This window comes from Chenopodium album, chromosome 10 (assembly GCF_948465745.1).
Source record: "Chenopodium album chromosome 10, dcCheAlbu1.1, whole genome shotgun sequence".
Classification (NCBI taxonomy): domain Eukaryota; kingdom Viridiplantae; phylum Streptophyta; class Magnoliopsida; order Caryophyllales; family Amaranthaceae; genus Chenopodium; species Chenopodium album.
The window spans coordinates 7,281,566-7,342,513 of NC_137843.1; the positions used below are offsets into that span (position 1 = coordinate 7,281,566).

At 33.9% G+C, this 60,948-nt stretch overlaps 5 protein-coding genes and 1 long non-coding RNA gene across 7 annotated transcripts; 4 read left to right on the plus strand and 2 right to left on the minus strand.

The window, feature by feature from the left end:
- Nucleotides 1–2,715: 2,715 nt before the first annotated feature.
- On the plus strand, nucleotides 2,716–5,831 carry LOC145562111 (glycerophosphodiester phosphodiesterase GDPD1, chloroplastic-like). Its single transcript, XM_081622291.1, has 6 exons — nucleotides 2,716–3,146; nucleotides 3,236–3,423; nucleotides 4,370–4,429; nucleotides 4,539–4,820; nucleotides 4,922–5,214; nucleotides 5,329–5,831. Exons 1-6 carry the CDS (start codon nucleotides 2,921–2,923, stop codon nucleotides 5,540–5,542), a joined length of 1,263 nt encoding a protein of 420 aa, XP_081478417.1. The 5' UTR covers nucleotides 2,716–2,920; the 3' UTR covers nucleotides 5,543–5,831.
- Nucleotides 5,832–18,586: 12,755 nt separating this feature from the next.
- LOC145562113 (uncharacterized protein At2g33490-like) lies at nucleotides 18,587–28,325 on the plus strand. The gene is made up of 11 exons (XM_081622294.1): nucleotides 18,587–18,955; nucleotides 19,288–19,360; nucleotides 20,892–20,966; nucleotides 21,659–21,720; nucleotides 21,802–21,870; nucleotides 23,349–23,377; nucleotides 23,455–23,662; nucleotides 23,763–23,996; nucleotides 25,994–26,047; nucleotides 26,162–27,183; nucleotides 28,031–28,325. The coding sequence occupies exons 1-10, from the start codon at nucleotides 18,839–18,841 to the stop codon at nucleotides 27,179–27,181; spliced, it is 1,941 nt and encodes a 646-aa protein (XP_081478420.1). The 5' UTR covers nucleotides 18,587–18,838; the 3' UTR covers nucleotides 27,182–27,183; nucleotides 28,031–28,325.
- Nucleotides 28,326–32,790: 4,465 nt separating this feature from the next.
- Nucleotides 32,791–39,425, minus strand: LOC145563349 (uncharacterized). Its single transcript, XR_014094531.1, has 4 exons — nucleotides 39,321–39,425; nucleotides 39,066–39,155; nucleotides 34,051–34,112; nucleotides 32,791–32,998 (listed from the first exon to the last, which is right to left on the minus strand). It is a non-coding gene; the product is annotated as an uncharacterized LOC145563349 (long non-coding RNA).
- Nucleotides 39,426–39,583: 158 nt separating this feature from the next.
- On the plus strand, nucleotides 39,584–44,023 carry LOC145562114 (putative inactive shikimate kinase like 1, chloroplastic). Of its 2 annotated transcripts, XR_014094282.1 has the most exons (11): nucleotides 39,584–39,808; nucleotides 40,108–40,157; nucleotides 41,116–41,170; nucleotides 41,277–41,349; nucleotides 41,452–41,539; nucleotides 42,454–42,536; nucleotides 42,648–42,765; nucleotides 42,882–42,960; nucleotides 43,049–43,113; nucleotides 43,359–43,492; nucleotides 43,686–44,023. XR_014094282.1 is itself a non-coding variant. In XM_081622295.1 (10 exons), the coding sequence occupies exons 1-10, from the start codon at nucleotides 39,631–39,633 to the stop codon at nucleotides 43,425–43,427; spliced, it is 858 nt and encodes a 285-aa protein (XP_081478421.1). In that variant the 5' UTR covers nucleotides 39,584–39,630; the 3' UTR covers nucleotides 43,428–43,571. The 2 variants fall into 2 exon arrangements, 1 of the variants encoding a protein (XP_081478421.1); XM_081622295.1 differs by lacking the exon at nucleotides 43,686–44,023 and having other exon boundaries at nucleotides 43,359–43,571.
- Nucleotides 44,024–46,103: 2,080 nt separating this feature from the next.
- LOC145564691 (18.1 kDa class I heat shock protein-like) lies at nucleotides 46,104–46,595 on the plus strand. Its single transcript, XM_081624926.1, has one exon. The coding sequence runs from the start codon at nucleotides 46,104–46,106 to the stop codon at nucleotides 46,593–46,595; it is 492 nt and encodes a 163-aa protein (XP_081481052.1).
- A 9,049-nt stretch (nucleotides 46,596–55,644) lies between these two features.
- LOC145562115 (uncharacterized) lies at nucleotides 55,645–58,254 on the minus strand. The gene is made up of 4 exons (XM_081622296.1): nucleotides 57,762–58,254; nucleotides 57,337–57,666; nucleotides 56,925–57,234; nucleotides 55,645–56,374 (listed from the first exon to the last, which is right to left on the minus strand). Exons 1-4 carry the CDS (start codon nucleotides 58,041–58,043, stop codon nucleotides 56,238–56,240), a joined length of 1,059 nt encoding a protein of 352 aa, XP_081478422.1. The 5' UTR covers nucleotides 58,044–58,254; the 3' UTR covers nucleotides 55,645–56,237.
- Between the last annotated feature and the right edge of the window lie 2,694 nt (nucleotides 58,255–60,948).

Consider the following 60,948-nt stretch of genomic DNA (forward strand, 5'->3'; position numbering starts at 1 on the left):
GACGCATATAAACATTAAATGCATTTTTTAAGATACTCCATAAGTTCATACTGAGTATAAATTTGAAAATTTATGACAAAAAAAGTGTCAATTATTTTTTTTTTTTTTTTTTGAAGCCAAGGCGAAAAAAGCATGTGTCAATCAACCTAATACTGTAATACATAATCGGTTATTATTAATCTTTACATTTATCACTTTCCTAAAAGTTAAATTGATTTTTTTTATTTTTTTTAGGAAAAAAATAAATTGATTACTTACTAAAGAATTATGTATGAAGTGAAAGGATTTATGTGGGAAATTTTGTTACTACCATAGTACTATGTCTACCAATTTTGTCTTAAGTTTTGTACAGAGTAACAGATAACATAAGAGTTGATAAATGCAATGTGCATTATGTCCTACGGAATAATACAGTCATGTTGAAAAAAAATAAAAAAAAATAAAATAAAATAAAATTAAAAAGACAGTAGAGAGGGGTTAGTGGATGAGGGCAAGCAAAATCGGCGTGGTTACACATCAGTCTCATGCTCTCCACGCATCCTGGAACTCTGATTGACCCTTTTTTCCCAAACAAATAACAAACCCATGACTTTCCAAGAATTTTTGATAATCTTAATTACTCGTAGAGTCGTACAGTAGTTAATTATGCAATGTCTATTTTTAAAATTGACAAAATAAAATATAGAAAAACCAAAATTAAGTTGACACTTTATCCATGTGTTAATGTGTTATGTACTACGAGTACTAATTTTTTGGCTCGAGGATCACGCGGGTTAGATATAAAAAATACACATGATGGATTGAAGTATTAGCCATTAGCGTACAATTATGGAGACGAGAATTTCTAACTAGGGGATAACAACGAACTAAACATCGCATAGTTTGACAAAAATATAAAAAAATTGAACTCGTAGATAGTTTAATAGTTAAAGTTTTTTAACTCAAAACCAAATTATATATACTTAGTCATGCAATTAAAAAAAAAATGAAAAAAATGACAATGTTTTCTTAAGGCTTTTTTTTTTTTTTTTTTTTTTTTTTTTTTTTTCCGAGAATCCCATATGTTCATTCTTTTCTCTGAATCATAGGAAAAATTCAACATCATATACCAATTTTTCCTTTCTTATGTGGTACATTACTAGTACTTGAATAGTTGAACTACCTATTTCCTCCTCATATTTTTGAGTTGGGGTGCAGTTAAATAAAAGGGCTAAACATGAATCGTAGAAGGGAAGATTGGGTACTTTTGCGGTCTTGAATATGTTTGAATTAGATAAATTATTCGACATGTCCTAATTGAATTGAATATTATTATAAATCAATAATAGTTTTATCAACAAATCATACATGCAATATCAAACAATATAACACACTTAACATGCCTCACATTTAGATTTATTCAAACAATCAACAATAAAAAAAAAATAGGTTTGCATTGGTTAACTTTGTTGTTGTTGTTGTTGTTTTTATTTTTTTATTTTATTTATTTATTTTTATTTGATTAAAATCTGAACAATATTTTTCTTTATTTTGATCGTTTAATTGCTTAACTAATGGTTAAACATGGGTTAACAAGGAAATGTGACGTCATAATTGGCCTTAAGTAGAGTCTAGTACGTAGTAATATAGTAATTTCTTTAAAAAAAATGCGGTAGTGATTTGCAAGTTTTTTAATTCGCCGTATTAATTATCAAAGAGGCATTAATACATAGTAGTTTTGACAAATTTTCCTATAACAAATTTATTCCCCAAAAGATGACCGAAGCGGCATGTACTAGTTTCTCAAATACGAGTACAAAATATACTACTCTATCCATCTCATTTAAAGTGATGTGTGTATAATTTAAGTCAATCCTATTTTAATAAAAGGTGGAGTCCAATCCATATAATAATTACATATCCACCCCCATTAAATACCAATACATAATATATTTGATCTCACCAAATCAAACCACCTCAATTTCTTCTCTTAAGTGCCAACAAATTTATTTCAAAATTTGTGTAGTTAGGGCAGAATAGAGGAAGTTGTAATTTCATGTACAATAAAAAGATCATTTAATTTTACATTGTTCCAATTTAATGTCTAATCCGATTCCAAAGGACTAAGGGCCTGTTCACTTCAGCTTAATTTAAGTTCAGTTCAGTTCAGCTCCTAATTTCCTTCTCTCAATATTTTTATTTTAGTTCATTTCAGTTCAGCTCCAATTAGTTCAGTTCAACTTTAATAAGTTCAATATAGTTCAGTTCAGCTCAATTCAGTAAATGTGAACAGTCCCTAAAAACATATTATCTTACATGTATATATTAAATTTAACACAAATATTTACACTCATCAGTCATCACTAAGATGAAATTGAATATGAAAAACTATAATACTACAAGATTTTTACCCAAATATGAGATGAATATGTCATTATACTGACACCTACATGCAATTTTTGTAAGTGATGAAGGGAGTAAGAAATTTCAACTTTTATTGACAGGAACTTTCATTGATCTTAAATTGGACGTCAAAGGTGTATAGATAATCTTATTATCTATCCTCGTAGGACATGACAAAATCATGATCCACATTTCCTTAACCACCACCCAATTCAAACTTGGGCAGCACATTTCCACCTGTCATTTTCCAATTTATTCACGCACTAATTAAATCCAATTTTGAATAATCTCCAAATCTTACCACATTAATTTTAATCTATGATTAGTAAAATTAATTTCCCTTTTTTAAACCCAGATAGAATATCCAAAAGAATATGACAAACGGAACATTGAAGAAATAATGCCCTTTTAAAGAAGATTCGTTAGGAATATTCTTAGGTTCTTCCCGGCGCTTATGCTTAAACATAAGCCGAGTTTTTACTTTTTTTTCATCAAACTTTTTCTCTCTCCTCTTTTCATATAAAACCCCCCAAAAATTATGCATTGTTGCAAATTCAATACAATCTCTTCGTTTTACATAAAACCCCGTTTTCTTGGCGAAATCCCATTTTATTTTAATTATTATTCTCTCTCTAAACCCTATTTTTCTTCTCTAAATTTTACAAAAATGGCTGCTTTGAAGGCTGCTCATGTTTCCGACGTTCCGAATCTTGATCATGTCCCGGAATCCGCCTCCCTCCTCTCCTCCCGATTTTCCCCGAGAGGTATGTTTTCTTTTTCTTAATATTACATGCAATAACTCGAGACATTGTCCGAACAATAAACTAATAATTGAACGTGAAATGTTGTACAGGGGTCGATGTTGGTAACAAGAGTAACGTGTTAAAAGCGGGGAAGTTCATGGTGATCGGACATCGTGGGAGTGGGATGAATAGATTACAGTCTTCCGATCCTAGGATGAAGTCGATTAAAGAAAATTCGATTCTTTCTTTTAATACTGCTGCTTCATTCAACCTCGATTACGTCGAATTTGACGTTCAGGTATATATTTTTTTCTATGATCCAATCTTAATTAATTTTAATGGAATTTTGTTTAAGTTTTTTTTTTTTTTTAGATAATAATTATTTTATTTTGATTTTGTGTTGCCGGAAAAGGGATGTGCGGCGGAGATTTGCCGCATATAGTTAATAAAAACGCCGTAAAGGTAGTCGTTGGGAGTTTGGAAATAGGAATATTCCAACGGTATTTTGTTCAGTATGGAATATTATTGGTCAATCAGAGTTGTTTGTGTCGTATTATTGAAGGTAGTTTAGGGATTTATATTTACTTTTATTTTTGGAAATAAATATATTTTGGGGTCAAATAATTGCAGCTGGTTTCCGGCAAAATATGGACACCATAAAGTTTTAGTTGGAGACCTGTAGTTGATCACGTGGTATTAACTGTCATCACGTGACATACCCTAATTTTGCAATTCTCAATTTGCTAATTTTACAATTTTTTTTCTTTTTAAGAAACCCAAAAAATTGTCTTGATTTCTACTTATGTTAGTCATGTAAGAGTATATTATGGAATACCCTGGATAAAATCACAAGAGTTTAAGAGTTTTGAATAAGGTTTTTTTTTTTTTTTTTTAATTTTTTATTTTTTTTACCATTTAAACAATTTTCTTTTGTTAAAAGGTACTCCGTATTATTTACTAGATTTCAAGGAGATCTTTAATCGATTTTAGACCAACTATTGTCACTCTACAAACATTAGAATATTATCATGGGTTTTAATTCATGTCTATGTATATTATTAATGAGAAAGATTTTGATTAGTTAATCTACGTGTTTAATTAAGCATATTTTAAAATGTTCCAAAATAGATTAAAGATAAATTATTACAGTCTTATTTTAAAAACTTAATTCTTTAATACTAATATTAGAAGGAATTGTAATTTGTAATATTTATTCTAATTACAATATATTGCAATTATTATAGGTGACAAAAGATGGATGCCCAATTATTTTCCACGATGATCACATCTACACAGAGGAACATGTAAGTTCATCCATTCAATTTAATTATTGCTTTTACTCTACAAAGTAGTGCTTATTACTTTAGGATTCGCTTACTAACCATAATATATTTGTGTTGTGACATAAAACAGGGCATAGTATATGAAAAGAGAGTGACAGACTTAACTCTAAACGAGTTTCTTGCCTACGGTCCACAAAAGGATTCAGGAAATGTCTCAAAACCACTCTTGAGGAAAAACAAGGATGGCAAAATCACAAAATGGGATGTCAACTCTGATGACACCCTTTGCACCTTGCAAGAGGCCTTCGACAAGGTTGATCCTAAGTTGGGTTTTAATGTCGAGTTGAAATTCGATGATCACATTGTTTACCTAGAAGATCAACTCGTCAATATTCTCCAATCAGTCTTACAGGTATATATATATACATGACACCAATTAAATGAGGTTTTTATTTAGAGACGGAGGGAGTATAACTTTATGAAAGTCCTAACGAACATTTTTGCTTGTTTTAGGTTGTGTATGAGTCTGCTAAGGACAGGCCTATAATATTTTCGACATTCCAGCCAGACGCGGCCCTTCTAGTGAGGAAACTACAGGGTACATACCCTGTATTTTTCTTGACCAATGGAGGTACTGAGGCTTACTATGATGTTAGACGAAACTCGTTAGAGGAAGCCATTAAGCTTTGTCTAGAAGGCAGTTTACAAGGCATTGTTTCCGAGGTTAAGGGGGTGTTCCGAAACCCTGGAGCTGTGAGCAAGATCAAGGACTCTAAGCTCTCTTTACTCACTTACGGCACTCTAAAGTAAGCACCATCAGTCCATCTTTTACATTCTGTTAAAATAACACTTTCAATTTTTGAGCCTGTTGCATTATTAGAAACATGACTAATCTTTATTGTTGTGACTGGTGTTAACAGTAATGTATCGGAATCTGTCTACCTGCAACATTTGATGGGGATCGACGGAGTGATAGTCGATTTCGTTCAAGACATAACAGAAGCAGTAAATACTTTAATTAAGCCAGTAAAGGCAGAGGACGAAATTTCATCACAGGAAGATACAAAACCACAATTTTCTCAGACAGAGCTTTCGTTTCTGCTTAAGCTTATTCCTGAGTTAATACAGCAGTAAAAAATGATTAATTGATTGATTTTAGGGAAGCTTGTATTGCATCTTATGATGTTGAAGCATCTTTATGTATTCGTGGAATTTTACATTTTGAATTAGGATTCACCACTCACTAGATCAGATAATTGAGTTTGGAGGTAGCCACATTATTTGTAATCATTGCTTAACTTTGTACATAGCGTCTTCCGTATAGAAGGTTAACCTCCATTGAGATTTATCAATATGTAAGCGTATTCGATTGTATTATCAACTTGTAACAGAGTTTTTAATGTTGAATTCACCATTCGCAGTTCCAAGTTTTTGGCAATCATCTATGGCACTCTAATGACTAGATAGTTTTTTAATCTCGCGAATAAACAAAGCAATGAATAAAAATTATGAGATCACATAATTTAAACTTATGATAAATGGAAATAATGGAGTGCTTGAACTAGTTGTATGTAGTGCCTCGCAACAATGTCAAGACTGTTGTGTCCTTATTGTAATTGAATTACATTAAATGTTGGAAATTCTCTGTTATTGAGAAACGAAATTTGTTTCTCACGAGGGCATTTTTGTCAATAAATTAACAACTTTCTTTATTATTATAAGCTTCACAGTTGAATAAAATTGTCGATTTTATTTGTCACTATGAAACTTGGGAATCCCCTTAAAAGTTAAATGTTATTACTTGACCGTCCTACTCACTGCCAACCATGTCAATTTATAAGAGTCTACTTAACAACTCACTTTGAATTCAACTTAATGCTCCTAAAATTCAGTCAGGTGGACTGGGAAAGTGTTCGCTTACAAGCCTAACTAACACGACAATGGGTTAGAGACACAAGATGGCCTGGGTTCGGTTAGTGGTTATAGTCATGATGGAGCGGAATAGACGAGCAAGAAGAATCGGAGAAAAGGTATAAGCTAGTTTAATGCACAAGGCTTTGTGCAAGTGTGGAACCGGAACATCCGAACGCGTTTTCTAGCAGCTTTGTCATTGCTTGCTTGCTACATCTTTCTTACGGAGTAGTTATAACTACTTTCGGCTGTATAGGGATTGAAAATTGAAATCTATGTTTTATTCTAGATCTTTGGATATGAAAACAGAATATGCGTATGGTATTATTTTGATTTTTTACACTATGCTTATACGTACTTTGACATTGTATGATTATTACGAGTAAAATATATAAGTGTATAAAGAAAAGAATTTTACTATTTTAATTTAATTTTTGTTGAGTTATTTCATCATCCACGCCTTTGATTTGATTATATCATTCTCCTTGTAGTTTTTGCTTCCACGAAATCTAACAATAAATTGTTTGAACCACTAAATAAAATTTTAAGGGATTGAAATAAAAAGATCCAATATTCCCTTGAATTTTTGTCATTGGAAGGGACAGCTCGTATAACAAAATCATACTGTGGATGGCTAGCAATTAATACTGATAACTTTGAAGTATTAAAATTTGGAAGTGATCAATGGTTAACATGTTGCACTTATTTTATAGAATAGTTGTACTTATATAAGGGGAATATAAATCTTTAAATTAAAGTTCATGCTCTCCAATGAATAGTTTTAAAGCAAATAAACTTTAATTTAATTTTAAGTGTTGCACATACGTAATGGCTTAATTGTGCAGATTGCCTAGATATTTCTAAAAAACCCATCGTGTGTCATGTAACACGAATAATTGCAAACTTTGTCTCACCCATCATATTGCTTCACATGTTAGTTCGATTATGCATGAATTTGCTTGCTTGTTTATCAAGTGAATTTAATTTAATAATGGTTCAATCAAAGTTTTAATATAGAAAATTTTTCATCTATTAAAGAACATAAAATAATTAAGGCCCTGTTTGGCAATTGGCTATTGGCTGTTGGCTGTCGGCTGTTTTAGTTGGCTGGTTTGACTGGCTGTTTAGATTGGCTTTTGAGTTGGCTGTTTGACTAGAGTTGTAGTGTTTGGTAAATTGGCTGTTGGGTGCTAGCTGTTGTTAAACTATATTAACACTAATGAACTAATATAGTACTTTAATATTAATTAAAATAATGAATTATTGGTAATTATAATTGTAAATTAATTATTAATTATTTACAATAAGGTTACAATAATTTAATAATAATTAATTATAATTTAAATTAATTAATTATTGGTTAGAAATTACTAATAATTGTATATTACTCCATTTTAATACTAATTATTAAAAACTAATTATTCAATGATAATAATTAATTATTAATTATTAAATAGTAATTATTAAAAACTAATTATTAAATACTAATAATTTATGTTTCAAAAAAATATTAATTATTAATTATTAATTACTTATTATTAATTACTAATTATTAATTATTAATTATTAATTATTAATTATTAATTATTAATTATTAATTATTAATTATTAATTATTAATTATTAATTATTAATTATTAATTATTAATTATTAATTATTAATTATTAATTATTAATTATTAATTATTAATTATTAATTATTAATTATTAATTATTAATTATTAATTATTAATTATTAATTATTAATTATTAATTATTAATTATTAATTATTAATTATTAATTATTAATTATTAATTATTAATTATTAATTATTAATTATTAATTATTAATTATTAATTATTAATTATTAATTATTAATTATTAATTATTAATTATTAATTATTAATTATTAATTATTAATTATTAATTATTAATTATTAATTATTAATTATTAATTATTAATTATTAATTATTAATTATTAATTATTAATTATTAATTATTAATTATTAATTATTAATTATTAATTATTAATTATTAATTATTAATTATTAATTATTAATTATTAATTATTAATTATTAATTATTAATTATTAATTATTAATTATTAATTATTAATTATTAATTATTAATTATTAATTATTAATTATTAATTATTAATTATTAATTATTAATTATTAATTATTAATTATTAATTATTAATTATTAATTATTAATTATTAATTATTAATTATTAATTATTAATTATTAATTATTAATTATTAATTATTAATTATTAATTACTAATTACTAATTACTAATTACTAATTACTAATTACTAATTACTAATTACTAATTACTAATTACTAATTACTAATTACTAATTACTAATTACTAATTACTATTATTAATTATTAATTAGTAATTATTAATTACTATTATTAATTATTAATTATTAATTATCAATTATCAATTATTATCAATTATTAATTATTAATTATTAATTATTATTAATCAAAACTTAATTATGTCAACAAGCCAAAAGCCATAAGCCAAAAGCTGCTCCAACTAGCTTTTGGCTTTTGGCTTAAAAGCCAGCTTTTCAGCTAGTTAAAAAAGCCACTAACCAAACATGTTTTTTGGCTGTTTGACCAACTTGAAGAAGCCAAAAGCCAAAAAAAGCCAAAAGCCAGCTGAAAAGCTGGTTTCCAAACACCCCCTAAACCAGCCAAAACCATCATTTCAATTGAGCAAGTAGCTAATATATATCCGCAATCATGTAATCTTAATATCTAATTATATCTCCTCTACACCCAATATTAGATAGTATGTAACGAACAAATTATTTCTGAAGTTTCTTAATTAGTTGTATGACATCTTGTACTAAAAAATAATAGATGAATAACATCTATGAGGCACGTAACTTACATTATTATTCCAGCTGAGGCTAGATATATACACCTAATATTGACAAAAAAGAAAAGTCAATATATTTAAATAAGATTAACAACCTAGTCATATAATTTTATCCATTAAGAAATATCATAATTCTTAATCTTAATTAGTGATTTTACCTCTTTAATTTAGTCTTTAAAAATATTTTAACTAGCCCTTTCAATTTGAGTAATCAATCTTAAAACTTTTGAGTTGGTTAATTATATGGATGAGCATGCAACCTCTAGCACGAATTGATATAGCACGAACAACCAACTTAATGGCCACATTATAATTGTTTGGTTTGGGGCTAGCTAATAGCATGGGGTTCCCAACCTCAAAGATGTCGTTTACAAGAAGTGTAACCAACAACAAGAGGCATTATTGCAAGTTTTGGAATCGTCGAAAGACGGATGGTGGTGGTGATGAGGCCATCAAGATTATGCGCCGTAACACGAGCTTTGACTCGATCCTTTCCCGCCAAAGTTTGCTTAGCCATGGCCCTAATGAACCAACAATTATCAGTTTGTCGTCTTCATCAATGAGTTCTTTGCCTAATGAGGATCACCTAAAAATCGAGGAGGTGAATAAAGTAGGATTTGAGAAAGAAGAGCATGATAATCAAATTAGTTATAGTTTTGGTGATGAAGACGAGGTAGAAAGTCATGAGGAGTGTATGAAAATGTCCCGTTCACCTAGTTTCAAGGTGTATGTAACCCGATCCGATATAATTGATGGTAACTTTTTATTTTTCATTTCCAAAACTCAATGTAACATTTACTCTGTATGATTGATCATCGTACTTCATTATTCTTTCAATACTAGTTAAAATTTGACATGATATGAGTCTACACAAATAAAAATTGGTCGCTTTTACATACGGAGTATAACCTTTTGCAATCATCTTCCACGTGTTTTTAATTTGATGAAATCTCATTCAATGACCTTATGAAGCACAAATTACAATCCTTAATATAATTATTTATGTTATTGGAAACTTATACTTTTGTACGTTTGCAGATAAACAAAGATCAAGATCGAACTCGAAAGAAGATAATTCTGGAATTGGAAAACTTAAAAATGAACCGCCAATAATAACATCCACCGATACAGACCAGGTAAACTTAAGAGTACATAAGTGGATTGTGGTTCCAAAGAATGAACTTACACCAAATTTCATTTACATGTCTTTCCATTACGACTCCCTATATACCACGTAAGATACTAAAATACCTTATGAGCTGTGCCATAGTGATCACATGCGTCAAATATATGCTAATTATAAAAACATAAAGCTCTTGTTTGACATCATTTTTTGTTTTAGTTTAAAAGGTATTTTTATTTTTCTATTGTTAGTTTTCAAAATAAGCATAGCTTTAATAAGTTTGACTGATTTTTTATTCATTATATAATATATATTATATGATTTTGAAAGAAAAAAAAACCAAAAAACAGAAAATCATGTGAAATGAACCCTTAGAAACTTAGATAAGGTTAGATTACTTGGATACAATTTAGATTATGCAATCCATAAAGCATGCATGAGTATTAGTTAATGTAGGGTTTAATTTTTACGAAGACTTTAGTCCATTAATTATTATGATCTTTAACCTTAAGTTGCATGTTAATTTTCCAGGTAGAATCAACGAATTATTCACCCAACAAACCAAAGATATGGTGTAGGCTTCGAGGAATATTACCCAAACATATAGGTATGAAGACCATGTTCGGAGCCGCGGTTGGCTGTTACAATACTAACAATAGTAACGGTAGTTTCTCCGATTCCGACACCGACGAGAAGAAGCATGCCAATGGAGCTGTTGACAAACGAAAAGATTAGGAGATCACAATTTTTTCTTATCATAGTAAACATAATTAAAGATACAAAATTTGGATTCATTGTATGTTTTTTTTTTTTTTGCCCCTTTTAGTTCTGTACTTGTGAGGATCCTTCTCAACCCTGCATAAAAGTGGGAGTTGGTTCCTCTACATAATGCAATGTAAATTAATAATATAGTTTATTATATTATACCTGGATGTATGATGCACTCAATTTACAAATTCTCATCTTCTTATTATTAATAATTTGACAAAAATAAGTAAGCACATGATGGGTTATAAGAAAAACTCTCAAGTATATTACACCCGATTATATCATGAAAATCTTCAAAAATTGAGATCATTCTAAGTTGACTTATATCAAGAACAAAGATCAACTAAAATTGGACTAAGCAAAACGAACATCTTCATGCTTATAATAAGAGTTTTATTGATGATACTAGAAATTGGGCCAGTATGAGGATTTGGGTCATCCATCGTTTGGGTCAAAAATTAACTTCATTTTTTTTTTTTTTTTTTTTTTGTTGTTAATTTTAAAACAATTGTTTGGGTACTAAAATGGTCATACCCATTTTAATCTTGGGTAATTCTACCCATGTAAGCCCAAAGGGCATAAAAAAGGTCTAAAAGACCCCAAATAAGTCAAATGCATCAATATGGCCTTCAACGGCCCACATATGTACTTTTAGGGCTCACAAACCTACTAATGTACTCCTATAAATACCCCTCAAAAGGCATAAGGTAAAAAGAGGTCACTCTTATCATCTAAGATGACCATACTCCTCCACTCTCTCCCCTAAACTCCTCTCAAAATATGCATTGTTTGGCTACTAACTTGGGCGTCGGAGGCTCCGCCCCGGGGTCAACCCCCGGGGCTCGGGGTTCATTTTGCAGGTCCATTCAAGGCCCAAATTCGAGGTTCTCAGGCACCCCTCCAAGGCCTGGTTAGCTCATTTTTTGCCGAAATAATTTGGCGCCGTCTGTGGGGAGACGAGTTCTACTACCCATGAAAATCCACTAATTCATGGCTACCGTGTTCTATCACGAAAATGGGTCAAAATTTCCAGTAAGTTTAGCCCAAAGTCCATTAAACAGTCGTATCTTTCTTCAGTTAAAGCCTTGCTAAAAGCTGAAGTGAGGTATATGAGTAGTTTTTTTCGAACTACCACTTAGCCAAAGGTGGCAAAACTCATTTCCACTTTTGATTATTTACTAAACACAATTGCTTCATTTTCTCCATTATTGTGCCTTCTCAAACACATACTGTAATTGAACAAAGAAAATGGTGGAAAAAGGCAAGTCAAAGTATACTGTAATTTAAGTGGAACAAACTTTGTTCATTGTGCCTCGATATGCACGAAGGCATTCGGTGGTGGCATTAATTAATCTATGGGTTTATTAAAAGCCACCAACATAAATCCAGAATAAGTAAATACTAAAGCTAAAGATCTTGTCCTCGTCAAATTGCCGAGGTCTATATCACGAGCTTAAAGGCTCGCAACTCCACCACTAGAACGACTCATCGTTTCATCCGAGGCACCCTTGCCGAGGCCAACGTGAGTCAAGGCTAGTGTTGTAAAGTGGGTCAAATCTTTTCACACCGCATCTAAAGTAGCAGCCGAAGAAGATCTGAGGTTGTCTACCATTATTGTTGAAGCTTAAAAAAGCTTAAACTATCACCATGCTAAAAAATCCGAAGCAAATAGCTCGGATCAGCAAAAAGGAATCCGGAGCTCATCGAGCCGAGGCTATCCGAAGGTGCTTCAGCCCTTGCCGAAGGCGTTCTGGGCAAGCCGAAGGTTTTTCAGCCGACACCGAAGGTGTTTCAGCCCAAGCCGAAGGTGTTCTGGGCGAGCCGAAGGTGTTTCAGCCAAAACCAAAGGTGGTTCAGCACTGCTCCCAAATGCCGAGGCCCGGGCTAAGGCCGATAACCCTTGACGAGCCAAAGCTAGCCATTACCGAAGCTTATCTCCCAGCCGAGGTTCACCTCGCCGAACTTCGAGCTTCCAGCCGAGGTTCACTCTCGCCGAAGCTTAAGCTCTTAGCTGAGGTTCACCATTGCCAAGGTTAAATTGCTCAATGCCAAAGGTGGTGCCGAAAATTGGTTCATCCGAACCAAAGCTCACCCAGCTAAAGGAGTTTTAGCCAAAGCCGAAGGTGTCTCAGCCTAGGCCGAAGTTGGTTACCCGAAGGTGTTTCAGCCAGGCCGAACTCAGGCTAACCAAACCCGAAGTTGGTTTCTCGCCGCAGTAGAGGCTCACCCGAGCTTAAGGTTCATCCGAGCCGAATGCGGTTCAGCCAAACCGAATCTCATCCGAATGTTTTCAACCAAAGCCGAAGGTGGTTCAGCTCACCACCTACAAGTGCCGAGACCGAGGCAACTCATGATACTTCAGCAAAATAAAAAAAAAAAAAAAGAGAGAGAGAAAGCTGAAGCTATAAGGAGGAAGCAGTCAGAAGGTTATTTTCCTTTTGATATTCTGAGAGTTTATGGTCATACAAATTACTTTTGATTTTGATAAAGTAAATAGTATGAAGACTATTCACGACATCCCATCATCTCAAGTCTCAATTAGACAATTACACAATTACCTTACTTGCTTACTACTATCCTTCCATCAAGTAGTGGGCCCAAGGTTGTGATTTGGGCAAGATGTGTACACTTCATATACGCATATGTATTCATCAATCATCCTCACGATGATGATGAAAAATATAATCATCCATCATCCTCACGATGTTAAAAAAAAAAAAAAAAAAAAAAAAAGCCTACCTATCAAAATACTTCAGCAAAATGAAAATGGCTCTTAATATTTTGAGTCAATATTTTCCTCAAAAAAATAATCATCAACCATCCTCACGATGACGATGATAGTCCGATCCTTCGAAATTCTTGGGGTTTCTCGGACCAAGAGTAAGCTCTTTCTATCCCCGGATCAAGAGTAGTAAGCTCTTTCTATTCCCGGATCAAGAGTAAGCTCTTTCTATCCCCGGATCAAGAGTAGTAAGCTCTTTCTATTCCCGGATCAAGAGTAATAAACTCTTTCTATCCCCGGATCAAGAGTAAACTCTTTCTATCCTCGGATCAAGAGTAAACTCTTTCTATACGGATCAAGAGTAATAAAACTCTTTCTATCCTCGGATCAAGAGTGAAAAAAACTCTTTCTATCCCCGGATCAAGAGTGAACTCTTTCAGTCCTCGGATCAAGAGTTTTATCTCTTTCCGGATCAATCCTTGGATAAAGAGTGTTGCCTCGTATGAACTCTTTCAGTCCTCGGATCAAGAGTAATAACACTTTCAATCCTTGGATCAAGAGTGTTTCCTCGTATGAACTCTTTCAGTCCTCAGATCAAGAGTAATAACTCTTTCAATCCTTGGATCAAGAGTGTTGCCTCGGATGAACTCTTTCATTCCTTGGATCAAGAGTAATAACTCTTTCAATCCTTGGATCAAGAGTGTTGCCTCGTATGAACTCTTTCAGTCCTCGGATCAAGAGTAATAACTCTTTCAATCCTTGGATCAAGAGTGTTGCCTCGTATGAACTCTTTCAGTCCGGATCAAGAGTAATAACTCTTTCAATCCTTGGATCAAGAGTGTTGCCTCGGATGAACTCTTTCAGTCCTCGGATCAAGAGTAATAACTCTTTCAATCCTTGGATCAAGAGTGTTGCCTCGTATGAACTCTTTCAGTCCTCGGATCAAGAGTAATAGCTCTTTCAATCCTTGGATCAAGAGTGTTGCCTCGGATGAACTCTTTCAGTCCTCGGATCAAGAGTAATACCTCTTTCAATCCTTGGATAAAGAGTGTTGTCTCGGATGAACTCTTTCAGTCCTCGGATCAAGAGTAATAACTCTTTCAATCCTTGGATCAAGAGTGTTGCCTCGGATGAACTCTTTCAGTCCTCGGATCAAGAGTAATTAACTCTTTCAATCCTTGGATCAAGAGTGTTGCCTCGGATGAACTCTTTCAGTCCTCGGATCCAGAGTAATTAACTCTTTCAATCCTCGGATTAAGAGTGTTGCCTTGCATAAACCTGAACAAATAAAGTCCTTCGACTCAATTTCTATGAACGAATTATTTGGGAAATTGAAACAAAACCCAACTCATTTTTCAAATAGAATTGGGTCTCGGGGGCTAATTGTTTGGGTACTAAAATGGTCATACCCATTTTAGTCTTGGGTAATTCTACCCATGTAAGCCCAAAGGGCATAAAAAAGGTCTAAAAGACCCCAAATAAGTCAAATGCATCAATATGGCCTTCAACGGCCCACATATGTACTTTTAGGGCTCACAAACCTACTAATGTACTCCTATAAATACCCCTCAAAAGGCATAAGGTAAAAAGAGGTCACTCTTATCATCTAAGATGACCATACTCCTCCACTCTTTCCCCTAAACTCCTCTCAAAATATGCATTGTTTGGCTACTAACTTGGGCGTCGGAGGCTCCGCCCCGGGGTCAACCCCCGGGGCTCGGGGTTCATTTTGCAGGTCCATTCAAGGCCCAAATTCGAGGTTCTCAGGCACCCCTCCAAGGCCCGGTTAGCTCATTTTTTGCCGAAACAACAATTATTTAAACATTTTTGGCAGGGAAGAACTGAAGAAGTTAATAAAACGGTGGTGTCAAAAGTTTCAACTCGAGACACCCGAAGACTCTAAGAGTGTAGAAAAAAATTCATGCAATTTGTATTATTGTCGTGTACTATTATTGAGGGAGCCCCAGTTAATCTCAGAGATTAACAATCTAATTTATCTCCTCTCACAACTTTATGTGTTGAAATCTGTGCCACTTTATTATTTTACTTTTATCATTTAAAAAATAAAAGAAAATTAATAAATTGTGAGAGGAGATTTATTCACATCATTTATCTCAGAGATCAACTTGAATTTACCCCTATTATTATTATCTTTTATTATTATTTTTTTTTACTGAAAATCTTGTACTACGTATTTGATTACGTTTTGATGGAAGCACGTACGTACAATTATGTATTCATAAAAATTATTGCCTATTCTAAATACTTATAACAATCTGAGACTATTCCTGGGAGTTTAAAGATAGATGCACATATTGATGTATAAATGGACTATAACTATACAACGAAATCAATTCAACAATATATATTACTCTGGTATTCAACACTACTAGTAATAGGCTGATTTTCGACGGACTGGTTCCGACGGACACGAAATTCCGTCGGAAACATGGGAAATTCTGACGGATTTTTATTCCGTCGGTTATTTCCGACGGATCTTAACAATCCGTCGGAAATTTACGACGGAATGTAAATCCATCGGAATAAATGGGCTTTCCGACGAAATATTCCGTCAGAAATTTTATTTTGCGACGGAATCTCGTCGGAACATAATTAAAAAAATTAGAAACCCTACATCCCCTTTTCTTATCCGCTTCCCTTCCCCCCTTCTCCTTCTCTGTCTTTCCCATTGATTCGCTCTCTCCTTCTCCTTCCCTCTCTTCTTTTCTTTCCTCTTCTCTTTCTCGCCTCTTTCTTCTCCTCTCTTTCCTCTTCTCTTTCCTCTCCTTTTCTATTCTCTTTTGTTTCTTGGCGGTTTGAGGGTGGTGTAGTTGCGGCATGGTGGTCGATTTCGCTTTAAGGATGGTGTTAAACAAATTAAGGGTTTTTTAAGGTCAAATTCGACCACTAGATCTAGTGTTTTCATGGTCGAATTGGGCCTTATTAAACCAAATTCAAGGTTAAATTCGAATCCAATTCAAGTTTTCAGGTATGTATTTGTGTTTTTAATTTTTTTTTGTTTTTTTTTTAATTTTAATTTTTGGGTTTCACGTGGTGAATGTGGAGTGTTTTGTGTTGTGTGTTTTGCGTTGTGTGTTTTTTTTTTTAAAAAGAAATTTTGGGTTTAATTGTCGTCGAAAGTGGAAGCCGTGGTGGGTGGTGGTGGGTATGTTTTTTTTTTTCTTTTTTTGGGTTTGCCGGAGAAAAGGTGGAAGCCGTGGTTGTGGTGGATGGGTGGGGATCTGGTGGTCGGTTAGGGTTTGGGGTGGGTGGGGATCTGGGTGTGGGAAGGTTTTTGGGGCTACTGGCTTAGGGTTTGGGGTTGGGTGGGGATCTGGGTGTGGGAGGGTTTTTCGGGGCTACTGGGTTCAGGTTTGGGGTTGGTGGTGGGGCTACTGGGTATTGCAGTTAGGTAGGAAAAGGGTGGAAAACAGCTGGGGTTTGGGCAGTGGCGGTTGAACGTGGTGGTGAGTGGTGGTGTAGGTGGCTTTTTTTATTATTTTTTTTTGTAGAAGTTTTCGACGGAATTTCCGTCGCAATTTTCCGACGGATTTATATTCCGTCGTTATTTTGCGACGGACTTTTTCGGGCCGGAAAATCTCTTCCGACACATAAATTTCGTCATAAAAGGTCATTTTTCCTACCAATGCTTTTTCGACGGAAAACAAGGTGTTTCCGACGAAAAAATTCCTTCGGAAAACGCTCTTTTTCTAGTATTGTAAAAAAATGTATAAAAAGTTAATGAATTTATTAACAAGTAACAACGCTCAAATTTTATAGTTTGTATTTCCGTAAGTATTTATGTGAAAGGGTTTCATAACTATAGAATTTGTTGTATATACACCCAGGTGTACTGTATACCCAACTAACTTAAGGTTAATTTTTGCTCTTCATTTAATTATAAAATGAAAAACAATCATCAAAACAAAAACAAATACTTATGGGTGTACAGTAGACCCGGGTGTACATAACAACCACTCGCATAATTATGTGGCGTAGCGTTAGAGATGGTATGTCAATGGGGCGAGGCAGATATTGGCCTTCCCATCCCCATCCCACCTAATATTTTCATCCCATCCTCATCCCCATCCCCGCGGTGGGTTTAAAATTCATCCCCATCCCCGCCCCCTCGCGGGTATAACTCCAAAACCATCCCCGCGCCCACCCCCCCACTTGGATATCCACCCCCACCCAATCCCCACCAAAGATCCGCCTAATTCCCACCCAAGACCCACCTAATCTCCGCATCTCAAATACACAATCCTACATAATTAATACGGATTATAATAATAATAAAAAACAATCTTAATATTACACACGTTTTTGTTTATAATATAAGTGTAGAAGTATTATAATTAATATTTTATTTCACGTTATTATTTTATAAAATAGTATAAAGATATATAAATATGTTTTTAAAGACATAGAGATGTGAGGATGGGCGCAGGTACGAAGTGGGGTGGAGCGGGTACAACTTAAAATCCACCCCTGCCGCATCACCTACGACGGGTATAGTTTTTATTTCCATCCCCATCCCACTACTCGCCAAATCGAGACCCATCTAAGACGGGTCTCCTACTTAACCCGCCTCACTGACATCCCTACGTAGCGTAACATAACAGATTTACAGATATAGGAAAGGAGTGAAGTGGGTCGGTGAGTACACAGTGTATTTGGGGCGTATAAAGTATAAGCCCAAAAAATGACCCAAAAATAGAGTATGATCATCTCCTTCCTTTTCCTCCGGCTCTGCTGAATACTGATCTGCTCTACTAGTATTACTTACTGCGTACCCCTTTTTTGACTCTCTTTTCTCTCTCCTCTCTTCCTTTCTTTTCTACTGCAAAATACCTTCAATAGATCATGTGATTCCACCCCCTCACTTTCTCTCTCCTCAATCTCTCTCTCTCCTCCTCCTCCTTCTTCTTCTTCCGCTGTAATTAAATAGTCAATTTATTTCTGCACTTAGCTCTACTCAACAATTTCACTAGGTTTTTTTTTTCTCTTTTTTTTTAAAAAAAAAAAATAATAAAAATGAAGTCGTCATTAGGAAAGTTGAAGAGATTTGCATTCCAGAGAAACGATGGAAAAGATAGGAAAGAGTTTCACCCTCCTCCTCCTAAACTCGATCATCTTGCTCTTGCTTCTGAGGTTTTTTTTTTTATTTATTTATTTATTTATTTTATAATTTTATGATTTCTTGAATTTTTTTTTGATTAATTTGGATAAATGCTTTGCAATGTTGTTAATTGAATTTGTTGATGCTTAATTTAATTTTGGATTGAATTTTTATGAGCTGCATTTTCTCTAATTTCTGTAATTTGTCAACTCTATTGTTGAGTAGGGTGAATTTTTGCTGTGAGTGAATGTAATGAGTGGAGTTAGGGTTTGGTGAACTTGATTACTGTGATTTTAACTGAAGTTTGTGAGGATGCATGAGTGAATTTATTGATTTATGTCCGTTTTTTGGTTTCTGATTGCAGGAGATGCAGGACATGAGGAATTGTTATGATAGTTTGCTTTCAGCTGCTGCTGCTACTGCGAATTCGGCATACGGTATGATTATAGCTCTATGTTTCGATAATCGAAATGCATGTCGATATAGGTTTTTATCGGTGTTAGTAAATAGTTCGCTAGTATGAGATTGTAATTGCGTTTGTAATTCGCTATCTATTTTGTTCAAATTGCGCCATTATCTACCAGTTCACTGTTATAGTCGTCCTTTTCAATTGAAATTGAGAATTACAAGGAATTGTCAGTTGTTGCAACTATCTGACTACTCAAAGAGTATATATACATGCTTTGAAGTGTGAACTTAAGTTGATGATCAACTACTTGCCTAATGAGACCCACTCATATAAAGAGAGTAGTGAGGTTATGACATTTCAATTAGTTCAAATTTTGGAGACCAACATTCATCAACAGTTAGCTTCTGTAATAGAGATTGGGATGCAACCTTTTTGTTCTATGTCAACTTAGCTAGTATTGGTGGCCATACTCTTTTGAGTATAAGACATATTGATTTCCAGTATAAATTTTACTTTTGGTAGACTCCAGGGCTCTAGGAAAGTTGATATTTTGATGTCCTCAACAAAAATAGTTAATGTTAACCTTAGGATACTTTCCTACTTGGCTCATAAGAACATCCCAATGAATGGAGTCTTTATAGGTAAGGACACATATTATGCTCAATTACCTTTGTATGTGGGAAATAGGTACCTTGTAGTCTTTAGTTGCTTCTCAGTAACTTCTCTTGGCAATTTGGCTTTTTTTCTTATCTTAGTACAAATCACGTGTGATTGTCAAGGTCCTTTGCTCTAACTATGATGTCCCCTTAGACGTTGATGATGTTGATTGATGAATTACTTTTATAAGATCACCCTAGCATAAAAGAAAATTGGTTTTTGCATGGAAATTATCCTTTTTTTTCTTGCCTCCATTATGTGCTCCCAAAATATTAGGATGTTAATGAATTGTGTTATACTTCGTATGTCTTATTTATTGGAAATATTGGACATTCCCTTTGATCTTCAAGAAATGACTAATAGTAATAGGTGGAGCTTCCAATTTATGATAATTTGGTAGAGTTGAGAATGATACCAAATTCTTCTAGCTTGTTGGCTGTTTAATGCCCTCTTCCCTTGACATTTTTCAACTATTAGAGAGAGCTACTGTATTGTCTAAGAAGTTGTTGCGGGGATATTGTGTGAGAATTTACTTGAACACTCCATTATTTTGCTTGACTAACTTATCTTGAGTAATTATATTAATGGGAGATTCAATTCAAGTACTTGTGATAGATGAAGTTTGAGAAATTTTCTAGACTGGAAAGGGTTTAGGACGTTAGGTTCTAGGATGAAGGAGGAGCCATTATAGAGGTATTGGGGTAAGTATAAATTTTGGAAGGGTTTGGGGTGGTGTTCGTGTTTGTTGTGAAAAGGAGGAACTAGTGTTACTTTTTTTTTTTTTCCTTTTTTTTGTTTTTTTTTTGTGCAAACAGGCAGTCTTTTTATTGACTAATTTAAATTCCTTGCATTTTGAAAAAAAATTCCAATTTCGAAACTGCTAACTTCTACTCTTCCTGCAGAGTTCTCTGAGTCCCTACACGAAATGGGTGGCTGTCTACAGGAGAAAGCAGATTTGTACAAGGATGATGAGAGCAGTATGTGACACATCTTATTTTACGATTGCAAATTGTAGCTTGTATTATGTGTATACTTGTTGCTTTGTGTTTTTTTTTATTACTACCAACAGTCTGAACTTTTTGTCTGTATGCTTTGGAAACACTTTAGCAAATTGGTGACTTTGTGTACTTTTCGACTGTTGAGACTTGATCACTTGAGACTTTATCTTTGATTTGATGATAATGAAGGAATAAACTGATCTAGGAATAGGGACTCTACGGAAAATGGCAGTAAATATATAGGCCAGTGAGAGGAATAAATTATTGAGTTAAAAGATACTTTTTCTCAAGTCAATTAATGAGATTGTCTAGTTACTCAAAGGCCTGGGATTCTACTTCTCCTTGATGATTTAAATGTATTGTTTAAACAGCCATTTATCAAACCTCCTCTCTTTCTTGTATTCTTACTCATTTCTATAATTCTGAATTTAAAATCTATAACAGCTGTATGTAGTAGTGTGTACTCTTCTGAGTGTTTCAAAGGAGATAATGGACAAAACTTTGTCTATAAAATGATCACGAGAATCTATGGAGTTACTTCTGCAGCATGTTTGTTGGAGTTATTCTACCTCATTTTAGAACAAGAGAGTCATATCGACAATTATACTATGGTGATTTGTATTGTGAATTTCGTGAGTAATACTCTTTTGTTATATTTTGGCTCCTTGCAGAAAGGGTTTTCATGATGCTTGGAAAGGTTCAATTCGAACTTCAGAAACTCATTGACCATTATGTGAGTAGTAGTTGCAGCTACTTAATTATGAATAGTTTTTGTTTTAAACAAGTTTCTCATTCTTTGGTTATATATTTGCAGCGCTCCCATATTTTCTTAACAATTACAAAGCCGTCAGACTCTCTTCTTGATGAACTTCAGACTGTACAGGTTTGCCATCAGGACCTTCATATAAGCTACCTATTGTTGCTGTTACCTTATTTGCATTTTGTTTGTGTGAAATGATTCATATTTCCTCCAAAGTGCACTGTTGCATGGACTTTTCTTATTTTTTAAAACTCTGGTTATGTAACTAAGCAACAGCACTGGCGTGCTGTGCTACTTTGGTTCTGCTTCTTACCATTGTCATGCTAGTCTTGTGTTAATATATAGGATATTACAACAATATGAATAATCTATTCCTAACTCCTACAGACCACATTGTTTAAGGAAGTTTGCGACCTCTTCTAAGCTTCCTTGGGGCTGTGAAATGCTTTTGTGGGATTGCACATCTGGTTCTTTTTTGTGCCTGGGGCATAATCTAAGATCAGATCTATTTATATTCAAGTATATTTAGATAATCCTTTTTGTTGATGTAAGACCATGATTACTACATTGTTTCATTGTTAGGCTGGTTACAAAAGATTCAATTGTGACTGTTGTTTTACTATTCCCAGCTGAGGTTGCATGTGGATTAGAGTGCAGACTGAAAATAGTTAAGGCAATACTTGATCTATACTCATGGTTCATGAATTAGAAGATACATATACCATAATTTTATTGCATTCTGAGCTGTACATGTGTGTAAAACAAAGAATTAGATTAGTTTAAAATTTAATGTATCAAACTTCACAAGTGCTTAACCCACAAAATAGGTATTATAACAATTATTAGAATCCGATCCTCAACAAAATATTGTTCCCATAGCAGATTATTTGACAAGCTTGGTTATATTCTCAACAAATTCTCAAGTAATATAGATTCTTTGGCAAGCTTGGTTGTACTTGTACATGTGTTCACAAGAAATTGTAAGAATCGTAGCAGATCCTCAATGAAGCTGTTTTCTAGCGATTTAGACAAGTTTTCTGAGAGCTCCATTAGGCTGCAAGTCTTGCTTCACCATATCCTCTACTTGGCTATTTTATAATCAACCCCTTTTATGCAGCACATCATCGGATCTTTGTTTTCACTTGATTGTTCCCTACACACTGTCAAACCACTTCCTGTTGCAACACTCGAAAATCCAACGAGTTTTATGATAGCATGGACAGTTAGGGCAGTGGTGACTGGAACAAAACATTTGTGTCCCAGGACGAGGGTCATTGAATTAATAGCGATTAGTGAATGCAGTGAGTGATGATGCTTATCTAGCAATCAACACAGTCAATCTTGTTCTTTCCAACCGTTGATGAAATGTGCTTCATCAGTAAATTTATTTTGAACTTGGTCATGCTTCCTTTGTTTTACAATTTTGACTTGTGATGTTTGATTAGCTTTGAGTTCCTTAAAAATTTTCATGTAAATTTTTATTGTTTTGGTTTAAAAAGCCAAGATTGGTAAAGATTACTGATTACACTTCTGTATCTGAAGTTTGAATGTTATTGTAGCAAAAGAAATTAACTAGATGTATTTTTCTTCTGTTCACATAGGAGATGAAACAGCAGTGTGATGAAAAAAGGTATGGTCCTTGGTTCCGTAGCACTTGTCTTTTTTTTTTTTTTTTGGAATTATTTTAATATTGTACACTATCTTCAGGAGCGTTTACGAATACATGATAGCCCAACATAAGGAAAAGGGACGGTCAAAAAGTGGAAAAGGAGAAGGTTTTTCTGTAGAGCAATTGCAACAAGCTCACACTGAATATGAAGAGGAGGCAACACTGTGCGTTTTCCGGTTGAAGTCCCTAAAGCAAGGACAATCTCGGAGTCTCTTAACACAGGCAGCTCGTCATCATACATCTCAGGTTTTTCCATATGAATTTGAATTATCATATTATATGAAACTGGTACTGCTTCCATGGCTGAACTCTTTCTCGCTAAACATTTACTTTGTTTGATTTGCAGTTGAATTTCTTCAGAAAGGGACTTAAGTCACTTGAGGCAGCTGACCCACTTGTAAAGTTGATTACAGAGAAGCAACATATAGATTACCAGCTTAGTGGGCTGGATGAGGGTTTAGATGGGGAGGATGAGGGAGAAAATAGTTATGATTCAAATGATAACGGCGAATTAAGTTTTGACTATCGGCCACATAAGATGGGAACTGAAGCTGCTGCAACATCTAGAAACTCAATGGAGGTGAGCATCTGAGGAAATGATATCATTGTATCTTAAATGTTTCAGCTGTTAGTGCATGCCTAGGTTTATTGCCTATTACTGAGCTGTGTCTGTACGTATTTGTATTCCCTCATAAACCCTTGTATATTCAGTAAATCAGTAGTCAGTAAATTGGCTCTTCCTTGAGTAATATCTTCTTTGTCTTAATACTTGTCTTGATAAATTTCACATGTTAGATGATTATGTGCTCTAGTTCTTTTGCTATTGAAGTCGCTGCTACATTTCTCACATGTAATAGTGTTCATGAAGATGGAAGTCATTCTACTTTTTTAACTTGCTGTGGATCTTGTCGTGCCTCTGTGCTGGATGGCAACTCTGTTATGGTTGGTAGCTGTCATTTTGGTTCAATGAATGGGCGTTTATCTGTGTTTTGACAACTTTGATCAAAATGTTTCTGGTGGTTCATGCTGTGTTGAAGACATGTAGTGTCATGAGTTATTGTACCATATCCCTTTTAGGAAACTTTTACCTTGTACATTTACCAATCCACCCTTACTAAAACTCATGTGAAGTGCCCCCACCCCACTTGCATATAATTATTAATTAAAGTCATTCCTTGCAAGGAGAAGGACACTTTTGTCTTTTGCCTTTCTCTCTCCTCCTACCAAATTTCTTGTCCCCCCGCCCTCCCCCAATGGTGCAATATTCGTAGAATGAAGTACTACCTCCGTTAATAGTTATTTGCAATATTTACCAAAAAAGGGTGCTACCTATTATTTGGAACAAAAAATATTTCTTTCCTAATATAGTAACTTTTTATTGGTAAAATGACCAAAGTACCCTCATTTAAAAATTAACCCATAATACTACACATAATTACAAATTATTATAGCCCTAATCTAACTTAATCATCTAAGCTTTTTTCCCCAAAAAATCAGATTAATCCCTAATTTCATCTCCCCACCATCTCTCTCCTCCATCTTCATCTCTCAGTTAATCATCATCATCTTTCATCTTCTTCGACCTTCTGAACTGATCATCATCTCTTATCTCTCATCTTTCTTCCTTCTTTATCTTTCATCTCTCATCTTCTTCTTCATCATCATCTCTCATCTCAGTTCGTGGGTGGATCTTGGTGGTTTGTGGGTGGGTTCGGTAGATCAGGTGGTAGTTGTTGTTTGTGGGTGGTTTATTTGGTGGTTTGTGGGTGGCGTGGGTGGTGGTTCGTCGGTTTTGGGTGGATTTGGGTTCGGTGGTGGTTTTCTGGGTTTTGGCTTGGTTCGTGGTGGTTTGTTGCGTTCATGGTGGTTTGCTGGGTTTGGTTGGGTTTCGGTGGTTTTGGCTGGGTTCGTGGTTGGGTTTCGGTGGTTTTGGCTGGGTTCATGGTCGTATTTCGGTGGTTTTAGTGGTGGAGGGTGTCGGTGGGTTTGGTTGTTCTGGTGGTTGTCGGTGGTTTTGGGTTTAGTAATTCTAGGTGTCGGTGGTTATGGGTTTTTGTTTAATTTGTTTTTTTTTCCCAAGTAGGATTAATACTTAACCAAGTGCCCTTATTTTTCAATAATCACACTTTAAAAGTTTTGCCTAGGAGTTCGTGCTACCCCCCTTTGTTGCAAATAACTGTTAACAAAGGTAGTATATGAATATTTGTATACCTGTTACGTTCTGGTGGCTGTTAAAGTTTTAAAACCTGATTTCATTTTATTTGTGCAGTATGTTTTTACTCTCAAAGAAGTGTTTATAAAGTAGTATGACACTAGGATCAATTATACTTTCTCCTGTCTGATTTAATAAATGAAGTCAAAGCATGAGACAATATGGAGGAGTCACTGCACATAAAAGTGCTTAGCTGCCTGCAACTAATTGTGCATTTCTAGTAGCATCTGGCAACTGTATCTACTTGCTTAAATAATAATGAGTAGTTTACTCCTGAAATTTACCCCTACCATACTCACATGCACTCTCAGCCTCTCAAGGTATGTATCTTGTTAATTTTCTATATTTATTGGCTCTCATTTCAGCTGGATCAAGAAGACCAATTATTTCCTAAAGCCTCAACTGTGGACAATATAGAGGTATCTCCAGATTTAGATTTTCATCTTCTGAATTTACAAACTTCTGATACATAATTGATGAAAGTATGGCTTTTATTTTATTCTGAAGTTTAACGCCATTCTCTCTGGCTGCAGTTCAGTTTAGAGAAAGTCCATGGAGATTCTCAAATGCTAGAAATTGAACCTAGGGCAAGCAGCTACAGCCACTCTGCACCTATTATTCCAGAGAAAAAGTTTGATCCAGCTGAGAGAGCAAGGCAAATGCGTCCATCCCGCACACAAAAGTTTCATGCTTATGTACTGCCTACCCCTTCTGATGCAAAGAGTTCCAATTCTTCAAGAACAAGTTCAGCTCCTCGTACAAGGCCAACAACCACGATTTCCAATATGTGGCATTCATCTCCTTTGGAGACCAAAATGAATAAGAGAGATTCAAAAGAGGATAACCAGACATTATCTTTCTTTAAAGCACACACATTAAATGATGAGAGAGATACCAGCCATGAAAACCAAGCCTCTACACTTCTGCCCCCTTCTGGGGCTGATGGACTTTTATATCAACAGAGGGACTCAGTTGATACATCTGATCATAAGAAACTAAAAAGACAATCTTTCTCTGGTCCTTTAAGCAGTAATTCCCGGTCAGGGAAACCTGGTTTTTCTGCTAGTGGCCCCATTCCTGCTTCAAAGCTTCCCCCCTTGCGAGCCTCTGGCCCCATGCTGCCTCAGCCTTCATCTCCAAAAACATCCTCACGTCATTCTCCTCCATCTGTATCACCACCCAAGATTAGTGAGCTGCATGAACTTCCTAGGCCTCCAGGTATTGTATCCAACAAACCTACAACATCCTCTGCTTCAAGTGGTCTTTCAGGTCCTTTAGGGTCAAAGAACTCAGAGTTTTCAGTTGAAAATAAAAGCATCTTCGCTGCCTCCAATACAGCATCTCCCTTGCCAACTCCCCCATTGACTGTTCCACGAAGTTTCTCTATACCTTCGAGCCACTACAGAACGAAGGCAAATGTCACAAAGCTTCTGGAATCTCCTCAACTTAATGAAAAAGATATTGCTTCTCCTCCACTGACGCCTATGTCGTTAGCTAATGCTAATGCAGTTTTAACATCTCCTAGAGCTGGGACTCAGTCTAGTGGAACATAAAGGTAACTATATAGCTTGCACTGTCTACTTTTCCTCTGGCAGATTCCTGATTTAACATGCCTGCTAGATCTGTGAGAATATATAGTGCCTGTGGTGTTTGAATTTTTACTTGTTTGGACCGTGAACATTCTGAAGTTTGGCTTTTAACTTGATGAATAAAACTTTGCTGTGAATAGCTAAGAACTCAGATCACATTGTCTTGCCTTATGAAACTTGTGCAGGATTAATAAAACTACATTGTTACTCTAATTTCTCATTTCACTTCCTCCATTAGAACCCTGTTTTCAATTGTTATTGGTTACCTGTATTTCAACTTCCCCCATATATTTATAGAGGAAGAACGAGTAATAAATTTCATACCTATATTTTCTGCAATTGTTGGCCCATAGAGTTGAGATTCTGGAGAAGTAGCAGGATATTCTCTGCAGTAGACGAGGATCCCTTTACACTTTATTTAACTTATTTAGCTTTAGGCGGCTAACTTACTCTGCATTCTGCGACTCAAAGCCTTTCACCTTTTACATAAACATACGACTTATAAACCCTTTGGCACAATTCTGTTATACTCAAATTGACTTATCATTATAGACTTTCTTTTAGCAGAGTCGGACATTTTTCTTGTTAGATAATCCTTTGTGCTCTTGTACTACTTGTGTATGATGTAATGATGTATCCATCCACAAGGTTGAACAATTAAGTACTTGCCTAGTTGACTACATACATCAATCTCATAGTAAAATATTCTGTTAGCAATTACAAAATCTCTCCCTTTTTTTTTTCCATGTGTTAACTGATGAACATTCTAATTTTTTTTATTTTTTATTTATTTATTTTTTTAACTTGTTTCAGGTGTAAAAAGTTTACGCAGTTTTGTTCCCAAGACAAAAGGTACTAATTTATCTGCCTCTTGTGATGGGCGCAGCTATGTATATATTAAGTTCCCCGTCTTGTGTAGGCATATAAATTGCAATTTTGTTATATCAGCTGTAGCCTTTGCAAATTCATATCTGGGGCAATTGTATGTAACAGTCCTTGTAAGTTGAGTAACATTTAGCCTTTGTATTTTAAGTGAATAATTTTTCTTTTCCCCGACAGGGGAAAACGTTTAGATTTGAAAAAAAAAAATGTTTTTAAGTTTTTATCATAGCAATATAGCAAGAAAGATTGCTCTAATTTGGTGGCTATTTGCTGAGCTCTAGCTCTTAAAAGTCTAAGACCATTGTGTATTGTGTATGACCGTTCTCAAGGACTATGTGTTGAGAATGATAAGAGGGAAATAATTCTTAGGTTGCATTTTGGTCGGATGCTTGTAAATGAACTGTTGAAGATGAAGGCTGGATGCTTTTGAGTATTGTCACATATTCCAGAAATGAGATGGATTATAAAATTGAAGTGTGTAATTATTTTTACTACTTGATATATCAATTGTGTTTTCCCACCATCTCCTCCCAAGTTGTATACTCGTAGTATCTCATACTTTGTATGTTGTAATTGTGAAACACAACTGTCTAACAAAATATCCATCGAACACTCAAAGACATACTCTGTACAAAGCAAACTAGAGGTAAGATTTGTCATCTTACAGCTAAAAGGCATCTTACAATCAAAAAGTTGTGGCATCAAACTCTATTAGAGTCTCTCCAGACTAGAGACAATTTGGGGTGAGGATTCTCTTACCCTTTCCATCCCAAACCGCTAATCCAGATCGGGTTGACCTGTAAGAGGTTTCGGCCTCAAAGTCATACTCTGTAGCTCGTAGGTACACTTTCATTAGTGTACTATCATGAGTAAAGTGAGCCATGAAATTACTCTGGAATAGAGTACATTCGGACCATCTTTATATTTGGAATAAAATTCATCTGGGACATTAAAGTACATTGAGATCATTTTTTTTTTTTTTTATTAAGACCATTAAAGTTTAGTATAGGGTAGTATGAGAAAACAAGAGGATATCTGGATATGTGATAGAATAAAATAAAAAGTGAGATTACTACTCCGTATCTTTAAAACGCTTAAAATAAAAAGTAAGACTAACATTATGAAATTAAGGGATAATCTTTGCCTGGACTTAAGGACACTGGGACATATAATACGGAATACTACGTATATATATTGAAGACGAGTACTATATATATAAGAACCCAATCTTATATAAGAACCCATCTGGACCATTGATCATATTTCATCTAAAGGCTGAGATTAATTGGTGAGTAATGACATTTTTGTAATTTGCAGAACATACACCCCCAAATGTATTACTTTCACAAGTTGACATTTCATTTTTTTTATCCTCTTTGAATTCAGCAACCCACTTCTCTCCCACTCTCTCCTCCATTGAAGCATCTATTTAAAGAGTTGAACCTCCATTAAAGCCACATCTAAGCTTTCTATCCTCCATTAAAGCAGCATCTAAGCTAACTATTCTCCATTGAAGTGGCATCTAAGCTAACTATCCTCCATTAGAAAATATTGTAAGTTAATTATCTTATAATTACAAAAATAATTTTTTTTTTTTTGCAATTGGACATGCTGAAATTACGTGCAATTCAAATGAAATTTCCAACCTATGTTGTAAGTATATTAAATTTAAGATTAAATTAGTTATTGCAACTTCAGATTATTTTTTTCGATTTTTTTTGGCAAAATTTCTGATTATTGTATTTTGATTTTTTGTCGAAATTATTTCAAGTGATTATTTTTCGATTTTTTTGGCGAAATTTCAAGGGAGGGGTGTTTGAAGGTTAATTAGGCTTGTAGCTTGTCATAATTGGTTAGTAATAGGCTGGAAGATTATTAGGAATAGGATTAAAAGTTATTAATTCTTATAGTTTGCTAGCTACTTGTTAAATAATGCGGTGTTAATGTTTTGTGTTTTTAGGTAGTAATTGAGTTCTAATCAACATAATGTAATGTGCACACCAAGTGTTTGATAAAAGTCTCTGATATAATGTTACATATGTTTGAGTTCTAATTAACTTAATACATATCATTTAGTCTTAGGGGTTGATATGTCTATTTTATATAGTATTTTACCCCCGTCCCTTGGTCATAATTAGTAGTGTTTTTGGTTCTTTAGAGCCACTTTTATTACTAATATGTGTTTTCTACTATTTTCGTAGTTTTGGTTGAGTTTTGTAGGGAATTGCACCTTTGGAGCATTTTCCCGGGATTTTATGGAGCAACTACGAGCATTGGAGGAGCACGACCATCTTTCATAGCCCAAGATCGGTTAGAGTAATCAAGCCGGTGAATAAGGGCTCGACTTGTGTGAAGACGAGGCATTTGGACCGAATGATTTAAGCCCCAAAGAGGATATTTGGTTTGGGCCAAGTTACGAGCCCAAACGAGGAGTCCAAGCGGCCCAAAGGTGTCCGCCCGATGGTCCGCCCGGTGGTCCGCCCGATGATCCGCCCGATAGCGCGCCCGATCGGGCAAAGAAGACTTATATCGCAGCAGCCCTTCGTTCGATCAAAAAGGCGCGCCCGATCGGGCGGTGCCTCGCCCGATCGGGCGCGTGTTTCTGGAGGACGTTTTAAGCGTCGTTTAATTTGTTTTAACTTAGGATTTTCTAGCTTAGTATAAATACGCTTTTGTTAAGCGAATTTAGGGGGGAATTCTTTTCTCCTTTCCCTTACTCTCTCTTTTCTCTCTCTAACTTTTCTCTTTCTCTCTTCTCTTAAACTCTTAGTATTATTTTCTCTCTCTACAACTCTTGTTCCTTTTAACTTTGGTAACGATTTCTTCTCTTTTAATCTCAGTTATTTATTTTATTTCTTTACTCTATCATGACTACTTTTATTGCTTCGTTTAGTTTAGATTTAATTATGTCTGAGTAGTTTAATTCTAGGGTTTATGGGGATCCATAATTAATATGAAGGGATAATTTGTTATTATTGATATTTGATATTGCATAATAATTTCGTGTTGAATTGTTTTAATTCTTTGCAATTAGATTATGAATCAAGCAGATGTAATTTGATTGTGAATGTTTAGCAATATTGAATTGATGAATCGAGCAGATGTTAATTTAATATTAAAGGCTATTTTCAATAGGAACTTAGATCTAGTAAATTGCGAGAGCCTGTTAGATCTATGTTGATTAATAAATTGCGAGAGCCTGTTAATCATGTTATTTGTGCAATGTTGATTATTGATTGTCATGTTTTATCCCAGAATATTAATTATTGGTGAACCTGTGACCCTAGGCCTTCTTATTATTGTTTTTCTCCCTGAACTTGATCTCCGTAGTTTAATTCCTTTTTACAATAACAATATTGGTTACCTTGATAATTTAGATTATAATAATTAGTTATGAATAGAAAGACTTGTTTCCCTGTGGATTCGACCCTACTTCCCTATCTATATTTAGTTAGTGGTTTTAGGAATTACTTTTGATTAGGGGATACGACTTTACCTTGTCAGGGGTAATCATAATTTGCGTAAGTTGTTATTCTTGATCTAAATTGCATATTTGTAGCTTTAGTAGTCATCATTATCGGTGCTTGTAATTCTTTGGTGAGTATTGGACTTTAGCTTGCTCATATTTTTTAGATTGCCTAATGTAGTAATCAATAAGATTTGCTTCTCTTTGTGTTTTAATCTCTTTTGTCCATATCAAAAGAAATGGAAGCAAAGCAGCCCATCTACTTGCAAAAAATAGTCTAGCTCTTATTGCTTTTTATGTTTGATTGGAGGAAGATCCTCCCCAAATGTCATGTTGGTTGTAAATGAAGATATTTCCGATCAAGAATAGTTTGGTTACATTTTGTTAAAAAAAAAAAAAAAAAAAAGTTTATCAACATTTTGAGCTCTTCACCTCTGTGACTTGAGAGTGGTAAGTGATGACTTGTAATTTCTAGTTACTCTGATTTTCGATTGCGCTAAGAAAGTCTTCTTAAAACGGGTCGTGATGAGTCCGTATAATTGCTATGGTTACTCATGTGATAATTGAGGAGTTGTGCATAATTATTTAATTAGTCCACTATAATTTACCCTCTATGTTCTAAAGTTTTCCCTCTATATTCTATTATTGATAAGTAATTCACTATGTTCTAAAGTTTTTCCTCTATGTTCTATAATTTTTCCTCTATGTTCTATAATTTTTAATTGATAAGTAATTCACTATGTTCCAAAGTTTTCACTATATGTTCTAAATTTACCCTCTATGTTCTAAACTTTAACTTATATATTCTATAATTTTCTCTCTATGTTCTAAACTTTAGTCTTTATGTTCTAAAGTAGTTCATTATGTTCTAAACTTTGTCTTTTATGCTCTAAACTAGTTCGCTATATTCTATAGCAAAAACAAATTTAGACTTAAGTATGTTCTAAAGTATTTCACTATGTTCTACGAAAATTTAGAACATAAAGTAGTTTACTATGTTCTAAAGTATTTCTAAAGTATTTGTAACACCCCAATAATTCTCTCTTAAAAACCTGTGAGAAACCTGTATATAACCTGAACAATTTCAAGAGAATTACTGGCGTGCTACCGCCACGTGTTCAAACGTTAAGGCTATCTCAGAAATTAGCAGCGGAAAACCAAAACAATTTTAAATAAACCTCAAAACAAAGGAATTAAATCAAAATAAGTATTACAAGTTGGAACCATTAAGGCCCTTATCTAAAACCCAATCAAAGTAGTAAGTGATTAAATTCAGTATTCAAATAAATTCAAACCCAAAAGAATTGGTGTCAAATAAAATCGAATTAAAATAAATTCAAACTTGCAAAAGAGATAAAATGCAAACAACCAACTTTCTACTCAAGATCCCATAACCCTGATGAATGCTGCATGTGTAAGAACCTGTGGATATTCTGCTCCCCAATATTACAAGTGTAAAAATTGGATCGTCACAGGGTCATTGAAAGGCGAAGGGCATGACCAAAGAAAGACGCACACAAAAGCACGCAGTCAGCAAAGCTGAGTACATACAAGCTGCGAAATCAAATTAAGAAAATACCTAACATGCTACTAATAATCAAGCACAAGCATCATTAAATATAGACTCAATTCATGACTCGATTGTTAAATTTATTAAGACCTCAAATTGATATTGACTGACTCATTTAATTAGTTCATTGGATTTAGCAATAGACAAGGTTGTCCAACCCATGTCCCATTTGGAACATCAATAAAGAAAAACCCCATGCCTCCTTTCGGAAACATCAGTAAACATCCAACGGCCACGGGCGCGACTCCGTGACCGTAGTTAGTATGAGATCTCACCTAACTCCTAATTTTAGAAAAATAATATTTGAAATAGGAGACTCGTAGATCAGACGACCTCGATAAAAGTACACGGCTAATACCCCATGTACCCCAACCCCTGATGTCACTACTCCAGATGTGCACCATTCCAGAGTTTTATTGCTCATCCATCTTGCACTTTACGTGATTTACAGGTTTAGACTTGGTGATGACTCATACACATTTCAATACAAAAATCCCAAAAACAATTCAATCAAACATGGCAAATTCTCAATTTAGATTCTTGATTTATTAGTGATAAACAACATTTATTAATTATTCCATTACTACCTCGGTGTATAAACACCTTGAGTGCATAAGGCACCCCAAAACCTTAACCTCGTCTTACAAGACTTGAATTTCTCCTTTACTCATCCTGTTTACCTTATCATGAATGAGTAATAATTTGATCTTTACACCTATCACATACCTTTGCCTTTAAGCGCACCTTGCATAATTAAAGCACAAATAATACTTGCATTAAAAACTAGTGCACATCATTTGAAATTCACAATGTATAACCAGACAATTTAACTCAGTCAATCCTATACATGATACTAAGTTCTCGATCCGTCCTTAAACATGCACCTACAAGCAAGGTTTCGTAACTTGTACGTACCTTGAGTAAACAATCCGGTTGGCCACTTTAAAACTAGAAGTCGCCTTCTACAAAGTCCTCCCCTAAACCAAACAATTAGAAATAAATCAATACCAAAGCAATTAAAATTACAGCAATACTAAACTACTTTAAAACCTCTTAAATCATCAAAATAAAGCCTTTAAATTGTCCCCAAAAATCAAAGTTAGTAATATAACATCCCAACTTCAAGTTTATATGTTAGATTTATGAAAATATAGTATTTTATATCAAATTACAGCAACTTTAAAGTGGGTAAATAAATCTGGAAATTTGTTTTAAGTATATAAAATAACCCCATAAGCATAATTGCTTGAAATAGTCATTATATAGCAAGTTAGTGTGTTAAAAAAACCCAAGAATATATCAATTCAATGCAATTAGAGGCTTCAAAATAAAAGGTATGAAATCTGAAAATTATTTTAAAGTTAGAATATAAAGTTCAAAGCTTTTTCAATCACAAAATACTCACAATAATTATTTTATAGGTTTAGAAGCATAAAAACATGAAATTAACACTACTTGTTCATAAAAATTGAAACTTTAATAAATCTGAAAATTTATATATGATAAAAAAATAATTATACTTTAATGTAATTTAAACATAGTATGATTAGATAGTTTGATTAACACGTTATCAAGCCCTAAAACATGAAAAATCAATGCTTTAAACCCTAAAATATACAAAATACATAATCTGAAATTTTATTTAATAAATTAAACATGTCAAAACTCATAAATTTATAATCTTTTAGAATCCAAACATATTATCAAACCATAATAATATAATTTAGAACAAAATTTTAATTAAAGGTTGAAACTTTAAACAATTTTAATTAAGATAATAAAGCAATAAAAAAAATAAATTAAGGAAGAGAGGGAGAAGAGGGGCGAACGGCAGCAGCAACACGGGTGGGACTGGTGGCCGGCGGTGGTGCAGGCGGCGGCAGGGCTGGCTGGGCGGCTTCTTCCTCTTCTTTTTTTTTTTTGTCGTGAAATTGGAGGAGGGGAAAGCTTGAGGGGTTTTATTATTAGAGTGGTTTAGTTTCCTAGTTCTAATAAAACTAGGATTGATACTTGGGTTTAAAGTTAGTGGGTTTTTTAAAAAAATAGGCTTAATGAACAATGGGTTGGACTTGTATAATAATTAAAATATAAGTAATGAAATAATTTTTACGAAATAGTTTTATCAACTTTTAAAATAGTAAAATGAATAATTATCTAATAATTTTATTTTTTTTTTTGAAATGGTAGAATAAATCATATAAATAAATAATCATAGTTAAATATTCACATAAATATAAATATTTGTATTCACATAATTATGGGGGATTACAGTATTTCTCTATGTTCTACGAAAATTTAGAACATAAAGTAGTTTACTATGTTCTAAAGTATTTCTCTATGTTCTAATAAATTTAGAACATCAAGTAAACTATGTTCTAAGTAATTCACTATGTTTTAAAATTTAGAACATAATATAAATATGTTTTTAAGTAATTCAAGAAATTTAGAACATAAAATAATTCATTATGTTCTAAAGTAATACACTGTGTTCTAAAGTTTTCCCTTTATGTTCTAAAGTTTTCCATTTATGTTCTATAACTTACTCTCTATGTTCTAAACTTTATCATCTTTGTTATAAAGTAGTTCATTATGTTCTAAATTTTATCCTTTATGCTCTAAAGCAGTTCACGCATAAAGTAGTTCACTATGTTCCAAAGTATTTCTCTATGTCTTAAGAAAATTTAGAACATCAAGTAAACTATGTTCTAAAGTAATTCACTAAGTTCTAAAATTTAGAACATAATATAACTATGTTCTAAAGTAATTCACTATGTTATAAGGAAATTTAGAACATAAAATAATTTATTATGTTCTAAAGTTTTCCCTCTATGTTCTAAACTTTGCTCTATATATTCTAAAACTTTCTTTCTATGTTCTAAACTTTATCATTTATGTTCTAAAGTAGTTCATTATGTTGTAAACTTTATCCTTTATGCTCTAAAGTAGTTCACTATATTCTATAGCAAAAGCAAATTTAGACATAACTATGTTCTAAAGTATTTCTCTATGTTCTAAGAAATTTTGAACATAAAAAGTAATTCAATATGTTCCAAAGTATTTCTCTATGTTCTAAAAAAATTTAAAACATCAAGTAAACTATGTTCTAAAGTAATTCACTATGTTAATATAGCTATGTTCTAAAGTAATTCACTATGTTATAAGGAAATTTAGAACATAAAATAATTTATAATGTTCTAAAACACTATGTTCTAAAGTTTCCCCTCTATTATGTTCTAATTTTAGTCTTTATGTTCTAAAGTAATTCATTGTGTTTAGAAGTAGTTCACTAAGTTCTAAACTATTATTTAACAATCTTTGCATGCTCTAAACTAAAATTTAGCACATGTAAAATTATATTGTTGTTTTATATCTTTGTGTATTATATTTTTCAGCATGTTCTAAAACATGATTTCTTTTGTTTTTATTATTGATTTATTATGTTTTTTTTATTTATTTACTTGTATATGGAGTTCATTTAGTCCAGATAGTACTACCGAGGAATAGATTCCAAGGGTAACTATGGAGTTAAAACTCATTGTGGGGATGATATAAATTGATAGTGATCATTTACTTGTTTACTTCGGCATACTATATCACTATGCATATCATGGGACTAATGTGAGGTTGTTTGGGAAGAGTATATGATATGCAAATAATGGGTATACTTTATGATATAAGCACTACTTTTTATTGTTAATTAGTTGTGTTTTTGTCAAAGCTTGCTTGATTAACACTAGTCTTAACTTAGGGTAGCAGCCTTTGCCTTGAAAGACTACTGTCTACTAATGATTGTGTAGCCAATATAATGAACCCACTTAAATGCAAGTATACTAGGGATACCAGCCTTTGCCTTGAAGGACTACTATCTACTAATGATTGTATAGCCAATATAATGAACCCACTTAAATACAAGTATTCAATCATCGGATTGCAATAAATAGCGCTAAAGATTGTGTATATAAGTGCATAGGAATATGATTGTTAAAAAAAAAAATTACTTTTGTGATTATTTCATATAGTTGTTATTAATTTTTTTCTAGTTTGAGTGGTTTATATACATTAGCCTACTAGCTCAACAGGTAGAACATTGTGCAAATGCACAAAGGATGTGGGTTCAACCCACGTAGGTTCATTTTGTGTAAAACAGAGATAAGAGTTTGTACGTGGGTTTGTATAATTTAGTGTTGATTTTATTTACTTTTTATAGTTTTTTTTAGTTATTCTTAGAGATAACCTATGTAGGAATTGAACCTACATCCCTATGCATGTGCATAGTGCTCTACCACTTAAGCTAATAGGTTTTTTTTTTTTTTCATAGCATTTCTAGCACCTATGAGAATTAGCAAGATGTAAAATAACGTTTATAATTGAACCAAAAGCCAAGATGTCCCTCAAACTAATTCTGAGATGTTTCATGTAATCAATGTCTAACACAATCTTGTTAATGCCAGCTTCAAGAACAATGTGAATAACAGCCATAGCCTCCACAATTTCAGCCTCAAAACTTTTTTCTATGTCCTTAACCTATGTTCTAATTTTTTTTAACCTGTCTAATTTTTTTTTTCCTTATGTTTGTTCTAAATTTACAGAATGCTTTTAATTTTTTCCTGTTTTCTAAATTTCTTATACTCCTATGTTCTAAAATTTTTATGTCTATTTTTTTATACTCATATGTTCTAAAATTTTTGTCTATTTTTTATACCCTTATTATGTTCTAACTTTTATTTATTTATTTTTTTATCAGGTTCTAAACTTTTTTCCCGTGTTTTAAGCACATGTTCTAATTTTTTTTTTCTATGTTTTTTTTTCTTATGTTCTAAAATTGTTTAGTCTACGGTCTTAATTTTTTTCCCTATGTTCTAAAATTGATTTGTTTATGTTTTAAATTTTTGTGTCTATGTTCTAAATTTTCTTACCTGTATTATAATTTTTTTCTATGTTCTAACTTTTTTTTCTATGTTCAACCTTTTTTTTTTCTATGTTCTACACCTATATTCTAATTCTAAACCTATCTTCGATTCTTTTAGCACTATTTAACCACAATCACACTATTAAACTGCTAGCACAACACATAACCCAAACACAGTCCATAATCCTTCTCTCATAATGGAATGTACATAGATGAGCGATAGTCATACTAGTCATAATAAAACAAAAAGGGAAAATTAAAAGAAGAGCAAAGCCATTAACTTGCAGATTATGAATCCAAAGATATGAAAGAGAGCAAAATATCTCCACTTTTTGTCACTGTACTTAGAAATATATTTGCATAAACAATTTATACCAACTCAATTATTGTAAGGTTTAGTATCATAACTTCTAGCTTCCCGGTGGCTTAGCTATTGTAATTATCTATTGCAAAGCAATAAGAAATTAATTTTATTTTCCCACAACCAAAATGAACTTCATTTTCCATTGCAAAACAATAAGAAACCTTAACTTTCCATCCTTCTCCCCAAGAGCAATGCCATTTTCGTACCATAATCAAAGTATTTATCTCAAATTTTGATAAAAATCGAACAAACAAACAAAATTTTGATCTAATAATACTAGCAATAATTGAATTCCACAATATCATAGAAAATGATTACTAATTATATATACTAGTATTGTTTTCTCCAACTAGTTTGCAAGTCATCTTCTCTACCTATTTAAGTAACTTCAGTTAGTAATGTTAAGATGCATGCATGCTTGCACTTTCTGCTGTTGTTTGTCTTTCAATAACACCATCCTCTATTTCATTCGTACGATAACTTCTGATTAACTCTATAATCCCAAATCGTATATCATATAATCTCATATTCACCAGTAATCATCCAATTATATATCAACGATACATTAATCTAACAATAAAAAAAATCGCACAAAAATGGTAAAATGACGCCAAAAAAAAATCAAACAATATTAATTAAGAGTAGCGCTGAAATTACCTAATATCGCTGAAATTCGAACATTAAAATCGCTTAAATTCGAACCTTAAATCCACTGAAAATTCCAGCAAAATCGTTGAAGTTTGAACCCTAAAATCGCCGAAATTTTATGAAAAACAAATCAGAAAAATCAAAATCGACTTGAAATCATGCGAAATTCATGAAAATCGCAAAAATCAAAATCCCCAAATCATAGACATCGACTTGAATATCATGCAAAATTCATGAAATTTGAATAAAATCGAAAAAAGGTACCTGATTTGAGTAATTTAGGTTGTTTATGCAGCAATTTATGTTAGATTTTGGAATTTGAAGAGAGAGAAAGTAAAAGGTTTGAAAGTTTGAGGAGAGAGAAATTTTTGGACAGTTGGTTAGGGGTTTGAGGGAGGGTTTTTGTTTTAATCTAAACCATTCAAATTAACCTAATCCTACGGATGAGATTGGTTCTTATATAACTAAGGTTCTTATATGAGGATGGGTTCTTACCGAATCCCTTCCCTATATATGCAAAAGGAATTAAAGTTAAAAAAACAAAAACAAAAACGTTTGAGCAAAGTTTGTGGCAATGGAGATAAGGATACGGCCAGCAATCCAGTGTATATGCAGGGGCAGCTCACTTCCTAGTAAACCAACTTCTTCATCCCTTCATTTTCCTCTTTCTTCTTCTTCTTCTCATTTCAGACCTCCGACTTTCTACCATCAATGGCGGAACCAACTCACCACTACTCGCTCACTCGCCGACGGTTTCTTACTACTCTTCTCTATCTCTTTTCTTATGTTTTTCTTTTCTATTTCTACGCATTTCCTTTTATTGCATGGTAATTGTTTGTTCAATTGCTGTTTATCCCCCTTATATATATATATATATATATATATATATATATATATATATATATATATATAATTAGAATTGAAGATTTCGATGATTATTTTAGATTGGGGAAATTATAGTGCTCTGCTGTGTTTTTAATTTGCTGAAAGACTGAATTTTGCTTTTTCTTGGACATTTTTGAGTATTTATGCTTTTTAATTTTATTTTCAGGAAATTTGGCAACCGAACCTGCTAATTCTCATGGATCCCTTGCATTAAAGGTGCTTTTATAACCTTAATTCCTTGTATTATGCTATATATTGCTTTTTATTACCCACTTTTTCATGTCAAATTACTATATTGAACCATTTTCAATCAAACTATGTATGAAAAAAAATAAATAAATAAAAAATTAAGGGTTGTGAATTAGGACTTGTAAGTAGTCATCATTGTTAGGAATGACAATGAATTTGGAATATTGATTTGCAAAATAGAAAGTTCTTGGTGTATGTAATACTGAGGAATTTCCGGCGATGGGCATGGCTGTGGTGGCTGACTTTATTGTATCAAACAAGTGATGTCTTTAACTCGGTGCACTTGATCCCGTCTGGTGTCTGGAACACCTAGGAGTGCAGATATAGGCACTCTTTAAGGAAGTCGTGTCTGTTACCATTTCGGTTAAGACTCATGCACATTTTGGTGGCTAATTTTCAACATTACCTCCTGTCACCAATACCGTCTTATGTATGTCATATACAAATCACATACAACAACTCATTTTGTATGAAAATTAACTTATTAAATCCTTGCATCATATACAAAGAGCAATTCTTCAGTATAACTTATAATATGACCTCCTAAACATTACGAAGTATATTGAACTGTCAAACCCTTATACTAGTATTTAACTAGCCTACTTGGTAGTTGGTACCTCCTTTCGAAATGATTATGAATAATATATTGGATTTTGAATGATAGTGATGCAAAATTAGATGTTTTGCTAACTGTCCTGTCAGCTTCTACATGATCTATGTAGTTACATCTTATATGAAATCATGTCTTGATGTAAGTTGCTCTTTTGTGGTGGGAAGTTGATCCTAAATTCCTAAGTAAGTTATATATGTGCAAAGTATTCCTCCTTTTTGTGATCTTAATTATTTAACAATCTAATTATGATCAAGATATTATTTAGCTTGTGATTTCCAGTGCTTATTGTTAACTGTTTCAGTCTTAATATAGAAGAAGGCAACAGATATATGCGCAGACCTGAAAGGAGCGTCAATATTCATCGTGGGTAGGCCTCAATTGCACCTTAAAAAATGCCCTTGGATGATGTACACTGAATCATGATTCTGATGTGTTGGTCTCTATGTCTTATTTATAAATACTTTTATGCAAAGGTATGAAGAGTGCAATGAAGACCAGTGTGGGCAAGCTTATTGCAGATGAGTTGCGCTATTACTACTTTGATAGGTTATCTCATTTTCTTTTTCCTCTCTGACTAATATGCCATTTGCAAATTGAAATCAGATGCACTTCAATTGTTTCTTATTCGATTTTGTGGTCGTTTTTCAGTGACAATGTAGTTGAGGAGGCTGCTGGTGAGGATTCTTCAGGCAAATCTTTTAAAGAGAGGGATGAAGATGGTTTTCAAAAATCGGAGGTAGTTTTTCATCAGCAGCTTGTGGGAAACTGAATACTTATGTGGTGTTTAAGAATAAAATTTCTTTGCACTATCATATGGCTTATTATCTATGGATATTTCTGTTTTTTTTATTTTAGTAGTAGAAGTACAAAATTATGGTCCCATGTCAAGAAACCTTCTTAAAATATGGATTATCAGCTTTGAGTTTGTAGAACATGAAGAAACCCCTTGCCTAGTATACCAATTTCTGAAAAATGTGATTGACCTCTAGAAAGCATAGGAAAAACTCTTATGTGAGCTCAATATGAACTGTCCATATTTTCACATAAGATGCTTGGTATCCGGATACATCAAGTGCAAGGCATGAAGGAGACTCTACTTTGGTCAGTAGAGTTCAACTAGATTCAGATCATCGTAGGACTCAGATCATCTAATCACTAATCGCACCTTATGTCCTTATTCAAAGCTCAAATTCACCGTAGGACGGAAGAACGAAAGCAAGCCTTTCCCCTCAATCTAAACCTAATGGACCTTTGTTGATGATAGCAAGAGCCTTTGCTTCCTCCGCCCTAATTGTTTGTCTGAGCGTCTCTAAAGGTCCTTTTCATGTTTATAGTTCAGTTTGAACTTTGAATAGTTATCTGGTACCATCTCTCTGTGAACATCCCCAGAGGTTAGCTAAGAAATTAGCCACGACTTAAGGATACAAAATGAGCTATTGGTGGCATTGTTGCTATTAGTCTGGTCTTTCTCATTGTGTAAGCATATATGTCAAATTGATACACCAAATCACAAACCATCTGTTCCATCGAGCATTGGCTATGTTGCCACATTTTCTACCTATTTTGTGGGATTTTGCTTCAATGTGATTAATGTTTCTCAAGTTATGCAGTTAAGACCCTAGAAGTTGCTATAATATTAATTTTTCTCAGACTGAAGTGTTGAAGCAATTATCATCATTGGGCCGACTGGTAGTCAATGCTGGAAATGGTGCAGTTCAGAGTATGACTAATTTGTAAGGATATATTTGTGGTTGTCTTTGTAATTCTCTTGTGCACTTTGTGTTATTTCACTTGCCATTAATACATATTCGGTTTCGTGAACTGTTTCCTGAATATTGGTGAAGGGCTCTTCTACGACATGGAATTACAATATGGATGGATGTTCCTTTAGACATTATAGCAAAAGAGTCCATTAGAGATGATGAACAATCAACTATGTCTACTCCAGATACCTTCTCTGAGGTCTGAGTCTCCCGTCACTTGATTCTTAGGAGCATCTCTTGCTTTAGGCATATGTCAGGTTTTTAAGCAAACGAATTTCCCTCCGTGTTAACATCAATGCTGAAAAATTATGCCAGGCTTTGGATCAGTTAACTCTGCTTTATGAGGAGAACAAAGGTGGATATGCTACAGCGGATACAACTATCTCACTGCAAAGTAAACTTACTACACTTTGTTCTTATGTTGTAAAATATTATGCACTCTTATTTTCTCATTTATTTCCGATTGTTTTTGTTTTTGACAGCGGTGGCTACCAAACTTGCATATGATGAGTATGAACAAGTTACTGCCGAAGACATGGCACTGGAGGTACCCTCTCCTCCTCTCGTGTACTTGTTTATTCAGCAACTCTAGCTTTATGTGAATAGTTTCTCGCTTGCTTGATTCTCCAAGATTTATTATTTATTTCTATGATAGAAGCCTATAGCTCCCCCCCCCCCCCCCCCCCCCCCCCCTCCCCCCTCCCTCTCCTGATTTGCACATATTAAGTTTGACCACCCCCTGATTTATAGACCATGGGTAAGTGTTAACCTCCCCTAGATGTCATATAACAGGTTCTGTCGCAGATAGAGAAGCTTACAAGAGTGAAGAAGCTGATGGAAGAAGCTGGAAGGCCTTTTTAGTTATTGTTGGCTCCTCCAATTCCATTTATGTATCTGTTAAGTCCTGGTTGGTAAATTACTAAATTGTAAGCATGATGTGAGTGAAGTCTTATACGAACTACGAGTAACTGTTACAACACTAGCATTTCTTATCTAAATTCTTAATTAATAAAAAAAAAAAAAAAATACTTGTACATTGCTTGCAGTCTAGAGATAGCACAAATCTTTTCCTGACATTATTTCCCTACTTTATTATTCTAATACCACATTTTATGGCAGCTCATTTCCTTCTGAAAAAGCACATTCACACTCTCGGTGCAAGCATAAGATATAATTCTTCCTGCTGAAAAAGCTACTCGGTGTCTGGTACATTTTAGATTCTGTCTTTCATTTTAAGCTTTCACCCTTTGCCTCTTTATATTTTGATGGGAAAAAGAACAAAAACATACATAAAGAGAAAAAAAACCTGTAGTTTTGATAGTTTTTTAGGCTTATTGTATTCAGATTTTTTTTGGTATTACTAATTAGTACTCCATATTGATCAATTAGTTTATAATACAGAGTGATATATTGCTGAAATAGCAGATAAGAATCTGTTATTTATATAACCCTTTTCTTTTAGAAGGAGCAATCCTTTACTTTAAAATAAAGTGTACATAGCAACAGTTTATTAGATAAAATATATAGAAACCATCTGGTGTCATGTATGTATCACACGCCTTTGATCATATAAAACCCCTAACCGTTAACCCTAGTCATCATAGGTAATACTGCTAGTGCTAAACTATAATGCAGTATCTCTTCAAAACCATTCATCACCAGATTCACCATCACAATCTCACTGCACTACCTCCACTGTCCCTGTCCCCATTTCCATCCCCGTCGCTATCCCCATCACCATCATATTTAATTTCTACCGGGACCCACAAGATGGTGTTCCACACGGCATTTTACTGGGGCAAACCACATCAGATTCTGTTCCCTGGCTGGCCTGGTACAAGTACTGGTATGTATGTTGTGGCTGTGCTGTTCGTCTTCTCCCTAGCCATTTTGGTAGAATGTCTCGCCTATTGCCATATTATTAAACCCGGCCCAAACCAAGTTCCAGCCTGCTTTTTTAGAACCGGGATGCGAGCTGTCCGAGCTGGGATGGCTTACATGGTCATATTGGCTGTTATGTCTTACAATGGTGGTATATTCATAGCAGCCGTTGTTGGACATACGATAGGGTATTTGATTTTTGGAAGTGGGCTTTATTTGAAGTCTGATGGGCGTCCGTTATCGAATTTTGGAATTGGGCATTCCAAGATATGATGCATTCTTTGCTCTTGTGTTTGGAGCTTTACGCTGTATTTGTCAGCAGATTTTTTATTTTTATTATTTTTTTTTTCTTTGGTGAATTGTGATCGTAAAAACCAAAAGTGTGAATAACTGTGATTACTTGGGAAATAAAAGTTGCAATGTAACTCCTGATGAATAATGAACAAACTCGCGCTGATGAACGCTGCAGTGTCGAGTAATCAAAATCACTAGAACAGGTTTACCGTCAGCCCTGATTATATTATCTAATTTGAGTAATTTCTAATTATTGAAATGCATCATATGACATAACATTACACTAATGACTAATTATAGTATAATATCTGAATTTGTAATAGTACTAAGATAACTTGGCACGAAAAAAAAATGATATAGATTTATTATCTTTAGCAAATCATAATTGTATAATTAACAATAAATAATGGCAAAACTGAAGTATCTGTTATTATTTTCTAATGCCTGCATCATGCAGTCACGTCTGTGACATTTGATTTGGAATATAAGTTAGAAGATAAACAACTCACCCAATTCACTGAATTTATGTTGGCCGTAACATCTAGATTAGATGTAACCAATTATAGACAACTCCCTCTCAACCTTCTCCAAAAAAAACAAAAGATAAAACTAAAATAAATTTGAATTGATTAAAAACAATAAAAAAAGAGAGAATCTGATTCTGCTTTGACAATAAATATTTAAATGCATATAACATACCACCTTCTAACACAAAGTGATATCAGATAGATGTGATTCTCTGTTCCTTTTATATCCTTCTGTTTGGTTGATTGATTAGGGTGAAAAAAAAAAAAAAAACACACAAACCGGGTTTCGGTTTCATTATATACTTATCCAAGTTAAATTATGTTAAAGATCACTAATTTTATTGTACAAAATATACAATTTCATAAGGTGAAGAGAATACAATCCTTATCACCGTCCTACCAATACTCAAACATGACTTTAGAAAACGAAGGTGGGAATCGAGCTTCTTTTGAGTTTTTTTTATTTTTTTTTTTTCCTTTGGATTTAAATTTTTCGAGTAGTGCGGTGCTCTCCCTTTATTCCTTTATCTTCTTACCCACATTTCATGGTACATTTAGCATACACCTAAAAAGTAAATTCGATTTTTAGAAGGTGCTGGTAGGTTCCACGGCAAAGCCAAGATCCTTAACTATCCATCACAACTTGCAAATAACGCAAATAACGCATATAAAACATGATCTTAAATTCTTAATAACCCCTTTTCTCTATATTTTTCCCTATATATAACCCTATTTGTCTGCAGCAAACAACAATCCAGCTTGCATATATGCAAAATTCAACTTAATATCAAATTTTGATCTCAAAGTTTTAAGCTTTAAAACCCTACCCCATAAAATGCAATCCATGATGCCATATCAACGCGGCTTCTTTGGCCGGCCTCTTGAAGTGTTTGATCCATTCTCCCTTTACTTTTGGGATGACTTTCCCTTCGACTTCCCAGCCTTCCGAGCACCACCACTTATGCCCCCTCCACGGCCACTACTTCCGGAAATGAGAGGAATGGTTCCTAGGACTAAGATTGAGTACAAGGAAACCCCTGAGGCTCATCACTTCAAGGCTCAGCTTCCGGGGGTGAGAAAAGAGGATGTGAAGGTGAAACTAGAGGAGGGCGGGAGGATGATCCATGTAAGTGCCAAATCGACACGTGAGAATGAGGAAAAGAAAGACAATTATCATCATGTGGAGCGCGGTTATGGAGAGTTTATGAGTAAGTTCACGTTACCTCCTAATGCCAAACCCGAGCATATGAGGAGCTCTTTGGATAACAATGGAGTGCTCACCATCACTATTCCTAAGGAGAAAATACGGCAATCCAATTACCAGTAACCTACTTTGTACCATGTTGGAGTATAATGCTTTAATGCATGCATGTCAAGTATTTATGTTATTAGTACCATGACATGCCATTGAATGATACGTTATTTATAACGAATAAACGCATATCTTACAAGCTTCGGATTAAAGATGTACACTCCCGTCACTCTGTATAGTTACGAGTACCTTCTGCTTGTTAATGAATAATGAAAATTAAATTTATTGTGAAATTCGTTTAAGGTTTACTACTAGCTTAAGTAACGCAATTGACATGACATTTTAATTTATTCAAATGGATATTCGAGAGCTACATACAGTACAAGTTGTACGCCAGTTCTAAATCTTCTAAGTACACTCAAGTGCAAGCAACTACTATCTATATATACCGCCTTCATGTTTAACAAGACGACAATTCATGAAGGGTTGTTAATGTTAATTAGTTTAACCGTACATGAATGTCTTGTACATATTAAGCCCGATTGATCAACATTAAATTTGTTGCTATCAATTATCTCAATGTCTAGGGGGCAATGGTCCCGTTGATAGATACAGTAGTGCCAAGGATGTCACGGGGATAAGTTGTAGGCTTTAACGTTTTAGAATTCATACAAAACAAAACAGAAAGATAGGGAATTTGTGTTATGTTAGTACGTAACGTCTATGATGAATTCGGCACATATATATGTGTAGTTGCTACTTTGTATGTACGACGACATATGTAGCTGCGGCTAGGAAACTTGAGAGATTGTCTTTGTGAAATCGTACGGAGTTTTGGAAGAATTAAGTCTGAGCTACAAGCTTTGAAATTAACTTTTGTAATCAATATAACAAGGTGTCAAAGTTCTTGAGAAACATAAACTCAGGCTACCAATCAACTCGCTCAATTAGCACCCCTACTTTCAACATTCTTGCATCTGTGAAAGCTCCGGAGAAATTTTGCCTAATCTTCTTGATGTGGTTCTCTCAAGCATCTGTGATAGGTTGTAATCAATAATTTAGGCCCATATATATAACCTCAGAGAATTTTGGTGAACAACTCGAGTTTGGCCAAAATTCTGTTTTTATTATGGAGTACATGAACAAAGTTGAATGCTCGTTTTGAATTGAGCTTGAACATAAACAAATCGTGTATATTATAAGTTTTTGAATAATTCAAGTAATTTAAAGAAGTTTTGTTGGACAAATGGTTATTATTATTTATACTAGTAACTAAAAAGCTTGCTATAATGAACTAGAATTGGTCTTAATCATAACAATTCCAAATATAATTTTAAGCTTGAATGATAGGTCAAGTTTGACTATTAGTTAGATGAGTTCAACCATTAACATATCATACTCGAGTAACTCATATCCTTATCAAATATCAATCACAAACCAATGCAATTATTACATAATAAAGAGATATTAGGCTTCAGGTGGGTAACAATTTCAAAAATAACAGATATTCTCCCTCCACAATCAACTTGACTTTTATATCATAAAATTAAAAGCAAGACATTACTCCGAAGCTATAACATCCTCGAATGAATCACACCTTATAACCTCGATCTAGTAAAGACGTAGAGTAATCAATTAGGTTAAGGATGAGCCTTCCTATAACAGCGCGGCGGGGCCTCATTAACCTCTTTAATCACCAACCAAGTTGATTACAAAATCCAACTACAAACACATAATACAAAAGATTTTTTTTTTTTTTTTCTAAAAAAAAGGTACAAGAAGAAGAAAAAAATCAAGAGTGGGAAAGAGATGAGAAATGGGGCCAGACAAGACACAGTGAAATCTTAGAAAACAAAACATGCAATTAAAATTCTCCTATTCTTCAATTCATGTATTGTATGTCCTGCCCTACTGCGCCAACCCACTTCATTCCCACATCTCACATTCCCACTACTCCTTCACATGGCCCCTCTTTACTTTGTTATTCAATCACCTTATCCTTCTCGTTTTATTTGGTCACTTCTCATTTTATTCTTGCTTTTGTGCTATCCGATCCGATCCGATCCGATTCTTACCACTACAATGACCTAATATCAACTCCTTAGACCATATATCAAACCCGAATTTCACTTATCATTGCTACTCACAACTTAGTGCCCTAGTCGGAAACTCGATAGTTATCAAACCCAACCCGAAATTTTTGAACTATGGCATAAATACTAAAACAAGTTTCAATGATTATTACGAAGTAAATTATATGAAGAGATCAATTACTAAGTAAATACTCCGTACATTTTTAAAAGAGTATCAATTGATGTTGTGTATCATTTTGAAGCTAATAAGGAGTATTAAATTAATTTTATAAGTAAAGCTTTAATTTATTAGTGGGGGAGTACTGAGTAAGATAAAGGGGATCCCGATTTCGACTATGCTTTATTCCCCTATATTAAGATAAAGGGGAATAAATGGATATTACAAGTTTAATTTAGTCTGAAAAGTATTGGTTTATTGATCATATATCTTGTTTTGATTGAACTTTGATCGTATTTGTGTGCTAATATATAAGTATATAGTTTGAAGTTTTCTGATTTGGTTTGATAATATGGAATAATATGAATAGGTCGTAATACTTTGAATATTCTTGAAATAAGGCGAAATTATTATAATCCAAGTTTGTAACTAGCTATAAACTTTAATGCAGAGTAAAACAAATTTTCTTTTTCGACAAATCAAAATTATAGTCCCATTGTTAGTATCTTTCCTTTTTGAGTAAGTGGTTTTTTACATTTTAACCTTATTCTCCTAATTTAATCCCCAAATTATCCTCAATTTTAACCTCAAAGCTCAATCTCAAATTGAATCCCCCTACTCCATTTATGTGTCTTTATACACCATTACACTTGTAGTTATATCACATCACTCATTTTCATTACTTGATGTTAAATTTACAATTTTAACCATCACTCTTGTAGCACTCAATTTTTTAATGTATTCAATTCATATATTTATAAACACTAATTAAAATGAATGGAGACGTTATAATGGATAAATTGAGAAACAATGTAATATTGCATTAGTACGTCCCATGCATGCACATCCTAATGAAGGTACATGGTACAATAGCTAGTACACGTACATAATTTATGAAAGTTGGAAATTTAATAATCGAAAATAGCTAAATGCTTGAGTAACGAATGGACCACAAATGGCGGCATTCATTGAGGCCTAGATTTATGCATACAATGGCTAAGCTTTACCACCGAAATCTATTCTTAGCAACACTATGCGGCACCGGTAGTTATGTTGTCAATCGTGGAGCCGTGACATGTCAACTTGTCAAGAGCCTCTTGAAATTAAACTCCTCCCAAAAATATGGAGGTAGATTGCTTCTTCAAACGTCTATTATACACCTAAATGTATTATCTTAGCTTGAGCTTGATACGGTCTGATGAACTCCAAACTTATCTTATGTAATGACCTATGTTATACGGGTGACATTTATAAAAAAAATACTTTAAATTATTTCTGACACAGAGTATTATTTATCATACCTTACGGAGTACAATATATATTTACGAGTACATATTTCTCTCTTTTCTGCATTTTTTTTTTTTTTTGAATGGAATAGGGAGGGGTGATTTCATTAAATAATAATAGCCATTCGACACTTACAATCATCCCTTAAGAGATCTAAATTCTCAATACAAGAGTTAAATACCCCTAAACTAATGGCATCGCTTCTGAACTGCTCTTGCATAATTTTAGATGTCTTTGCATCGTTCTTGATAGAGCTCCATTGATGTATAGTCGCAAAAGAGATATAACTTGATTGATCATCAAGATCTGCAAATTTGCCAAACGAATCTTCTAAATTTGCACCCCTATACCAACAGACGCGCAATTCCACAAATTTACAAGACGAATCTTCTAAATTTGTATCCCTTCACACACTAAAACCAAACAAACAAACAATACTAAACCCTACATGGAGGGACTGACAAAACCCTACATTGAGGGACTGACAAAACCCTACATGGAGGGACTGATTATAATCACCATACTGATGGTGATCTTTATTAGCAAAAAACATTAAGTTAAAGAAGAATTTGGGGCTTACCACTTCTTTTCTGCATTATATATCTTTTTACACTATTTTCTTACAACCACACACATATTTCAATAATTTAATGATTCACGAACCTACAAGAGGTAAAAGTTAAATGAAATATAACGTAGATTTTATTGTTAGATTTTTGTATTGCAATGGTGTTTATCACTTAACTTTGGTATTTGAGTTTTGTTAGCTGGTGTTTAACGATTAGTACATGCATGCGAATCTTAATAGTCTCTAATTATTATTTTAGTTCCATTTATACAATCGCTTTATAGCTTCAAGTCTTCGGCTGCCATAATTATCTGGTTCTCCTATAATGTTTTTTAGCTAGCGTAAATTAACGGAGTAATTGTGAAATTCTGTAGACATTAGTTGAATATTACTCCGTAAGTAATAGGCACAAATTTTAAGGGAGAATCTTGGACTGACTCAACTATATAAGCTTTACCACTTTACACCGTGTAATTTACGTTGATTATCAAAATAAACCATATACGCCGATGACTAATCACGGTAAACTTACAAAAAACCTTAACTGTCATATTTCACAAATCACAGCTACTCACAACCATTCATTTATTGTAAGCCACGCGCGACTTATATATATTATTCTTCACAAATACTGTATACTCCCTTTGTCACTTATTTAGTGGTATGCATTCCATTTTTTATTAGTCAAAATTACTGGTCTAATTCTATTTAGAGAGTGTATCTTTTGACAAAATTACATTTTTTTTTTTCTCAGTTACTTTCATTTTTCATTTAATTTTATGTACTTTTGACATCATTTTTCAACATTTTTTCCTTCCTTTTTTCAATAATTACCAACTACTACTCTTGTATATTTTCTTTTTTTCAATATTTCTCTAACACCACATGCAAATATGTACTCTCAATCATTAGTTTTAAGAAACCTGTAATTTTCTTAATTCTTGTATTTTCTTTTTTTTTTTTAAAAAAAAGGCCACTAAATAAGGGAATGAAGGAATACAAAGTATTGTACACGCTAAACTTGCACATTATAGTATTCACTAGGGCTGAGCAAAACTATCTGAAAATCCGAAAATCCGATGATCCGATCCGCATTCGATCCGAAAAATATGGATACCCGATCCGAAATAGATTTCAAATCGGATATCCGATCCGAAAAAATCGGATATCGGATATCGGATATCCAAATTTTAGATTTCGGATATCCGATATCCGAAATCCAAAAAATCACTTATTGGTACGCACTATGTTTTAGTGAAGAAATGCTTCCCTCAAAGGCCCAAGGCCCAAACCAACTAACCCTAATTCCCTCAAAAGCTCCCCCCAGCCCCTACCGCCTCTTTTCTCACCATCTCTCTAACTCTCTCTCTCCCTTCCTCATCTCTCTCTCTCTCTCTCTCTCTCTCTCTAACTTTCTCTCTCCTTCCATTTTCTGAAATTTAAATCTCAATATCTCAGATCTTATTAATAGCTAGTTTAGTAGTTTTTAGTACCTTAGCTGTTTCATTCCTTCGGTTAGGCACCTTTGCGGCTTCAGTGCTTCACTCACTTGTTCAGGCGGCTTTGCGGTTTCGCTTGTTCTCACCGTTCATTCAAGCGACTTTTTGGTTTCATTTTCACCGTTCGTTCTACTGTTATGAGAATCGTGTGAACGGAGAATAGACATCTACGTTTATTTACAGATTATTCATATAAATTAATTTCGTTTTTCACGATTTCTTTGTATATGACTCATATTTTTCCGAGTACTTTGATTTCGATTCTGATTTGTTTTTTTTTTTTTTAATTTTTTTTATTTGGGTTTTAATCATTTAGATTTTGGAATTTGTGGGATATTTAGATTCAAAAAATTTGAAGAATTATATACGAGTTTGTTTTTGTAGTCATGAATGTTAAGATACTTGACAAAGATGAAAGGACTCTTTAAGTTCAATAAATCAATTTTCCTTTAAAAACCAAAAAATAATTAAAATTTGAACAATATTATCAAATTCATCGGATATTGGATATCCGAACTATCCGATCCGAATATTTCGGATATTCGATTTATCGGATATCCGAAAATTTCAGATCGGATACGGATATCAAATATTTAAATTTTCTGATATGGATATCCGATCCGAAAATGAATGTCGGATCGGATATCCGATCCGTGCTCACCCCTATATTCACCCACTCATATATATATATATATTAAGCAAAAAAGCTACAAGTTCATTTTGGTGTGGCTTCCGGTTAGAGCTGTCAATTCGGGTAAATGGGTCGGGTTTGAGTCGGGTTTGTGTGGGTCGGGTCAATATGGGTTAATGTCAAGACCTATGTGGGTCGGGTTTGGGTTGGGTCATGCTTGAGTCGAGTCACGTTGGGTCATACATCTTTTCGGGTTCGGGTCGGGTTTAGGTCGGGTCAATAAAAGGTCGGGTTACATTCGGGTCGGGTGAAAAACAAGTCGGGTTAAATTCGGGTTTTTACGGGTTTAAATGAGTTAGGGTCATGTTCGGGTTCGAGTCGGGTTCGGTTCAAGTAAATTATTTTCGGGTTATAATCAGGTCGGGTCATTATCGGGTTTGAGTCGGGGTCGGTTCAAGTCAATTAGTTGAGGGTCATAATCAAGTCGGGTCATTCTCAGGTTCGGGTCGGGTTCGGTTCAAGTCAAAAACTTGCGGGTTATAATCGAGTCATTTCCAAGTCAGGTCATTCTTGGGTTCAAGTCGGGTTTAGTTAATAATTTGCGGGTTACAATCAAGTTGGGTCATTTAAACTTATCTGGTCATTCTCGAGTTCAAATTGGCAAGTCAATAATTTGCAGGTTATAATCACGTCGGGTCATTTCCAAGTCGGTCTCGGGTGTGGTTCAAGTCAAAAATTTGAATTCCCTTAAAAAAAATAATAATAAAAAAAAAAAATAAGTCAAGTAAGATGAGAAAGACTTGCTATTGTCTGGGTCCCGTGTATTTTTTTATTTTTTTGTTTAATTTTTTTATTTTTTTATTTTTTTGCTGCTATCCAGTTCAGTTTTTCTTTGACGAGGATTATGTAAGAGATAAGTCAAGTAAGATGAGAAAGGCCACTTTTGTTTTATAATTGGAATCCATGTTAATAAATTGAAAAAAAGCCTGAAACTCAATAGTCAATACGGAGTACTCTTTTTATCCTAAAAATTCCTAAATCCTAAAATTCGGGTTAGTAATAGGTCGAGTTTAAATTCGGGTCGGGTCAATAACAAGTCGGGTTGAATTTGGGTCGGGTCAATAACAAGTCGGGTTTATTTCGGGTCGGGTTTAAAATCGAGTCGGGTTAGGAACGGGTCGGGTTGAACTCGGGTCGGGTTAGTAACAGGTCGGGTTGAATTCGGGTTTTGACGGGTTAAATCGGGTTTGGGTCATTCTCGGGTTCGAGTCGGGTTCGGTTCAGGTCAATAATTTACGGGTCACATTCGGGTCGGGTCCTCTCTAGGTCGGTTCATAGTCGGGTTCGGGTCTCAAATACTCGGGTCAACTCGGGTCTAGGGTTGGTTTCAGGTCGGGTTAGGTCGGGTTTGGGTCACCATTTTTTTCGGGTTCAGACGGGTTAGGGTTAGGGTCGGGTTAGGGTCGGTATTTCGGGTCGGGTCAGCTTTTGACAGCTCTACTTCCGGTCAAGTTCCAAGATTCAGCAAAGGGATTTTCCCATTTAATGAAAAAGTTACAAAAGATTCAAGTGGTACTACAGCTGTTCTTTTGCCACGTATGCACTTAACCGACCAAACGCGTGGGCCCTTTCTTCTGACGCTCCAGCTCATTCCTTCCAATCAATGCTCCTCTTACTTACACATACCCTTAGAATTTTCTTTCCCTTTTTATCCTTTTCGGTGTTTATTTTGTACATCAAATAATCACGAAGAGTGTGTGATCATTTCTTTTCATTTTGGCGTTTTCAGACATTTCAAATGAAAGCCAAACAAAAACAATGGTAGAGCTCGCAGATCCTAACATGGTTACAAGATAGCACATACGGAGTATTTCCTTTGTCTCAATTTTATTAGCGAAATGTTAGAAACAGAGCAATATTAAAGAGACGGACCGACATATGGGCCGACCAACGAAGGGAGTAGTACATATGTATACATTGTGTACAGTTTGGTAGAAATAAACTAACCATCTTCCAAAACATACTCTTTGTTAAAATATTGCACGAGCATCAAACAATGACAGCAAAACAGGACACAATTGAATAGAGTGCCAGCCTAGAGAAAGATAACTCGTAGTTGAACTAAACCCTAAACTTTCATCTGCACAATTGACCATCATAATTTATGCAGAGTAGTAAATTTGGTAACCCACTTGATATTGTTTTAAAACAAAAAGTAATAACGTTAAATAAAATAAAATAAATAAAAACAGTTGTTTGTTAAGCCCCCAAAACCTAATTTCTTGAACCGTTGAATCAACCGTTGAATCAACATCAGGAGACAACAACCCAACAATGATAGTCTTTTTTAAGCAGAGATAGTTGAGCACCGCAATCTCGCATGTTACCCTCCATAATTCCCGCCATAACCGCTCCCCGAGATTACGTCAACCCGAATTATTACTCAATTCGCCTAGCAAATTACAAATAAGTTGACATATTTGTCAATACATGACTTCAACTATTAATATCTTTAATTATCTATTTAGCTAATCCAACTATTCATACTATGATTATACATTTCAATTGATCTTTTTGTGAGATACAAAGGGGGGGAAAAAAATCATGAAGATAACATATGGAGGGAATAAATGTTTGTCATAATCTCTTAATCTCACTATATTACTCCATAAACAATAACATATTGACGATAATTGACTTTTGTTGTCACAAAACAAACTCAAAATAAAAAAGAATAAAATATAATGAAAAATAAAATTGAGTCAAAAAATAACACAGTACACGAATAATACTCCAATAAAAATCAAACTGTTTCACTTGATACAAGTACGAGTAACATTGAAGGGAGAAAACCTAAAACGGGAGTTGGGACATTAGTAGTTGAGGCAATGAAAGTAAAATAGGTACAATATTATTATCACAAAAGCAGTAGTAGCAGTTTTTATTGATTTTGCCCATCCACACTTTCCGCGGAACGTTATACATCAAAATATCAAAGTGACACAAAATCAAACACAAACCCCCGAACACAAAAAATTGTAACACTATATGGATACAACACCACCACTACAGCACTACTACTAAATGTTTTATAACTGGTAATTAAAAATCACCAGTAAAAGAAAGAAAAATAAAAAAATAGACCTTGTGATCTTATTATGCTGACAAACTCCATGGGATACAAGAAAACACCAACCCATGAAGTTAAACTTAATAATAATTATTATTATTAATAATAATATTTCCTATAAGTTTTATTTTATCATTGGAGACCAGAAATACCTGATCACCAAATCCTGTAGTTATTCAAAATTCTTATTTTTCTTCACGCATCATATCTATTAGTCTATATATTACTAATCCTAAATTTTGCTAATCCTTTCATCACTTCTAGTCATCTTTGTTGTCGTAGTCGTCGTCATCATCATCTACCACATCTACCGATGAAACAAACATTCGAAAACACCCAAAGGGAGGTGGTGTTAATAAGTCCACTCCTGAGGCAACTGGATCTCATTATTACTTGCCGTTAGGGTGGTTGTAGCACGAGCGTTTCGTCGGTTGCTCGACTGTGATTGTGAACCTTTTCCCGTCTTAGACGACTTTGTTGCATTCCCATCTACAACAAAAACACATCAGATTTGATTCGTATTATTACAAATAAATCAAATTGCAACTGTGAACAAATGTTTTTCAGTACTACTACTTTAAACATGGACCACTCACTATTTCCAGTTTGCATCATTTTGTAAGACAGTTCAACTTATCCCACCAAAATTTAACCTACACCTTATTAACTTTATTGAAAATTTAGGCAAGGCACAGCCGCAATTATTTGAACCACTCCACCATCTACTTAGGATATAGAATAATATTCAGATCTAGACCGGACTTGAAAATTTTTAGACAAAATACATTACCTCGTACCTTTATTTTACCTCAAGTACCCGTAATACCAGTAACAATCACACCACAGATGTTGGGGGTTAATTTTATTACGTGGATATCAAGATCTGCGAAGGCTATATTAACTTATGGTAATTTTATAATAGACAGTAACACACTTCATTTTGGACCAATAACATAAGGACAAACAAATAACAAATTCGAAATAAATTATTTTTTAAAAAGGGGGGGCAAATAATACATGAACGAAAAAGGTTATATACCAGCTTTTTTGCGGGGTAAGGAAGGGGTGGTGGTAACGCTACGGGGTAAGAAAACACCGGTGCCGTTAAATTCCCTCTTGGGCCCAACAAACATGGGCTGAGCCGGCATCGGATGGGCCTGATTTTGGGCCTGCACTTGTTGCAGAGTTGGCCAAGCAGATGGCGGCAGCCCTAAAGGACGATTGTTGTTGTTGTTGTTGTTACCGTTGCTCTTATTGTTGCTCTTGTTGTTATTGGTTGCTCTGTTTTGCGGCAACGGTTGCTGCTTTGCCTGATTATACTGCACACCATTTGACGGCGCCCACACCATCTGTAATCACAATCATAATCCCTAATTAGCCCTCTAATAAACGTTTCATTCCCCTTAATTAAGATTAATTAATAATAATAAGTTTGAAATGAATGAATTTACCGGAGGAAAATGGTGGAATTGAGGTTGATAATAAATGGGAGGAAAGTGGTCAGGATTCCTAAGAGGAGAAGGGTATAAAACTCCTTTTTGACTGCAATCGAAGAATCCAGTTCCGGTGCTTTTTTCAGTCTTCATCTTCAATCTAGCCACTTCACCCGCCGCCTTATTCAGCAGATCTAATGTTGCGTTGTTGCTGTTTTCTTTGCTGTTGTTGTTGTCGTCGTCGCTTTTGTCGTTGTTTTGCGGCGGCGATAGGCTTTCCCGGCTTGAACCATGGTTGCACAAACACCCACATAGCGTCGATTGCGGCGAACTTGACAGCACATACCCCTGTTAATTTTTTAAAAAAATATTAAATAATAGTTCAAAAAATAAAATTCAAAATTCAAAAACAGAAAAAAGGGGAGAAAATCTTGGAGGCGGACCTTAGAGTGAACAGGACACGAAGAATCTTGTAGGTCGACGCGAGCCATCTTTCGGGTTAACCCGGAAAGTAAGATATCCTCTTCGTCACTCTCGGTTTCGGTACAACCAGAAGTTAACTCCAAATCCGAATTCGAGTTGGAAGATGATGACCCGTATCCAACAAAACCCAAACCCGAGTTGGGTACTTTCGGAGCGGAGAAATCAAAATCCATGAGTATATCATCGTCGGTGAGAAAATGCGAAGGAAGCCAGAACTCACCATCATCCAAATCTTCCGCCATAACTTCAACTTCAGGAGACGAAAAGGCGGCAAATGTTTCAAAGATAAAGGAGAGAGAGAAAAACTCAAAAACAACAGATTATGCTGATTTTTGAAGATAAAATAGAAAGGATTATATATTTATATGAACAAGGAGGGAAGAAGATGAAGGAGGAGGAGTGGGGGAAGTTGATGTTGGGGGGAATATGGGAGAGAAATAGGAGGAAGAGTGGGCGAAGTGGGGTGCGACTGCTATTTGTAAAATCTGTTGGTGGGCCTTTATTTTAATTTTTACTTTCATTATTTATAATTAAAAAAAAAAAACAACAACAACATTAAAAAAAAATAATATGAGAGAATCCTATAAAAAGGAAGGTTATGACGCTGTTAAGACGCGCGTGATATCTATGTGATTTGGGTATTTTCAGATTATGTGGTCTGGAATTGTGTGTATAATATCTTCATTTTTTGGAAATAAATTTGCGTCGGCCCATCTGTATACACCTAGCTGTAAATGGGGCGTAAATTTCAAAAAAAAAAAAAAAAAAAAATCATTTTTTAAAAAAAATTTGCATAGCTTTATAAATTACGAACACTATTAGGCAATAAGAATAAGAAAATGGAATCATATAATATGAGAGAGATAAAAATTGTTTAATCCTTATTATTCCGCACTACGTAATTAAAAAGAATAGTGATACACTATACAATTTTAAAAAATGGAGGAAGCAATTTTATCTTTTATTTTTTGAAAATGAAATAAGAAAAAGGGTGAACCGGGTGTAATAAACTGATTCAAAACTAATATCCGAATTCAAATTAGCCTAAAGGGTAAATTGAGTGAAATACAAATATAAATAAGAAAAAGGGGGGAAATCCTAAAAGAAGTAGAACGTGTACCCGGATCATACACCACAATGCAGTAGTTGAAGAAAGTGAGGAAGTAAAAGAGTGGGACCCGATTTACTTTTATACCCGTTTACTTCACAACTAAGACTCATTTTTAACCCGAATTATTTTTTAAATTTAAAAGTGTGTCCTTGCTTTTAGCTTTTTTTAGTTTTGACTTGGTCCAATGTTTTTACAACTAATTACAAGTAGTAGCTACGGATTTGTTTTGTAATTAAGTAGTGTAAAATGGTTCACTCTTTCTTTTTCGGGTAATGTTGCAACTCTTGCAACTAGAGCCTAGTGCTCAATCTTAGTCATTCATCCGACCAAAATTTTGACTTGTTGCCGTCTTAGTTGGTTTTTCCTATTTATTTAGGTGGTTAATTACTACTTCGTACTACAATTAATCGTGAAACTAATCAAGTTGCATTATAGTCCATATTTAAAAATGTTTTAGAAAAGGTATTGTTTTGTTGTAATATCTACTCCGTAGAGAAAATATGTTTATAAGAATAAGTTATTGTGTTACCTTCAGAATGTGAGAGATACACATGGGGCGTGTTCGGCACTAGCTTTTGGGTAGCTTTTAGGTAGCTTTTAGTGGTTTGACTAAGTCAAACCACTACATAGAAAAAATTATGAGTGTTTGGGAATGTAGTGGTGGGGGTAGAGTTTAGTGGTTGAAGTAGCTTTTGTGAAAAGTTAACATTATTAACTTTTGTGAAAAGCTAGGTAGCTGTTGAATTTTCTTCTATTTTTTTTAGAATTTTACAGTTCACAGCTAGTTTACCAAACACTCATACTAAATTATTTATTTTCACAGCTAACAGCTAGTTGACAGCTAACAGCTTCATATACAGCTAACAGCCACCAGCACAGCTAACAGCTACCTCTACAGCTATATTTTGCCGAACACGCCCATGGTAGTTTAGAGTAAGTTTGTTTGGACTCTTTTCCACAAGGTTTGAATTAATAAAATGTACTCTGAATGTGTGTATTTATTTTTTTAAAAAAATTTAAAGTTACTTTGTTGCCTTCTCAAAACATTAAACATGCATAGATTTCATTGTCTCCTTAATTATGAAGTTTAAAAGCTAAATTCACCAATGTGTGAGGAAAACCTACTTTTATTTTATGTACCCTGATTTGATATTGTACGAAATATGTCGTTTGAGTTGAAAGATAATCTTAATTAGTAAGAAACTTAGTGGGATAGATACTGAGGAAGGGAGATAATCTTACAAAATATGGTATGACATATCACATTACGACCTATTAGTTAAACATAGACTTGATCATGAGTTACCTATCCCATTAGCATTAGCTTAGCACTTAGGTTCAATTTTAGGTTTAGATCCAACCTAAATTTAATTCAAAATTCTATGGAATTTATTTAATTTAGTCTAAGATATTTTTTTTTTAACCAAAATTTAGGGCCAACCCAAAGCAAGCCACTCTATTTTAACTCAATTTTACCAGATTGTCCGTCGATATAAATTTTTATTTTTTTTTTAAAAAAAATACAGAATAATTTATAGAGTTAGCATTACATATGGAAACCATTCATGTATCTCAACCTAACATATACATCTTTTTTTTTTAAAAAAAAAAAAAAAATTAAATTTGTAATTCTTTGTAGTTTGTACATTTCACTATGATCATTACAAAACAGTCATGCACAGTTTACGCAGCAAGATTACATGATGAGATTCAAAAGCCAATTCAGGCTCTATTTGGTTCATCTTAAATTCTTAATTTGTCTGGAATTCGTTAAATTTAGTTTGTTTGAACCTATATTTTTTCTTAAGAAAAATTATGTAGTAATTACATATGTGTGTGATTTTGTCTGAAGTTTTGTAAAAAAGAAAACTTATTTTGTCTTAATTTGTTTGAACTTATGTTGTTGATCTAAAATAAATCAAAATAAGATGAATCAAAATTATTTTTCACAAATTTGTTTTGAGTAACTTTTGACCTAATGATAAATTAGCTGCAAATATATTTGTACGAAGTATAAATGTGATTGGGAATTCTAA

Coding starts and splice junctions, on each gene's coding strand:
- LOC145562111 (XM_081622291.1), top strand. CDS start 2,921: ATGCATTGTTGCAAATTCAATACAATCTCTTCGTTTTACATAAAACCC. Junction 3,147..3,235: donor CTCCCGATTTTCCCCGAGAG/GTATGTTTTCTT, acceptor AATGTTGTACAG/GGGTCGATGTTGGTAACAAG. Junction 4,821..4,921: donor TTCTCCAATCAGTCTTACAG/GTATATATATAT, acceptor TGCTTGTTTTAG/GTTGTGTATGAGTCTGCTAA.
- LOC145562113 (XM_081622294.1), top strand. CDS start 18,839: ATGAAGTCGTCATTAGGAAAGTTGAAGAGATTTGCATTCCAGAGAAAC. Junction 19,361..20,891: donor TACTGCGAATTCGGCATACG/GTATGATTATAG, acceptor CTCTTCCTGCAG/AGTTCTCTGAGTCCCTACAC. Junction 20,967..21,658: donor GTACAAGGATGATGAGAGCA/GTATGTGACACA, acceptor GGCTCCTTGCAG/AAAGGGTTTTCATGATGCTT.
- LOC145562114 (XM_081622295.1), top strand. CDS start 39,631: ATGGAGATAAGGATACGGCCAGCAATCCAGTGTATATGCAGGGGCAGC. Junction 42,537..42,647: donor GTTCAGAGTATGACTAATTT/GTAAGGATATAT, acceptor ATATTGGTGAAG/GGCTCTTCTACGACATGGAA. Junction 42,766..42,881: donor CTCCAGATACCTTCTCTGAG/GTCTGAGTCTCC, acceptor AAATTATGCCAG/GCTTTGGATCAGTTAACTCT.
- LOC145564691 (XM_081624926.1), top strand. CDS start 46,104: ATGCAATCCATGATGCCATATCAACGCGGCTTCTTTGGCCGGCCTCTT.
- LOC145562115 (XM_081622296.1), bottom strand. CDS start 58,043: ATGGCGGAAGATTTGGATGATGGTGAGTTCTGGCTTCCTTCGCATTTT. Junction 57,667..57,761: donor CGTGTCCTGTTCACTCTAAG/GTCCGCCTCCAA, acceptor AAAAATTAACAG/GGGTATGTGCTGTCAAGTTC. Junction 57,235..57,336: donor AATTCCACCATTTTCCTCCG/GTAAATTCATTC, acceptor TTGTGATTACAG/ATGGTGTGGGCGCCGTCAAA.